Below are 72,089 nucleotides of genomic sequence, written 5' to 3' on the forward strand. Positions count from 1 at the left end.
TAATCCTCTATGGCCGCAACGCCACTGGGGCAACGGCAACAATGTAGGTATGGGAGGAGCTCTCTCCCTCCTCCACGCAGCACAGAGGTGCGAACCCCGGCTCCCCAACGTGACACGCAGCGCAGTCAGCCATCTCTCCAGCGGCCCATAGACCTGGGCCCATTAAGAGGCTGCCCCTCCAAGCAGGGGGCTGCAGCCTGCCTCGGGATCCAACCTGAGCGGAGTACACACACGGGAGCCATAGAGCTGCCGCACGTGCTTCAAAGGTACCCACAGCTGCCGATCATACGCAGCACATACAGTGAAAACTCTGGGAAATGGCCTAGCCCGTTACAATGGAAGTTACAGCCTAAGCCTTAGGGAATGGACCGGGGTACCAATAAATAAATCAGCCTGCTTGCCATCCTTCTCCCCTCTACTACCCTCTGAGAGTGACACACGGGATCCAGTGGAGCACCCACTCCATATTAAGCTGCATGAGGGGTGGGCGATCTGTTACCCCTTGTATCGTGTGCCCTGGTCCCACCGGAGAGGCGAAAGAGCCTTTGTGTGCCGGTAACCTGGGGCTGAAGCCTGCAACAACACTTGAGCAACACAACCATGAGCTATTGGGGCAGGGTGGGACAGACACCCCCCCCACTCCAATCAGGCAAAGCATCCTGCACCTCTTACCCTCTACACTCCCGAGAGGGCTCATCAAGGCACTCCGGGATCCCGCCGACAATGTCAAAACATTTTAAAGCCCCAAAAAGCGCTGACATCTCCACAATGCTACTCCCGCCAGAAAAGGGAAAGAAAACAAAAACTTCTAAATCTGTGCCGCCAGCGTCCCCGTAGGACATTGGCCAATTGGCCACTAAAGGTGACATCCAGGCTTTTATGTCAGACATCAAATCAGAATTTCGATCCTGCATGTCAGAGCACACTACCAAGGTGGAACAGACTGACCAGAGGGTGCTGGAGGTGGAACAGAGAGTGGGGGAGATGGAGGACTTAACCCAAGAAGACGTAGCGACGCTACTTGCGGTGCAATGCAAAATCCAAGCCCTTTCTGACAGGAATGAGATCCTAGAATATAAACAGGAGGAATTGGAAAACAGGGCCCGACGGAACAACCTGCTTATACTGGGGGTCCCCTCCTCGATTCCGGACCAAAACATATAGCGGAGTATGTGGGTGATCTTTTCCAATCCCTTCTGCCACATCTTGAAAAATCCCAGCTCATACTAGACCGCACCCACAGACTGCGCCCTCGCCAAGGAGTTGATACGGATTCCCCCCAGATGTGATCACTCGGATCAATATTTACACGACCAAGGAGGCAATCATGGCGATAGGTCGATCACGAGATGAGCTATCATTTCAGGAGTCCCCCCTGCAAATTTTCCAGGACCTGGCTGTAGCAACAATTCAGAAGCAGAGGGCCTTGGGACCGTTGACGTTGTTCCTTTGTGGAAGACGCAAAGATGATCCTACACCCTACCTCACCTGAAAACGAGGACGCCGCCTCCCCCAACTCTCCTGATGGTAATGCTGAAGAACTCCCTCCTAAGCTGAAACGAACTGCCTGGTTGAAAGTTCTTAAGAGCCGGAGGGTGAGATGACCGGCGTCAAACTAAGCTGGTGGTCCCGGACAACCTATCCAATGGGTAACGAAACGATAAGGAACACACGGTAGCTTGATATCTACAGCAGGCTTCACACAGTCCATGCCCGAATCCGAGCTGGATGTGACCTAGAAAGCCTTGGAGTGAATTGCAGGCAGTTTTGTTACAGTTTCTTAAGGAAATTCCTGACAAGAAATGGTCGGTATCCTGTAAGTTTGCTGTTAGAGCTTCAAGTTCAAAGCTTAAGTTAAAACCCTGGTTGCACTATGGAATCAGGAAAACGGAGGATATGAATAGCGACTGAACTGCACCTGGCCCCTCCCCTCTACCCACAGAATGTAAGCACCCTGTAGGAACCCCCACCACACCACACCAAAAATTGAACTTTATCTCGCTGAATGTGAAAGGCTTGAACGCTCCCTCCCAAATGGAAATCAACACTACAACGTCTCCAGGACATGGAGGGCTCAGTGTTCTTCCTGCAGGAGACACACTTGCTGCTGACAGACTTCATACGCCTCTGACATAGGCAATTCCCTCTCCAATACATAGCCTCTAGCAGAACTAAAAAGGGGGGACAACCATACTCCTAGCCACAGGGATTCAGTTTAGGGCACTTGAGACACTATGCTGTTCTGAAGGACGATATACGGCAGTCAAAGGCTTCATATATGGACAACTTCACTCTCTCATTTCAGTCTATGCCCCCAACGAAGGACAAGAGGCATACTACGAAGCACTGGGTAACAAACTCCTTCCCTTTGTTGAAGGCCAAATAATCATTGGAGGAGATTTCAATGGGGTCCTGGACCCCCTATGGGACAGATCACATCCGCCATCCCCCAGAGACTTTAGGATCGCCACTGGACTTCTCCACTTCTTTCAGACACTGGGGGTGGTGGACTCCTGGGGGGTACTACATCAAGGCGTGAAGAACTTTTACTTTTTCTTGCATGTACACTGAACGTCCTCCCAGATAGATCTCCTGCTGCCCTCCCCACAGATTCTCACCTTTGTAGATGAAGTAGCCATAGGGAGGAGGATATTGTCGGATCACGCTCCAGTCAAGCTAACTCTTCGGGCACACAACCCGGAACCGCCTCCTCGACGCCGCTGCAATCTGTAGGACCCACTCCTAAACGACATGCCACTGAGAGATGCTATAGCTAAAGGGATCCAGAACTACTTTCAGGTGACCCAGCAAAGGGCACATCTATAGCTAACACCTGGGACGCCATGAAGGCCGTAGTAAGAAGAGAACTGATCGCCCACAGGGCTGCATATCGAAAATGATAGGCCTGCATGAAGCTGGAAGAAGTCGTCCAAAAAGCCAAGCTCATCACAAACAAAAAGGCTGGACGCCTAAGACCCATAATGCTCTACAAACAGCCCGAAAGAAATTGGAGGCCCACTATGCAGAGGAAACTGTACACATGTACGCCAAAAACAACAAGGCAAATAGACTCCTTGTGGATAAACTGGCTAAGGCAAAGAGAAGGAACACGATGATAGGCCTGCGTGGTCCACATGGCAAAGTCCACTATGCCGAACACACTAAGCTACAATTGGCAGAAGCCTACCTCTCTGAAACGATATCCGCATCTCCCCGAAACAGAGCAGAACAAACAAGTTACCTCTGGGATGTCACCCTTCCACAACTCGAGGAATCGGACAGGGAGGAGTTGGACGCCCTGATTACAGGTGAGGAGGTGGAGGCGGCCATTAAGTCTCTAAAGCCTAGAGCCCCAGGCCCGGATGGGTTCACGACGAGGTTTTACAAAGTGTTCCGCCCTCAATTGATTGCCCCGCTAACAGCCCTCTTTAACTCCTTTGGCACATCAGGCTCCATTACTTCACCTATGCAAGAATCTGTAACCATTCTCCTGCTTAAACCCGGTAAAGACCCCAGGGAAAATTGCTCATATAGACCCATCTCTTTATTAAATATTGACGCCAACATTTATTCAAAAGTGTTGGCGAACTGCCTGGCAGCAATTCTACCTAAACTGATCGATGCAGACCAAACAGGATTTATAAGAAATAGGTCAACCAGGGATACTATTCAGAGAGCCCTCGACTTAATAGACATAGCGACCCAAGATTCACACAAACTGGCCCTGTTGGCTTTGGATGCTTCCAAAGCCTTCGATAAAGTAGACTGGTCCTTCCGACAGCTCACCTTAGAAGCCTTTCACTTTGGCCCAAGCTTCTGGAGCATGGTGCTAGCCAACTACCAATCTCCGAAAACCTTGCTCCGGGTTAAACATAGTCTATCGGAACCTATTCCCCTGACCTGTGTAACCAGACAGGGATGTCCCCTGTCCCCTCTTCTGTTTGCTCTGGTAATGGAGCCATTTGCCCAGTGGATTCGAATGGACCCTAATATTAAAGGACTACCAATTGGCGCCTCCCAGCATAAAATCTCGCTCTACGCAGATGATGTGTTGCTGTCTATAACAGATATCTGTCCCTCCTTGACATCTTCTCTCCAAGAGCTTCGCAGATTTGGAAAGGTTGCAGGGTTTGCCATTAACTTTGGGAAATCTGCAGTCCTAGTGGTGGGCCTGAGACACGGGGAACTGGAGGCCCCCAAGCCCCTATGCCCCATTCAATGAAACAAGAAATCTATCCCTTACCTGGTGGTCCAGATCCTGGCACATCCAAAAGACGTATACCCATTGAACTTCCCCCCTCTCTTTAAAGAATTGGAAACGGACCTCGAACAATGGTCCTCACAAGGAATCTCTCTCATTGGGCGAATTACAGCCTGTAAGATGAATCTCCTCCCGTGATTTCTTTCTGCGTGTCTGTCTCTCCCCACTACAGTCCTATCACCTCCCCTCCTGCGTATGCAGAGGAAAATGCTCCGGTTTATATGGAGAGGTAAGAAGTCAAGAATATCCCAGAAAGTGATGGGCAACTCTCGTCTGGGAGGTTTGGGGTGCCTAATTTACGTAAATACCAAGTGGCATCACAGTTGGCGCACTTCCAAGCTTGGTGCACGACGGACAGGCCCCCGAAATGGGTCGAACTAGAGCAGTCCTGACTCTCGCTTCCCCTCCACTCTCTTCCACATGTCCCGGCCCCGCTGCAGAGGACCTGGGCAGGGATCCTGGCCTCCACCAAGACCACTCTTAGTATATGGGACTGGGCATTAAAATCCAAGGGACTCACAAGTGGCCTAGGTCCGAACTCCCCCCGATCTTCCACAACCCGGCCTTTTCCCCTGGGTCTCACCCCTCGAATTTTAAAAACTGGGTCGCAGGGGGGCTAGCACCACTGTGGGCAGCTCTTTCAAAATGGCCAACCCTGCACCTTTGAGAACTGTAAACTGTCTTTTCATTTAGCCGAAACAGACAGATTCTCTTATGCACAGCTTCGGCACTGGTGTACTCATCCTCTGGTCCGACAGGAAGCTACACGAAGCCCCAGCCCTCTCGAACTTAGCTCGCTGGGAATGCCGGTGAGGGGTAGGACCTCCAGTCTTTACAAAATACTACAAGGCATCCTCCTTCCCCCTAGGCCCCCATATATGACACAGTGGAAATCAGAAATAAAACAAGAACAAAAAAGGCCACACCTGTTGTAGGTTTGGACTCACAATTCACTGGATAATTCTAGGGTTATCACACTTACAAAACAGTTCGAGCAATGACAAGTGGAAGTTCATGGAAAAATACAACCTGACTTCAGTAATTATTCATTTAAAATAGGTATATTTTAATAAAAAATAGTATTAAAAGCAAACACATAAAAACTATCAAAGTGACCAGTGCTCCAAAAAGTGCTTAGTGCTAATCACCAGAAAACGGACAATGTGCAAAATACGCAATAAATCTGTATCCCTCTCTTTAGATACTAGAGTAATATCAAATGTACAAATATACATATAAACAACTTCAGGTTATTTAAACCTTGATTCTTGGGTAAACAAAACCAAACAATATACAGAAAAAGAGAAAGAAAGTAGTGACTCTACTCTTGATGCCTTAGTCGACAAATCTCTGGTCCGACGGGAAGCTACACGAAGCCCCAGCCCTCTCGAACTTACCTTACCTTGCAGGGAATGCCAGTGAGGGGTAGGACCTCCAGTCTTTATAAAATACTACAAGACGTCCTCCTTTCCCCTATTCCCCATATATAACACAGTGGGAATCAGACATGGGGCACTCACTGGACCAAACCTGGGTGGACATATGGACTAGAGCCCACTCATCCTTCTTCTGCATTACTGAGAATGTGCCTATAAACTGGTCCTTCACTAGTATTACTAACCAACACGCCTTCAACAATTTAATCGATCCCTTAGCCCCCAATGTTGGCGCAAATGCGGACAGCCCGGGTCATACCTACATATGTGGTGGACCTGCCCCACCATGCAAACCTTTTGGAACCAATGCATTTCCACTATAAAAGATATCACTCAAGTGACAATCCCCAGTGAACCAGAAATTATCTTACTGTGCGCACCAGCGCCGGGGTCTTATCCAGGGACTGGGAAGACTGGCAATCTTCTTACGCAAATGCTATTAGCGGCAAGGATCACGACAGCCCGTACATGGAAATCCCCTGAGGGCCCCTCGCTGAATCTGTGGTGGACCAAACTCTGGGACATCTTGGTGGTGGAAAAGGTCATGGCAGCCAAAGCAGGCCTCCTACACCGGTTTACGGACATTTGGGCCTCGCTCATAGAATACGATCGGAAGTTCCTGGCACAGACTTATAAACCTCGGGCTGCACAATTGGCCCTACGAGATAGCGTCGAACTAGCACCGAATGACCCTGAACTGTGCGGCCAAGACGAAGCCTGAACTCTGGCGGAGTGAGGGGGGAGAGAGAATGGGGGGGAAAGGTGGAGCTAAGAGTGACTGTTCAGTCCACAAATAGTTTCTGTGTTATGACAAGATGTATGCTTTGTATTTATGCGCTATCTCCACTGGGGCAACCGTTTCAAGATAAACATGTTAAGAAAGAGCTGTTCCCCAGTGGATGATCCTGAGGCCTTTTTACAAAGGGAAGGCTGTAACCCTGGGCAACTGTTTCCATTGCCCATGCATCTGAAGTAATACCCTGCCATTCTTTCAGATGCTGTGAGAGTCTGCCTCCCACCGGGGTCTTGTGGAGTAAGGCCGCAGAGAAGTTTTGAAGCAGCTGATGCAGTGGCTGAGGGCAAAGCAGCCGTTGCCTGGGTGGTTTTAGCACCTCTTCCCCTTCCACCACAGGGGAATCTTCTCTGACCTCTTTGATTCGACAGTCCTCGCCATCTTCCAACTGAGGAGTAATAGCGAAAGGACCTTCCCATCCAAGCTGTACCAGTGGGGCGAGATGGTTGTGGCGGTCTGATTGCAACGCCAAGGGATTCAGCTGATGCTTTGGAGGTCTGTTGCTTCTACAGGCTCTAGTCAGCCTTGCTGCCAAATAAATATGTGCCGTCAAAGGGCATGCTAAGAAATCTAGACTGCACATCTGGAGCAAAACCAGACTTTCTCAACCAGGCAAATGTATGCATTACATTGCTAGCGGCATAGCCCTGCTGATACTGTCAGCAGGGTCGAGACCAGTCTTGAGGGATTTGCACATTGCATCTTTCCCATCCTTGACAATGTTAAGAAGCCGTATCGTTCTTTCCGATAGGGAATATGTTCAGCTGCCACTGTTATGCAATCCCATAAGGTGAAAGTGAACTTGGCCAGTGCACATGTGGCATTTGCCGATTTAAGGGCCATACTCACAGCAGAGAAAACCTTTCTAACAAAAGCGTCATAACGCTTGCCATCTCTGCCCAGGGGGTGGGGGTAATTGGGTATGCATTTTGTTTGGATGTAGAAGTGGCATCCTGAACTACCAAACATTCGGGAGTTGGATGCTAAGTTAGATAGTAAGGGTCACTGCTTGACGCTCTGTCAGCTTTTTGTTCACTGCTGGAATTGATTCCGGTGTCTCCCAGTTGGCATCAACTCGCCTTTGTAAAGCTACATGGAAAGGAAGAATAGGGTCCTCCTGGGGTCCCTTATCTAAAATATCAGTGAAGTCGTCCTGCTCAAAATGTTGTGCAGGCCTTTTCCATCCCAGACATTCTATGACGCTAGACATCAGCAGTCTGTAAGATCCATCTGCATGGTCTGAAGGATCTGGTCTGCCAAACTCTATCCCTGGGGAAGTGTCCAACCCACTTGCAGATTGCAGGGTTTCATGAAGGTCTTTTATTCTTGAGTCCTCTGAGATTAAGGTCTCTGGAATATTTGGTGTCCCATACTGTAACCCAAAAGGACGGGATTCATCCGAAGATGGCTCATCATCCTCATAAATTGAGGAAAGAGACTTAAAGTATTACTTAGGCAGTGGGGTGAAAGTTTTCTTGACTACCTTCGAGGGTTTAGCCAAATGTGTCGACAACGGCGTCAAAGTATACGTTGAGGGTTTCGTTGGCTGTGGCATCGAGGCTATTTTAGGCATCACCTTGGTGTCTTTCGGCACCGATGGTGTAGATGATTTTGGATTCCAAGGAGTATTTTTGGTATCCAGTGATTGCATTGAATATAAAGCATTGAATGACAAAGCATCGAAAAAAAGCATCGAAAAAAGCATTGAATGCATTTTTTTCAAAGGTAAAGGTTTTATTTGTATTCTAATGGGTTTTAAGGGGTAAATAAACAGGGGTTGGGGGACCCCCCAATAAAAATAAAAAAAAAAAGCATTCAATGCTTTTTTTTCGTTGCTTTTTTTTTTAGATGCTAAGGCATTCGATGCAATCACTATAAACCGTATTTTCTCTACATTAGGGAACCTTCGAGGACTCCAGAGGAGTTTTCTCCTGGACACTCGGCCCGAAGGCACACAGGTTTTGTCCTTTGCCTTTTTGTCGTGTTTGTTGACGTGGGCATGGCTCTTATCTTTCTTCGAAGGGGTCAAGGCCACATTCTCGAACACTTTCAGCAGCTTTAGTCTGAACTTCTCCCACTCAGACATGAGACCCGTTCCGGGAGGAACTCAACGATGATCTGTGGTGCCTTTTCTCTGACCGCCGTGAGGATGATGACGAGTGGTGTGGGCCACTGCGTGATCGTGACCTTCTAGCTTTCTTCCAACGAGGAGAGTTGTCCCTCGACTTGTCGGAGGATCGCTTTTGCGACAGGGTTGTCGAAGGGGATTTATGAGACATACCTGCAGCTAACTTCCCTCTGCTCTTTCAGGGCTTTCGCTGTCATTGATAGGCAGGGCCCATGCTCCAATGTTAAATGAGTGGATCCTAAGCACCACAGACACACCCGATGGGAGTCCATAACGGACATTTGTGCCGATGTTGACGAGATGGTTCAAAACTGGATGGCAAGATGAAAGGGGATTCCAAAAGGCATGCAACCATTTTGGAAAATGGCAGAGGAGATACATGAAGACAGCAGCCTGAACAATAGTTCAGGGGTGATCTAGGAATACCCCCCATGGCAATGAGGAAAATCATATTTTACAGAGCCCATTCAGGACACTTAGGAAGCAGCATGGCAAAATGCAAGATAAGAGAATCATACTGGTGGCCCTGCATGGACCAGGATATAAGGAACATGATGGAAAGGTACCACGAGTGCCTAAACAATCACAAAAGAGTGAAAGTTGTGCAGTAGCAACGGGAGAGTACCAAGTGCTGGATTGAATTACCACTATAGTAATCTCAGGGCCAAATAATGGGACAGACTCAAAGAATATGGCAAAATACTACTTTATTATAAAGTAGGGAAACCTGGTAAGCATTTCGGTTACACAAAGGCATTATACCTCGATGTACGTCAGCTCTGACGTTATCCTACGTGGCAAAATAGTAAAAACCTATTGGGCAGGGGTATTGGTTAGGGGAACATATATATCTATGGTTGATTTACGTGTTAGTAACATAATTGGCTGCCCCTTATATAGTAGGCTTGCCTTGAACAACCCCTAACTATGTATAATACAGATAATATCAGAATAATAGAAGCAGATTGGCTCCTGCAACAATGTATGATCCACCATTGCAGGTCCTTCATGATTGGTTGGCATGCTCTCTCAACCTTGGAACTTCGGCACGTTAGCAAAACAAAACCAAGGTGCGATGACCATCGTCAGACCACTGCCCACTTGGCCAATTAGCCTACCAGCTCTCATCAGTTAGGCCATAAGCCAAGGCTTCTTCTTTGTAGTTGATCGTGCTGGCTGTTCTCTTCTTCTGAACTTTTAAAGGCAGTGAGGGTACACTGGTATCTTCATCTGGGGATTCATGAATAGCCCTTGTTTGCCAGTCCTACACCATGTGTGAGGATACCATGATTTTGTCCTTTTATTTAGTGCTATTTGATTCAATTAAACTCGGTGTCATTACTCTCTTGACTTGGTTGCTCTGTCTTGCATGTGCTTTCCATGTCTTTAATTGTACAATACTTGGCAGTCACAAATGTTCACTCCTTTGCTTGATCCTCTTTGACTTTTGTGCCTTCCAAGTGCTGTGGCATCCTTGATTCTCAGCCAAACAAATATGCTTTGTTCTTGCACAAACTTGTATTTCCAGCGCCTGTCAACTCGGTAGCCTTGGTCTCTTCTCCTCCGGGCTTCTAGCTTACTATTATACTGAGTAAATGTCCATTTTCTCATCATGGCTGCTTCCCTCGCGTTATATTCTCTGCTGCAGCAAGCTTCCATGTCTTATCTACCTCACAATTCTGCGTATATACATATACTATATATTTCCTTACTGGTCTTTTTGTATATGATTTCTTCATCTTCGCTTATGTGTTCACTTTATGACTTCAGTCACGTCTTCATTCTTTAAGTATTCTTACATCGTTTCAGTGTGCCATTGTGTCTTCTCTTCATGACATCACTTTGCACTGGTCAGATTCCACTTACAGCTCTTTGATATTCAGTGGTATCTGCAGACTTGCTTATACCATTTCAGTTTCAGGGTACATTCGATACGGTTGTCTGTGTGCATAACGTCTCTCATACCTTCGATGCAGTATTGGGATGATACCTGGTGTCAAACATATTATCTTCTTGTTTTTCTTCCACTATGACGGAGGTGAGGAGGCGGGCTCTGTAGATTATGTATACAGCTGCTTCTCTACACAGTGATGCAGGCACCTCTCGTCCCTATACAGATCAAACTTGGAGTATGGCATACATTGGGGTTGGGTTGAGGGGTGGGCTGGCCTATAGGGAACTCTGGAGATTTCCCAGTAGGCCTCTGCAACCTGGGCCTCTTTTGTGTGATATTTCCAAATGGTCCCATACGAAAAGGGTTGGCTTGATGAAAATGTGCAACATGGGCCACTTTGAAAATTATTTCTAGGGCCTCTTTTGGTTCCCAGTCCTCCCATGGTTGGATTTCATAGGCCCCTTGTAAGCCATAACATCTGCACATAGGTACGGAATCGTAACCATAGACTATTTGTCAAAGTGGGTAGAGATGGAATTTGTGCCTGATATTACGGCAATAACACTGATAGATGTCCTCAAGTCGCTGTTACAAATGGATGGGCTACCAAAAGAGATAGTGACAGACAACAGAGTCCAGTTGACGTCCACTAGGATGGGGACATGTATGAAGGTCAATAACATAAGACAGATCAAAGTGGCTCTGTATCATCTCCAAGTCACTGGACTGGTGAAAAGAATGAATAGATGTATACAAGGGACCATGCAACTGGCAATGGCATCAGGTATGGATCCACAGAAGACAGACTCACTCTCAATGGAATCACCATGGTGTCACCCTTCCACATGCTAAGAGTCAAAAGAGCTGCATCCACATTAGTGCCCCAATGGGTGAGGGAAGATGGCACAATAAACATGGAAGAGGTAGTGTGGAGGATCAGGAAAAGTAAGGACCACATCAAAGAGTGGCATGACAATCGCAAGCCAGTGCAAAGGACTGAGGTTGGAGAGGTATATAATAATAATAATAATAATTATTATTATTAGACTATCTCTGGTGAAGATCTGACTACCTCACAAGGACCGAGTGACAAGGTCCTGTTACAGTCAACCCATCAAGGTTATGATGAAAGGCACAAAACATGTGTGTACTGTGATGAATTCTGTGGAGTCATCACTGATTCCCCAGTGATGATCTCCTCCCACGTGGCCAGGGGACGGCAGCCACTACTTGATCCTGACCCTGGGTTGGTTTTATGAGGGAGGATTGTGTGGGAGGGGCCAACTACCAGGAGGAGGTGATGACTCCATTAGGAGGGTGCTAGGAAGGATTTCTCTTAGGTGCAATTTTCGACTGCCCCCAAACTTTTTGCTTTCGTTTGGCTAACCTAACCTGGCCTTTTCCAGTAGCGCACAGCCCTCGGCGGTGCCCCTCTGGGCTTTTGCTCACCTCTTATTGGGAAACTGACACATCCTTCAGACTGTCAAAACTGGGAAACTATGATTCTCTTAGTCTTTGACGTTGTCATTTCTTGGTAACTTTTTATCTATGTGCCAAGTACCTTTCAGTGCCGCGCATAGGGGTCTTTTGTTTTATGGCCCTAGACACCCTCCAAGGATTTGTTGGTGATTATACAAGTGTGCCTAGGACGAACTGGTGGCAGCAGTTTACTTTTATAGTGTTAGGCAGAAACCTGTGCAGTTCCCTTTGGGAACACTGCAAAAGATTTAGGACTACAGGTGTTAGCAGTAAACCCACTTGGTAGCAGTCTGTACCACCCAGATTTACCTGGTAGCTGTGGCTGAGCAGTCAGACTTCCCTCAAGAAGAGTTAGGCAGTATGCAAAGTATACACAATAGGCACTCAGATACAATAGCACAAGCAAACACTGACCAGAGCTTTGGTATCAAAGTATATAATTATTTATTTAAAAACACACTGTTTGAAACACTCCAGCACGCTTATTTGTAAAACACTCTAAACACAGTTACTATTATGATATATACAACCCTTATTCCTTATCAGACAAGTCTTAGTTAACACCACTTATTTCCAGACTGAGGTGAGCGATTAACTCCAATAAGTTCATGAAAAAGGGAGGGAAAAAGCAGAATATGTGAAGATACACCACTCTAAGATTTAGGAACACTTTTAGCAAGGAAGAAGAGCAAAAGTCACTGGTGAGCCAAAGTCCATAGGCTGGGCCCACTCTTAGAGAGAGCAGAGCACAAATGCGCCCAAGATCACACAGTTACACTAGGCTTTGAAAGTCTTGCAGAGAGTTCGAAAAGAGGTTAGAGAGGCTCAGAAAAGTTTAGCCAGGGTGTCCCAGGCTAACCCAGGTTCGAAAGCTGGGGGCTAAATCTACCCCGTACAGTCGGTGGCAAGGGAAGCCAGGCAGAACACGGTACCTTAAGTGGGAAGGATCCTCCAGTGGCGGCAGTTGTTCCTGGCAGCGGGTGCAAGTCTCGGCGTCGTCCAGAGGAAGAGAAGAACTCGACTTGGAGGAAAGATGAAGGTTGTTGCACTGCCAGGGAAGAAACCAGCCGCGGAGTTTTCCGGTTAAAGGTATTACCCTTTATTTCGCGGTCGTGGTAAAACGTGGTATTCCGGTTGCCGGGGTGCTTGGTACAGGCAAGGCGGCCACGAGATGCGTCGGGAAGGCGAAAAGACGGTGAAACTGGTTATCCCCACCAGTCAAAGGAAGAAGACTCTCCGGCGGGAGATCTCCTCTGTCGTTGGGAAAAGGGGTGAGACGGTTCAGCAGGGCTCCACCGGTGGTGTCGTCGTAGCAGGTCTGCTCAGCTTCTCCCTCGTCGGATTCTTAGGTCCTGTGGTGACTTCTGAAGTTCCAGTCCCCAAAGCCCTGCTTTTATGCAGAAAACCCCCATTCACTCAGCCTAGCTGTCACTCAAACATGCTAAGTGGTATGCCGGCCGGCTCACCACTTGGGCCAATCAGGACGGAGTGCGACTTGAGTTGCCTATGCAACTCAGTCCAGGGTGCCTAAATCCCCCTCCACCCCTCCTAAGTACCCCAGACAGAGTGGCACCACTTTGGAGGCTTCTGTGGAGAAGCCCGCCAAAAAAGTGGAACATAGGGCTCGACTTGGGTTGGAGTCACAGAAGAGAACACAAACGCCATTTTAGAACAGAGTTTTGGCAAAAAATACAAACCGGAGAATTAATAATAAATAAATAAACCGGCGGTATGTTTGAGGCTATCGTAATTAAATAAATAAAGATAGTAGCCTCGAACAATGAGAAAATCCCATAGAGAAATATTTGCGGTTGAATATAAAAAGTAGTATCCACTGCCACCAGCCAAAACTCAATCAGGGGGGACGGAGACCTGCCCCCTCGACTAACAGACCCCGGGGCAATCGAATTGCCCCGGCCAGTACGTCCACAATATGATGGTTTGTACTGGTTCTGTTCAGAATTCAAGACTAGTAAAGTCAATGGTGACTTTTCATGCCCTGGGAGACAGTAGTCAGTCCCAGGGTATGGAGTCTATATTGGGGGGTCACTATGACACCTCTGTGTTACTGCACTGAGGGTGCTGTGTAACACACGGCACAAAAACACATGAAGCCCTATGGAGTAAAAGACCACATAGCCCATTAAACACATCTAGAGTCAAAGGAACACACTCAAATCATGTCCAAGAGTGAGGGTAAAAGAGTCTCACTCTTGGCAGGAGAAAAAAATAAACCCCAAAAATCCAGCAATGCTGCTGGGGCTCACTAGGATAGGAAATTCAGCCTAAACAGAGAATTCTCCCTAACATATAGTATTTTTACTTCTTTTTAATGAACCATATCGCATTTACCGCGTTTGGCTCAAGACTGTGGACAGTGCCAAAAATGGCCGTGCCACAAAGTCTTTTTTTCTGTCCTTTAGCCATTTTGTCCCTTTACCTTCCCCCAGGTCGAGCCTGGGAATTCCTTTTTTTTTAACCTTTATTTATTGTTGCTTGACAAGGTAACAAGGGCAGTCAATCAGAAACATTACACAGGGCGATACGGGCTTGTACAATCACAGCATTCCGCAGATATGTCACACTACTTCAACATATCATAGGATATAACATTAATGTTTGAGGTAATGGTTGGTATCTGCTGCGTCCAGAGGGAGGGTCAGGTGTAGCCATGTCCTCACCTCCCCCAGGGAATTCCTTGTTTGGGCTTCCAGCCTCTGCAAAAACTACAACTTTTGAGGGCTCCTGCTTGTCACGTGTGCTAGTGCCCAGGAAGTGGATTGGGACTGTCTGGTCCCAAGCTACACTACTGGTGTCAGTATGTCTGAATGACAGACCACCGTGGACCGTGATTGATCCACATCTGGCGTGCATGCAAGAGAGCAGATCTTCGACTGATTATCCCAGATTTGAGCGTGAAACAAATCTTGGCTAAGAGAAGGGGCCATGCATCCATTCCAGGTCGATCAGCTGAAGTTCACACCGAACTACAGAAGGAGCCAAGTATCCTGAAACCCTAAAGCAGACCTGTGAAACCATCGGACACATGCTGGACGGTTTGGTACCCTCAGACCGCTGTTGTCCGGTGGGACTCCGGTTTTTGCAACGATCATTGAAGGCCTGCAAGAGCGCTTCAACCCTTCGGAATAGTGAGAACAACTACTCTCTGCACCTCCCGATTACCCTCCCAAAGAGCCTCATCGGAAGTGTTCCTGGGCCAACCAGCGAACTGACCAGCTCAAACCCAGGGTCTCCCTTAGGAACGACGCCGTCCCGAGTTGACACTCAAGACTTAAGGAATCGCCAGCGTGTAGTCCTGGGCCCTCTCCCACCAAATTTCAAAGTCCTAGCTCCTCTGGCCCGCGATTTAAGAAAGTGTGCCATGCTGCAAGCATTTGTGGCCCCTGTGTCGTCTTGCGGTGGTGTCGGTCATTGTAGGAGCCTTTCTGGCATGTACCCTTGTGTCCTGAGACGTGCTGCAGTGGAACTGTTATCCTTTCTTCAGTGAGAGCTGAGAAAAGGCTACTGTCCTGCCACGGACGATCGTCCCATCTCACAGCCGCTGAGAGCCGGAGCGACGTGCAACTGCAGGGGTTAAACCTACAAGCGACCAGGCCTAGACAGTAAAAGTTTGGTCCGGACTGTGTCGAGGGTCGGTGAGTACTTGCATCACTTACCAGTGGCCCCGTGGCACAGCCATTGTTCTTTATGCATGATAATCCATAAAAAGATGCCTACATTAGCTGGGCTAGCCTGCGCTCCCTAGCTATTCCCGAAACCTGAAAGTTGCTCTACCTCCTTGTATAGTAGGACACTTCTTCATCACCTCAAGTGTTTTCCTGAACAGCTACAGCTCTCTTAAGAGGACCCGCTTTCTCTCATTACGCACTACCACGCGTTTTCAACGCACTACTGTACTTTTGAGCATAAGGCTCCCCACTTCGTAGGGCTGGACTGCTTAAGTTAGGGATCGATTCTGAACTGCCTAATGGTATATGTGTGTTAACCTACCATTCTGTTGCAGGTTGTGGCTGTGTTTTCTCCTTTACCGCATCAGGCAAAATGTAACTGTATATATGTTAAATATTGAAAGGCGTGTGTGGTAACTGTTTTATATTACTGTGGTTAATTTGTGTTTAATTATTAAGGCATATAATAAATGTATTTTTATTTTTTATATCCACTTATCTAAGCGTATTCTGTGGAGTTTTACTGTGTGTGCTCATTGTGGGCTTCTGATCCCTCTCACACCTCCTGAGACTTAGTCTTGATCACCTGCCAAGCTAATGTGATTTTTCTGGCATGTCTGTACAGAAGGTTCCCCTGTTCCACTAATCTAGGGTGGCCACCTAAACTTCTGCCCACCAGGTCACAGTTTAGAAATCCATCTTAACAAGATGGTGTACAGCAATGGAATAAGATTGGAGGTACCCAGTGTTGCGCACTGGTTAAATACCCAGGTTACACTTTAACAAGAAACAGTGAGCTTAGTTAAACTTTTTTTTTAAAATTAATATTTCTTTATTGGCATTTTGATTTATCACATGTAGAAAAAAAACGGTAACCTAACTGCTAACCCCTCGCCCCCTCCTCTACTGTGTCCCCCTGTGCAATACTTGGTGGCCGTGTCCAAAGTCTGTTATTAGCAGATGCCCATAAATCGCAGTTTGTGCGGGCAGTAAGGTTCCTTATAGTCTTCATGTAGGAAGGCCAGCACTAGTTCCCAATCATTAGAGAATGTAGCTTGCTCCCCATGTATTGCGTACGCAATCCATTTCAAGGTTACACAGTTCCAGACCTTGACAAACCAGTCCTGATCATGGGGAAGATCTTTAGAATTCTATTTTGGGCTATCACTAACAGTGCTGCAAGGTTTAGAATGACAAAAGCTTTCCAATAGCATCTTGGACATACTGTGAAGTCCTGTCCATTCATGGCAAGAAGTCGCTCTTTGTGGTTTCTGCCCCCTGAATGTCGAAGATTCTTAGCATGTTATTGTCAATTGCGGACCAGAAGTGTTTCAGCTTCGGGCACCCCCACCATATATGCAGCCAGTCCCCCCCTCTCCCTGTATTCCCTCCAACAAGTATCAGGAATTCTAGGATTCATTGTATGTAATTGTTCCGGTATGTAGTACCATTGGGTCATTAGCTTGTACCAGAATTTGCAGATCTGTATAGACTGTGTATGTTTGGGAATGTCCCCCCACAATTTTCCCACTCCTCTTCTAGGATCTGTACCCTGAAGGTAGATTCCCATTGTGTTTGTACTTCACCTCTTCTCTGGAGGTTTCATCTACTCGAAGTTGGTACAGGTTAGAATTTAGATGTTTATCCACCGGGTTTGAGATCATAAATGTATCGAATGTGGTTAGAGGTCTGATGGGTGCGCTCTTACTGGGGAGGCCAACAGCCAGTGTCGAAGTTGGAAATAGTGTATTCCGTTTTCCTCCGCCAGCCCTATTTCAGCCTTACATTGTTCAAAAGATTTAATATCTTCGCCCTGGGAACATGTCCCTGAACTTTCTACAGCCTGCTTTTTTCCAAAGTGAAAAGTAGCCCCCCTCCATGCCGGGGGGAAATTGCAGCTTCTGGAATATTGGCATAAATAAGGATGGAAAGGATATAATATGCTGTTGCGAGATAGCCCTGTCCCACATATCCTCCACGAACCTCACAAATATGCATATTTTGAGGCAGATGGTTTTGTATAAGTATAGCGACTCTCCTAGTTTTGGCCCCACTATTGCCCATTCCATTTGTACCCATCTTTTCTCCAAGCCCTCTGTGAACCCATCTTTTATCACCCGGCGTTTGGCGGCTTGGTAGTATTTGTGAAAATCAGGTAGGCCCAACGCTCCTTTTTGAGTCAGTAGTGCCAATGTTTTAAGTGTTCCACAGGGGGTTTCCTTGTTCCATACAAAGACTGGGATCATTTTAAGAAAGTATTGGTGACCGGACTGGGGAGTGCCTGAAACACATACAGAACTTTGGGCAGAATGGTCATCTTAACTGTGTTTATCCGACCAACACAGGAGACTGCCAGCGGGCCCCACTTCTATATAGTCTGAGGTTCTGAAGGAGAGGCTGGTAGTTTGTGGAGTAAAACCTCATTCAATGTCCGAGTTATATTGACCCCTAGCACCTTTATGCCTCCTGAAGCCCATCTAAATCTGGATGTCTCCTTCGCCCTGCTCAGCCCTTCCTGTGTTAGGCTCAGGATTTCAGATTTAGTCATGTTAATTTTTAGCGCAGCTACAGCTCTGAACTCTTCTAACTCGTGGACCACCGACGGCAGTGAGTTTTCGGGGTCCATGATGGTGAGGAGCATATCATCCGTGTATGACATTTTTATGATTGTCGCTCCCGAAGGGGATCCCTGCACATGTTCTGCCGAGCATATTTTAGATAGGAGAGGTTCAAGGTGTATTGCATATAAGAGTGGCGACAGAGGGCAACCTTGTTTGGTGCCTCATTGCAGTAGGATCACTTGGGATGGCTGGCAATTGATGAGAAGCTGGACTGTGGGGGAATTGTAATTTACCCTAATCTTGTTAAGAAATTCCGGTCTCAATCCCATCCTTTCCATAGTATGGAAAAGAAAAGAGCATTCGACTCCATCGAGCGCCTTTTCCACGTCTAAAGATAGGAATATCGCCGGGACCCCTTTTAGGGAATCTTTCTTTATTAAATGGCAGTCTTGCCGAATTTTGTCGTGGGTTTGCCGCTGCCGAATAAACCCAGTCTGAATGGAGTGAATTCATTTCGGCATTAAGGAGTCTAATCTGTTGGCCAGTATTTTTGTATAGATATTAGCATACAGGTTTCTTAGGGTAATCGGCCTATATGATCCATAGACCGTGGGGTCTTAGGCGGGCTTGGGGAGAAGTATTGTTTTGACCTCTTCCATCGTAGGGGTAATGCGACCACTATTCCCAAATGAGTTAAATAACCGGACTAACTTCGGGACTAGTGTGGTCTGGTACGTTTTGTAAAATCTAGCTGGGTATCCGTCTGGGCCTGGAAATGTATTAATCAGGAGATTCCAGATGACATGTTGTCCATCCTCTATGACAGAGGTCTTTAAACTGTGGGGAGAGGCCGCATCCCTGGGGGAGGGGTGTACCAAAGCCCAGCATGAAATGTAAAAAAATTTACTTTTTTTTTTTTAGATTGGAGATTGGGCAGGGGCGGGTCACATGGTCGGGCTGGAGCATAAGCCTGTCTCAGGCACCAATGAAAAAGTGACCCGCAGTTGCAAATGGATATTCATTCCTTTAGTCACAGACTGTTTGAATAGTACCCAGGGGGGTGCTTTTTGTTAAAATGAAAGCAAATTGTGATATTTAAAGAATATTTATTCAGCAACAATGGTCAAAATTACTAGCTGCATAGTGAAGTAACACATCAAACTGTCCCACATACGGGAAAAGGGAAGCCACGAACGCTTACTCTGAATGTGCTGAAAAGGGAGCTAGCAATTCCACCGGAGCAGCGCAACAGCGTGAGAGGCTTCCCAACAGGACGTTTATTTCCTCTGGGTCTATGATCACTGAGCCGCCCAAAATACCGAATGTGAAAATCCAGAGTACCAAAATGGCAGCCACAGTGATCACATAGTTGGATCGTACGGGATCCGAAAAGGAATTTGCAACAGCGGATGCCCCTGACATTTGCCTCCCCTCTCTCCATGGTTTACCCGTTAAATTATGGGTCGGCTGGCGGCGGTTTATGTTCCCGTTACAACTGTACTTCTTTCTGCATGCATGTCGGGCTGCACTCGAACATCGGGTAATTATTTGTTTAATGCGTCCGCTCTCATGCCCAATCACACTCGCATGTCCAGATCCATCGGAGTATCCAAAAGTAATAAATGATTACACAGCAATTAAAGTGAAAGACACGTTAAAATTCTCGCGAATGTATATGTAAAATATTAAAATAAACTTTCTGAAATGCAAGAACATATATATTTTGATACTGATCTTGATTGTAAGATGGCACAGTGTGCCTTCTACCATTATTGACATTTGCGAACCTGGCATTGCAACTGAATTGTCGCACTCCTGAACTGACGCCTTTATACAAGTTTGAGAGACTGACATTGAAGACAACTGGTGTGCCGAGCTGCGCTACTTTCATGATACATAAAGACAAATGGTGAGCCGCGCTGCCATGCCTTCATTGTAAACACACACATGCGAAATTTTGAATTTTCACACACTGAGAATGCGCAGCATTGTACAGTTCGGCATTCTTCTTTTGACATTTTGGTATGATACCGTGCCTCTTACTTCAACACTATTCAAGATCTCAAGGAGCAACAGCCAGGACCGGCTGGGCTAAATTGTCAGGGTCCTGAGTATCATTCATCTAAGCTGTTGCAGCGCAATACGCATTGTAATGCGCATGCATGAGCCTCGTAATGGGCCACGCGAGCGCGGTTAATAAACAAGAGTCAGTGTGCACCAGTTGCCACCGTGACCCCAGAACAGCAAGACGTGTCCGCGTATTTGTATGTACAGGTGCGTGCTTGTGTGACGGGGCAGCCTGGGGTTTCCACATCCATTGGTGACGAGGAAGGCCCTGAGTGGGGGTGGTGGAATCTTGGAACAGCATTCCGGAGCACTAGATATTCCATCTACAATACCTGCTAGGTGCCGTTCCTACGCGGCACACGTGGCCGCCCTTTTCTTCAGGAATATGACAGTTGCGGCCCGCACGGGTGCTCGTGCACCGGTCGTATTGCCTTTGGACAATTATTGGACATCCCACAGCTTTCTGACACCAAATGGCTGTGGCTAAATATCGAAAGGTTGCATTCTTATGTACAAAGTGCTCTACAGCCCAATGATCAGCTCAATATTGGCCTAGTGTGCTCCCACGTGCCATCCAACGTTAGGTCACGGGTGGCCCATGCGATCACCATAGCCGACCTGATTACAGAAGACAGCCTAGACTTCCTAGCGATAACTGAATCATGGTTACACAAGGCCGCAGGACCTGCACTCACGTTAGCCATCCCAGAAAGATACACTATTCTCAGACAAGACAGAGATGGCCCCCGAGGCGGCGGAATAGCTATCATATCTAGAGAGAGTTCATCACTGAGATTAGTAGCCCCACATGATCTGCAATCATGTGAATCCCTCTCTGTCAAGCTACCACTAACAAACTCCCAATCCCTCACCAAGCATATATATAGTCTACAGACCCCCTGACCCCATTGGCATCTTTGAAGAGGATCTGCATAATCTCATTGCATGTAATCTCAGACCCACCTCCTAAGTACTGTTGCTTGGAGACTTTAACCTAGGCCTGAATGATCCTTCTGACAATCATGCCGTGCAAATAGTAAACTCCCTTAACGCATTAGGATTAACCCAAAAAGTGAACGCTCCCACCCACATTAAGGGTAGAACCGTGGACTGGGTAGCCGACCACAACTGTACAGCGACCATCACTTCTATCACTCCCCTATCCTGGACGGACCATTTCCTCGTGTCCATGACACTCTCCACTACCAGACAAAAAATCCTGGCTCCCCAAGAAGTGCCACCCTGTCTAACCAGGCTAAAAAAGAATATAATAGTGGAGCGTGTGATCCATAATATTCTAGCTACCCTAAACTATCTGGCAGACAACCTGGACCCAAGTACGTTGGTGAATGAATATAACAAGATCATGCTCTCTACCCTGGACAAAATCACCCCTCTTAAACTGAGCGCTAGTATACCCAAACTACATTTCAACAAGTGGTTTACTCCTCAATTAAAAGACCTGCGACTATTAAAAAGAAAATGTGAAACTGATTGGTGCCTTTGCCCTTCCCACGAAAACAAAATGAAGCTAGCATCCACTGCATCACATTATAAAAAAGAAATCTGCCACGCTAAAAGAAACTCCTATAATGAACGGATAGCTAAGTCCAACTCCAGTATGAAAGAATTATTCTCAATCCTAAAAGAGCCAGAGTCACCCATCTCTCCCCCGGATACCTGCCTTAAAGACAGGAATTGGTGCTCAGAGATACAACTAGCACTAACCAATAAAATTAACACCCGCCAAACTAAAATAAAAAACAAAAAAAAAGACTTTCTGAACTTACCTCAACCAACCACCACCCCCTACCTAATGTCAATATCTCCGATCCAAACACCACCTTCTGCTTCACCAAAACTGCTATCCTCGAGGTGGGAAAAAAAAAAACTAGCCTCTCGCTCAAACCATCTAACTGTAAAGGTGATATCTGCCCAGCGTATATCATAAAACAGGCTGCGGGAGACCTCCCAACCTTCATCTCCAAACTGATCAATGCCTCTTTTGCCTCCGGCACCGTCCCAGGCAATTTGAAACAATCATGGGTACTTCCGCTTCTCAAGAAGCAAACCTTAGACCCACTCATCGCTACCAATTACCGCCCCATCAAGACAGTACCATTTCTTCTTAAAATTTTGGATAAAATTGCATACCTACAGATCCAAAAACACCTCAAACAGCACAAACTCCTAGGGGTCCGTCAATCAGGATTCTGACCATTACACGGGACAGAAACTGCACTGATTGACCTGAAGACACAAATCGATGAGCTGAGAGACCAAGGGAAAACAGCATTACTACTGCTACTCGGATCTCTCAGCTGCATTTGACCTGGTTGATTATAAGGTCCTCTGTAGGCATCTTGATACAGCAGCCCACTTCTCTAGTGGCGCTGTTTAATGGATAAAATCCTTCTTGAGCGACAGAACTAGCAGAGTATTCACTCCTTCTGCAGCTGCGGACCCTACCGCTATCATGTGTGGAGTCCCTCAGGGTTCTTGTGTGTCCCCTACTCTACAATATATTCACCAAGCCAATGTTCGACGATCTGGACCTTCTAGGTGTCACCTACACTAATTACGCAGATGACACTCAGATTCTCCTCCCGCTTTCTGGGGATCATGGCAAGGACCTGGCGCTGGTTAATAGAATTTATCTCATCATTCAGGCATGGATGGCCACTCACGGCTTATGCCTGAATGACGACAAGACAGAGCTGATAATCCTAGGCTCCCCATCCAACATCTCCAAACTAGGACATGAATATGCCTCTTTCATCATTGACGGTAATAATACCATCATCTCCAAGGAGGTAAAAACTCTTGGTTTCTACCTGGATGCCACAATGTCCTTTACCAAACAACTAAATTCTCTGGCCTATACCTGTAAGCTGATCAGAGCAGGCAGGCCCTTCCTTTCCAACGACAGTTGCCTTATACTGGCCAGAGCATTAATTCTATCAAGATTAGATTACTGCAACGCCCTCTACAGCAGTGCTAATAAAACCGTCATCCAAAATCTCCAAATATTAAAAAACAATGCCATTAGAGCTGCACTAGGCATCAACAAAAGAGTGCATATCTCTGCCATCAGACGTCATCACAAATGGTCATCGACCTACAATAAAATACAACTAAAAATTCACCTCTTTGACACAAAGCGGTACACAACGTGGCACCGAGCTACCTCATTGATAGAATATCCAGAAGAACGTAGACCGACCAGAACCATTAATACTAATTGTCTGGTAGTACCCAGATTCAAATTGTCTAAGATTGGCGGCACCAGTTTCCCTGTGAAGGCCTCTAAGCTTTGGAACTCCTTGCCACTCCAGTTGAGAGCTGACCTCCCCTACTCTGTCTTCAGAAAGAACCTCATTACTCACCTCAACCTGACTGAAAATTAATTCACCCTGTAAATATGGTACGTTAGCACGACCTAATGCGAGACTGTAAATTGTGTATAGTTCTAAATACCTACTTGTACATTTTTCTGCCTCTAAGTGCAACCTAAGTATTGTATTATATTTGAATTATCTCATATGTAATGACATTTCGTATTCTGCCTGTATATCTGTAACACATGTAAGCTTTGCATATCCTTCTGCGCCCCGTTACTCCTGGGTCTGGTGCGCCCTACAAATGCAATAAACAAACATGCAGGTGGGAAAACGAAGAGGCCATGGTACGGAACCAACTCCTCCAAGGATGCAGCCCAGGGAAGCTGAGACGGCAGGTGCTTTGTGAACCTAGCCTGAGGCTGGCAAAGATTTTAGACATGGGGAGAGCCTATGAGCTGGCAGAAAGTAGAGGTGCCTGAATGGACGCAGCAGTTCGCCCTGGGAAGAGGAAGCTTTTGCTGTAGGACGCTCAGCGATGAATGCAGCTCAAAAGCCGCGATGGACTACTAGACGGCAGGAGAGTTTTCAAAAACCTGAACAGGCACACCCCTGTCAATATTGTGGATACGAACTTCCCCATGCTGGTGAGTGTCCAGTGAAGGCGAGAGTGTGTGGTCGCTGTGGGTGTCACGACACGATGCAAGGGTTTGCAGGGCAGCTGGGCCAGTAGCTGCATCAAGCGGCCCAGCAAGAATCAGTGGTGGCGGCCCGAGAAAGCTGAAGAGTGTCGCAACAGTAGAGCAAGGTATGCAGGAACTTGACATCGCCGAAGAAGAGCAAGTGTTCTTCATCTCCAACATTGCATCTGGGTCAAGAAAGAGACGTCAACCCACCTGTGTGGTCAACATCGGGGAAACTGGAGCATCTGTGTGTGTCCTGGCGGCAGGGCACTATGAAGCACTACCGGGCCCACCGGTACTCGAGGGAACTAAAGCCAGAATTTATACGTTTGGGGGTGACACACCTTTGCCATTGAGAGGGGCATTTGTAGCACCAGTCACTCATGGACAACACTCCATAAAAGCAAGATTCTTTGTGACAGAAGTGAGTCTGCACTCTCTGTTGAGCTGTGCGGCATCAGAAGCTCTCAATATTGTGCATTTTGCCATGTCTGTGTATCTGGCGGACATCCAGAACATCACCGAGTGGTATGCAGACATATTGCAAGGAGTCAGAAAAATCAAGGGCGACCCAATACGTCTTCATATTGACGAGTCGGTGAGACACACAGGATTGAAACATTGGAGGATTCCTTTTCACCTGAGAGCGCAGGTCGAGCAGGAACTTCAAGCGCTTATAGACATGGACATAATCGAGAGGGTCGAGGGCCCCACTCCTTGGATGTCCCCAATCGTTGTGGCGGCCAAGCCTAAACAACCAGGTGCAGTACGCATCTGCATAGATATGAGGCTGCCCAACATGGCGATCTGTCGAGAGCGACACCTAACACTGACACTGGACGACATAGTAGGAGAACTTCAGGGTGCCAAGGCATTTTCCAAACTTTACCTCCACTCTGGTTACCATCAGCTGGAGCTGCATCCGGAGTCTCGCTACATCACAACATCAGCCATCTCAAGCACCACATCAGCTAGTAGTTTCTGATGTGGAACTGCTGGCTATCCCTGATGCACAGGTTGCCTTGCACGGGGGACAAGAGGTCATTGAAGATTCCTACTTGAATACCCCTATTTTTTCTGAGGTGACTCTGACTACTGATACTTAGTAATGAAAAAGAAAGAAAATCCAGGACTTTACGTATAACATGTCAAACATCATAAGAAAAGGAGAAAACAATATTTTTCAATATCAATGAACAGACCAATAATCAGTTTTTAAAAACGACAGAAAGTAAGGGTTGCCGTTGGGGAGGAATGCACAGGATATCAAGAAAAACATTTATACATTAAAAGTATGTACAAAATGGATCTTTTATGTTTGACATGTTATACGTATTCCAAATTGTGGGTTCATTTTGGCATTGGGATTTATGAAAACTTTTTCTTGTGTACCTAATTCTTTTTTGTTTTGGATTCAATTATTTAATGACTGATAAATGATTAATTTGATGCACAGTCACAGTAAAATACAATTAGCCCTGATTTGAAAAAGGCTCAGGAGCCGAAACACGCGTTATCAACTAACGGGCACCACAAGACAATAAAATAACGCAATTACATCATTTGGCGCAAGGTCCTGGATTTTCTTTCTTTTTCATTACGGTTTATGACAGGTTTTTTGGCTTACCGTCAATCCAGTGGCTTGCGACAATACAGGAATACAAACCCGTGGGATAAGGGGTCTGCTGTCCCTATTCCCCTTGAACTACATTTCATCTAAGCTAAATAGTGTACCTAAAATGATTGGTGAATGAAGAGTCGCCGACCAGACCAGCTGTATCCTAAGCCTCTTGCCGTTTGTGATCTACTGATACTTAATATACTTCTACTCCTGTCCCGCAAAGGAGACTTTTTACGATGTTGACATATGGACCAAACTCTTGACCAATTCTGCAGGAGATTAATCAAATACGGTGTGCTTTGCTTGCTTGAGGGAATTCAACAAGAAACCAGGACCCATTCTATCTTATTAGACTCAATTTCGGTAAAATTGAATGACTCTGGTATCTATGAAAAGTTAGTCTTGTCAATCAACGCAAAATGATAATAGGAGCAAGGAACGGGTGCCAGTTTCTTCTCGAATGGAACCAAGTAACCTGCTCTCTTCTTCCTGCCATTTGTGATGAATACTGTGGAGTCATCACTGAACAGCCAGAGATCTCCTCCCATGTGGCCAGCAGACGGCAGCCGCTACCTGATCCTGACCCTTTGGGTGGTATTTTGAGGGAGGATCTCATGGGAGGAGACGGCTGTCGGGGGAAGCTGGTGACCCTTTCAGGAGAGACACAGCAGTTTTCCCTTCCCAGTGAAGAAGACCCCATCATTTCTAAACTCTTATGACTATACAAATCCCTCCCGCTTTACAATCCCAAAACACCCTCCTGCAAAACATTCTAGGAAGAATACCATTCACACCTCATATGTATATAATACACCCATATCATCTCCTGTCTTTGATGTTTTTGTGCTAAACAAAAATCCTAAACAACATCACCTTAGACGTCCAATAAATCCTATGGACTCCAACTCCCATGAAGCCTAAAGTACTGAGACGAGGAAGGAGTTAATATGGATCAAAGGAAATACTAAACTGAACATGTGGGCTAGTTGTAATGAGGCCCAAGCATGCAGGACATTTAAAAATGGTGTCTGTATTGGAGGAAAGGGGAGAAGCATAACAGAAGAAGGAAGCAAAACCGAGGGAGAAGGGAGCAGCAGGGGAACAGAAAGTGCAGGAGAAGGCAGGCTCTATCAGTCTGCCGCTTGCAAGCAGTACTTACCGGCATGGCGCGAGGCCACAGGAGACACTGCAGTCACTGTGGGAGAACCGCTGGAGAGCCGGCATCAACAGCAAAGCTACCAGGAGTGAGGTCATGTCCAGAAGCAGAAGGCTTACCGGCCGGTGGACGCAGCGCTGGATCGCTGGGAGAAGGTCTGCAGAGCCAAAAACGCTGTCCCAGAGTACAAACTCCACTGCAGCAATGTGCCACTGGCCGGGAACACTACCAGACACTGGTAAGTCTGGCCAGAGATTTGGTGGACCCGGGGCGTATTGTAAGGTACTCATGGTGGCAAGAGTAAAGACAGACACAAGTGAACACAGTTCAAGCGTGTTTATTAAACTGTATGGGAATGTTGGAAAAACGCCTATCCTAAACCTAAATCTATAATGGGAGCAGGCTACAACCATCAAATAATAATAAGGCAATCCTAGTGGCGTCTTATCAAATATAAGGGCTTATACTAAGAAAAACCTATTGCCAATCCTTACGCTAAATACCAAAAAGAGTGTGGAATAATGTTCACAAGAAAGAAGTGTGCACAAATAATAAGTCAGGATGTGTTCGCCAGAGGTCTCCCTTCCCCACGTTTTGAACATGGGACAAGGTGGGATTCCGGAGCACAGCACATGTTGGAGCTTTCCCATCACAAGACCCGCTAGCAGGATCGTTGGTGGTTAAATCTCTTTTCTACAAAAAATTCTCATGCCTCGGAGGACCTGATGTGTTCCAAATAATAAACAAAGGCTCTTTTCTGTTGGTACGGTCACGACCCTCGCCCAAAACCCCCTCTGGCAAACCCATTTCCCAGGTGGAGTCAGGACTCAGGCCTCTAGAGCCTGGTATCCTCTTCAAAAGCCCTCATGGGGCCAGTCTTGGCGCCTATGGCGGCAGGCTCATACACCATGAATAAACAATGTGCTTGGGAACTACTTTATTATTGTCAGCCAACATGGAGGCATCCACATGGCTTGGATCCTAAGAACCAAGCTATGTGGTCTAGTGTTTTGGGTGTGGTAGCCTAGGGACTACTTTTCCTGGACTATTTTATTGGGGCTATTTAAACCACACCCGAGCAAGACAAGACGCTTTGCGTTACTTTGCAGCTTGCAAGGTGACGCTCACTGTGTCAAGCTATTCCCTCGGAGAAGCAGAACCTGCAAGCAGACAAAAGGAACATCATTAGAAGCAGCATCTCACCTGCAGTCTTCATCTTTAAACACTCGCAGCTACTGAGAACAGCTTCCTCGAATCTGCACGCCTTCCGGACAGAACGACCTGAAAGAGGAAGCTAGAGGCAACATTAAAGAAAGCAGTAGAGACATTTACAAATTACGAACTGCTCAAAAGGCTTACCTGGCTGGTCGCCTCTCAGCTGGCACCACTCCGGACATTCCACTCGCGCTGAAGAACGCCGCGACCTACAAGGAAGGAAAACACAGGTTAGCAAAGGCAAGACTTTGCAGCGCTGCGCATAGCGCTTACTTACCGCATCATAGCGCTCTTAATGCGCCAACATTTACCAGCGGGGCTCACCCAAGCCACTTCGCCGCGCTGAAGCTCTGCATACCTAAGGGAGAAAAAAAAGACATTTTAAACAAAGAAAGGCATGCAGGATAGCGACAAAACTAAAGAACAGAAATAAGAGCTACCTGAACAATATCAAACGGGCCGGCGTCAGTGAAGTAACTGGACTGCACTCACCCATGAAACACAATGCGCCCCTGCAAAGAAGGCAGGACGGAGAGCACGCCTAATTCTACCACAAGGCAGAACCTTCCCCGCAGACCACATCAGGGCAAAGCTGAGAAGCATACCAGCGAGTAACCCGGCTGGGTGGCGTCCCTGTGGATACTTTGCAATAACCCATGAATTGGGTTTCAAGGGCTGTTTTGAGTTCAGTGTTTTCCCAGTGCCATATTGGTGAGTTTTAGGAGTAGCAGCTCGTCTGCCATGATTTCTGGGGTAAGAAATCTCCAAAGTGGGGTGGAGATTCCTGTAAGAGAGTAGAGAAGATGGGGAAGTCCCACCCCAGAATAACCTCTTCGGGGAGTCTAGGATTTATAGCTGATGATATTTTTCAGGACTCGCCTTGCATCTCAATGTGTACTGGTATTTTAGGGTATACTTCATTGTCCCCATGTCACTCCAACTAGGGCTGCGTTGTCCAGATCTTTGGTTGCAACTAAATTGGCTCGTATAGCAGTTTGCTTACTACCTGACCATTCACCCAAGCCTTTTCATATGTAAGCTGGACAGTCTTGCTGGAGGCCCCATCCAAATGGTTTGTATTTTGCCAGCCCTCATCCAGTGCAATAGCATGACTGTACGAATTCCTGTTAGTGTGCAATCTGAAGTACCTGGGAGAGTTCTGTTGGGTAATGACTTGAACACTCTTGTAGTAGTCCCCAGTACCCCCAGCAAAAAGAAACGCAAGATTGCCCAGAGAGGTAACCGTAAGAGAGACTCAGTTTGAGGTCAGGGAGAAATCCAGTACCTCAAATCAGCAGACAGGCCAACCTTCCTCTTCTAGTAAGAGGAAAGAGACCAAGGAGAAATCCAGAGTCTCTGAAGGGTCTCAGATCCAAACCTGCTCTGCAGATTAGGACTTCCCAGAGAGGACAGTATCAAGTCACACCAGTGATCCCATCCCCAGTTGAAACTGAGGGTTGATCCTAAATCAATATAAATCACTTGCTATCGTGCCTAACCCCTTGGCATATGATATGGCATATATACCGCACCTATACACAAGTGTTTCAAGGCGCGACAAGGCAAGGTGGGGGTCAGGGGGAAGACAGACACCGATTTGACTAGGACAGGTGACATTGCGATCGCATAAGTGCAGGGGATGGGAACTGTGCAGGGGCAAGGAGAGGGGGCAGTGCAGTACATGGGAATGACAGTAAAATAAATAGAAGAAATAAAAGCAATAAGTAAAAGTGCGGCCAGCTGGTGACAAGTGCAGACATCAGGTGTCAAGTGCTGAAAGGGGGCTGTAGGGATACAGAAAACGGTCCCCAAGTGCAGGGGATGCCAGGGAGGCAGTGCAGGGGTGCAACTAGCGGGGGAAGGGGCCTGGGCCCAAGATCAGAGGGTAGCCAGGTGACCAGTGCAGTTTCAGCCTGGAGTTCAGCAGGGGGGAGGAGAGAAAGCAGAAACAAGGTGAATGTTTTGAGGTGCTTCCGGAACCAGAGATGGTTCTCCTCAAGTTTCAGAGAGGCTGTTCTAGAGGGAGGCCCCAGCCGAAGAAAGATCTACCACCAACTCGATGCTTGGAGAAGCGACTGACCCTGAGGGAGATGGAGTCGGATGAGCAAAGAGCTCGAGAAGGAAGATATTTAGGAAGAGAGAGTTGAAGGTATTGAGGCCCCAGAAGGCCTAGTGGACAATGCAGAGGATTTTGAACGAAATACCTGCAGCCAATTGAGAGATTTCAGCCCTGGAGAGATACGATCCCTGGGCTTGCGGCCAAGGACAAGATTCGCAGTCCTGTTTTGGATGAGTTGTAGAGGACGGAGAGTAGAGGCAGGTAGATTGAGAAAGAGGCTGTTGCAGTAGTCCAGCCTAGAGAGAACCAGAGCTCTGGAGACAGTGAGCTTCTGGGGGAAGGAGAGGAAAGGAAGAATACCTCTGAGGAGGTGCAGCTGGTAGTGTGACTTCTTAGAGATGTCAGAGATGTGAGGAGAGTGTGGAGGCGAAGATGACCCCAAGGTTTTTAGCCTCACAAGTGGGAGTAAGAGGGCCAAGAGAGGCCTGCTAGAGAGTGACAGGAAAAGAGGGAGCAGGTATGCCGATGAGGAGAATCTCGGTCTTACTGGCATTAAGGCAGAGATCATTGGCGGCACACCACTCCTAGATAGCAGACAGACAGATGAGAGATGAATAAGAAGTGGAAGAAGTGAGCGTGAAAATTAGTTGAGTCAGCTGCATAGCACTGAAAGTTGGGGCAGATAGCAGCAATGCATTGGGCAAGAAGTGCCAGGTGTTGGTTGAACAGCCAGGCAGAGAGGTTAGACCCCTGAAGAACACCACAGGTAGAGATAGAGGAGAGGAAGGACCCAAGTTGTACCTGGGAGGGTCGACCGGAGAGGAAAGAGGTCAGCCAAGCCAGAGCCTGATCTGTGATACCCAGGTTTTCACAGAGACAGTTGAGCAGGATGGCATGGTTGACTGTGTCAAAGGCAGAAGAGAGATTAAGTAAGATGAAGACACAGGGGGTGTTGGAATCGAGGTTGGAGAGCAGGTCTTCACAGATGTTCAGGAGCGCAGTTTCCGTGCTTCTGGCAGCTCTGAAGCCAGACTGATGGTCATGGAGACAACCAACAGATTCAGTGTGAAGATTAAGCTGGGAGATGGCCAGTGTTTGGACTGGATACACGGTTCCCTTTCTACAGGGCTAGCGGCCTGGCACCATCCGCACACCTTTACAAAAGCATCAACTTTTTCTTCTAGCCCTGGGAACCAGACCTTTAATCGCAGGCAGGGTTTTTCTTTGCCAATCCTTGGTGGCACTAATTCGATAACTTTTGTGACCAACTTCAGCAGGATGACTGTTCAGGACCCTCTCATCAACAGCCCTTCTTCCATGAATGACAACTTGCTCCTCACCAGCCACAGCTGCTCCAGTGACTTCTTCGTGGAGTCTGTGCGACTGCCTACCTTCGACAGCACCCACTTCCATTCACCTTGAGTGATCGCCTCCTTCATGAGACAGAAACATTCATTGTCCCTTGAAGCCGTGGCAATTTCCTGTAATAACAGAGTTTGGCACATTTCCTTCCAGGACCGCTATGACGTAATCTTCTGTTTCACCTCCAGCTCTCTGTTTCCCAGGATCCCTCAAAAGATAGTCTGCAGTGTTTACCCTACAAGGCCTTTACTTTGGCACAATATTATACTCTTGCAGTACCAACATCCACCTTCCAAAATGGACCGGGAGCTTTGCAGATGAATCAGCCAGGATCGGGAGTAGTAGTTTTTGGTCAGTGACCACCGTCACAGCCTTTCCATAGATGAAGTGAAAATGGTGGCAGCTTCTTATCACAGCCAACACCTCCCTCTCGGTTTGTGAATATCGCTGGTTTGCAACAGACAGTGCCCTGTTCGCGTATGCGATAGGGCAGAGTTCTCCTTGGATGTTGCGTTGAGCCAAAACTGCACCTAACCGGAAACAGGCAGACAACAACTACGGGACCTAAGGGTTGAAGCATGCCATGGTTTCCTGTGCCGTCAATGTCTCCTTCAGACCATCAAAAGCAGCCTGCTCCAGCAGTGTCCACTGCCATGCCGTCTCCTTCTTAGAAAATTTCTCCTTGTGAATCGTAAGCCCCAAGCAATTCAGGGCCGGATTCTGAGCTCGTGTTAAATATAGCATGGAAAGCCGACATCCTCCCCTGTAGATTCCAGCACCGCCATTCTGAGGCGGGTGGAAATATTGGAGAGGAAATGTTGTGCTTTCCGGCAGCAAAAGCTGCTAACTATCTTTTAAATAGAAACATGTGTACCACGGGCATCGCAAGCTTTGTCTTAAAGACTGCCACTTTTCTATTTTCAGAAAGTTTTCTTAAGCATAAACTAGAAAAGGGGTCAGTTTTGTAACGCCTTATTGAAGTGCTAAAGCAGTGCTTTTGAGCGCAGAATCCCTTTGCAGTGCCAACCCTGCATTTCTCATGGTTGCTAAGGCTGTTGTCAAGCAGTAAATCAGGCACATGCTAAAGTCGTGGCTCTGATGCCAGACGCCACATTAGCACTTTATCAGAATATGGTGCTTTTCTGTGTTTTTTCATGCACGTCAGAATCAGGCCCTCATTGTCAAAATATTTCTGTTTAAACCAGCTCAAAATTCCACAACCCCCACACTCCCGTAATTTGCTGCACATTTAGATTTTGAGTAGCCCAATTGTGCAGAAAACAGCCGAATTTGGCAACGCCAGCCAATATGGTTGATACTAGTTCCAATCTGTTCGGACTGCAGCACGTTAAGATGCAGACACATGATCACGGTTGGTAACCACAGCACGTTGGGTGTTCAGACAGCTGTGGTCACATGTATTTCTTAAATAAAAGGGTAAGCGGCTTCACGCTCACCAGTTGCTGCAAGGCTACAGGTGACTGCGTTCGATATAGATGAGCAGCGCTGAGTAGGGCCACACAAGGCATGCAGAGATGGAGACGTAGGTCTGGAAGGGCAGTACGAGAACTGACAGCCGGTGCCCACAGCTCACCTGGCACCTGCCCTCCCTCCCGCCTGGAGGTCCCTCCCCCCCCTCAGCAGTGGAGCATGAGGGCAGCGGTGTAGGCAGAAGGTCGGCAACACAGTTCCCTGCTCTCCCGCCTCTGTGAACATCTCAGCAGTGGAGCGGAGGGTGAGGGGGCAAAGGAAACAAAAAAAAAAAAACAAGGAGCGAAAAGAAGCACACCAGCCCGCCCAACGGAGCAAAAAACGGCAGCAGCTCCTAAAGCCTGCAGGGGAGGGCACCAGAAGAAAGGAGATTGCTGGAACTGGCAGCAAAAGAGGATGGGGGGTGCATCAGATTGGTCCGTCCCAGCAACGGCAGGAGAGTGCTTGTGCGGCCGGAAGGGAAAGCCAACATCCAGGGACATACATAAGGGATACCCCCACCAGCTGGTAAAGGTTTGTACCCTATGAAGGAGCCCAACACCTGTGCCCAACCAGCCACCCAGTTTCACATCAGCGAGGGGCTCAGCACCAGCACCTACCAACCAAAAGAGGCTCAGCCCCATTGTGCCTCAGGGGAGGGAGTGGGCAGCAGTGACCTGGTCTGCCACAGCCTACAGGGTGCTTGTGCAGCAAGATCATCAAAGCCCTCAAAGAGCACACCTGCACTTGAAGAAGGCCTTCAGGGGCCCATCATGATGCAAGGCTTGAGGTTTGCCAGCAGTGGAGGAGGGTCTGATGCCCAAGGGGCTGGACTCACATCAACAGGGCATTCTAACTTTATGACACCAAGCCCAAGGAGCACTGCACTGCTCGCAACCACGCCGTTCCACAGCCACCCGGTTCCAGAGTTAGACATGAAAGCAAGTCGGGCAACCCTGGGCACATTGGCCCAAAAGGTTGGATATGTTCTTTGAAGTAGCGGAGATAGACAACAATGCCAAAAAGAAGACGCTCCTGCTACTCTACGCAGCCCTGATATAGGAGCATTGAGTCCCCGAAATACATGGTAATAATAAAAAACTCTTGGATATATTAACTTAGACATTTTTGGCTCGTTCTTCCCTCCTTTTATCAGCACACAATAGTTCTAAGTGGATTTCTACACATAAAATTATCTACAATTGGTAGCTATCTGGAAATTTCCTTCAAGAAAATATGCAACATAAATGAAAATTTCCGGTATAATTTTTCAAACAACTTCGGATGAGGTACAATTTTGAGAGCGACTGTTAAGCTGTGTGGTGCTACACCCGGCTTCTTTTCGTTAGAATTTGCCATTGTGGACTCAACTTTTTGTTCTTCTGGGATATTCTGACGCACAATACAGGAGCAAAATAGTTTACTTTATCTTGCCCGGTATTCTGGACATGCCAGTTTAGCTTCCAAAGTCAAAAAGGAAGATCTTCCTGGAGTCATCTGGTGACTCCATCCTAGAGTCATCCATGGCTAGTTCATCCGAAAGCATCCTGGAGGTATGTATATAGGGCAAAATATTTAAATGATATGACTAGAGTTATCACAGAAACTACTCCAGGACGAGTTCCAATTACTTCCAGTGATGATCTTGTATTACTCCATGATGACCCCATGACAAGTTCAGGCTGGGTGGGGATTACCCCAGGGGGACCCCATGACAACTTCTGGATGGGTGAGGGGGGTGAGGGGAGACCACAACTTCAGGATGGGTGGGGGGGGGGGGGAGGGGGGGAATTACTTCAGGATGGTTCCATGACAACTTTCAGATGGTTTGGAATTGTGAATGATATTGCAGACAACTTCTGGAGTTGTTATTCCATGATGCTTCCAAAGGATTTAGCAAAAGGGTTTTGATAACCCCCAGGATGTATCCGTTGTTTGTGTAAGACGTGTCCTGGAAAACCTCAATGGAATTTGCAGCTGTCACTTTCCATCTTTGCCTTCTACACTAGAGCACTCCAATGTTGTTAAGTTCGTATACAAAACTTCACCCCACAATGTCACGAACCAACCTGTAAATTCCCTCATTGCAGTTCTAGCTAGCTAACATGGTATCACACCCAATAAACGCCCACAATTACAAATCGCTGCACTAAAATACAGGAATCGGCCAAAAAGACAGATTAAATGACCGAAATGGGAGATTTGGCTGAATTTCGGCCGTTTGAAAATACAGAATGGCCGAAATGTTTGACCAAATCCCCCATTCGGTGGTAGGGGCTGCAGGGTTGTCCCCTGCACCTCTACTCACTATATTGTGCCTGGGGGATGCAGGAGGGACCCCCGCAGCCAGTCCAACCCCCCCCCCAAAAAAAGACCCCACAGCACTGACCCACTCCCCCCCCCCAATCACAGAAGTGAAAGGGAACAGGCATCACAAGGACACAGCCAGTCAACAGCAAGGTACGTAGGGGTGTTGGGGAGGGGGCCAAGTCAGAAATGTTCAGAAGAGAAAAGACCTAAGGTTATACCAGAAAAATAATCTTCAATCTTTTCTACCTAGTACATTTCCATCTCGGGCTTTCAACCCCGATCCAAAATAACACTTTGTGACCTAAATCTACCTGCATGACAGGTCCACCTGCAGGGCCGACAATTCCCAAGATAGAGAAGCATGCTGGTACTCCCTACACAACTACCTTGCCACCACTGCCTCATGTGCTCCTCCCTATAGAACTCCACCCTGTAGATCGTCACCACCCACATCCGCCCATGCCTCAGCCAGACTCCTGCAGACCCCTGCCCTCCCAACACTCCAATCACCCATCCATGAGATATCCTTGTCCCTCCAGTAACCCCATCACCACACTGCCTCACACACACCCTCACACCCCTTCAACCTGCCTCACTTTACCAATTACCCGGCCTCTCCTCAGCAGGCCCAATCCGCCCCCACACATCCACCCCCAGCACCCACTCAACCTTCATCCAAGACCACATCCTTCCTCCCCCTTCCCTCAGCATAGCACAACTTGCTCTCTCCGGAACCATTGCCTCATCCCCTTTTGACCCTCTCTCACACCCCTCTGGCGCCAAAACGCACAGAACGCAAGACAAATGTACACCTCCCATCCTCAACTCTTTGCCTCACTGCACCAACATCAGCATCAGTCCTCCATCCCATCCACCCATAGCCCGGCTGTCAGGCACTTCCCGCCAGCAACTACCAGATTGTCCCTCCTCATACACGACCTCTCGCCTACCACCTCTACACATCCACCTACCTGCAGACCCTCCATCACCCAGCAAGTACCCACACATCACTCCAACACAACTCACCACCCATACACCCACCCCCCTCCATCCGTTCACCTACTAAAAAATGAGATCGATGTTAGGTGTGTGTACATCCTGAATTGTTCTGCTGCTAGTTAAAGTCTTGCACTGGATCACCGTAAGTCCTGGAAACTCCAAGACCTTCTCTTTCCCTCCCTTGCTAACCTCCTTTCTTTTCTCTCCTGCCTCCCTCCTCCTCCTCTTCCCTAACTCTGTTCAGCTTCTTGCAGACTGGTCACCTGGTTCACCTACAGAGCCTTACAGGTCCCAGGCTCCCCCGCTAGTTTTGCACTTGCCTTCGGGCCTCTGCACCATTTTCAGCATTACAGCACTTTCAGCGTACGCTCCAGGAAAATACTAACCTCTCTGCACTTAACCCAGGGCCCTGTTGGACTGGGCTCACTCGTTTTCCCTCCTACCCCCCTTCCTCACAATTCCATCTGTACACTTGCATGACCTGAATGTACTAGTACGTTCGTTTGTCTGACCCCCGCACCCCTTTTGTCTCCCCTCTCCAACTTGGTAACACCTGATACACTTCTTGCACTAGGAGAAATGCAGTCCGGCCTGTTACGCTCATTTTTGTTAGATCATTCAGAAACTTCAAGGCCTAAAAAGGATTACTGTATTGCCTTGTTCCCTTCCCGCCTTGAAGCACTCCACTTGTGTATAAGCACTGTATAAATATACTATTACAATATTACTCCCATTGCTTGCAAAGTTATGTGAGAATCAGCTCCAACAGGAAACACAACACAAGAACCACAGAAGACAGCTGACATTACCTCACCCAGAAAGAAAGGAACAATCAGGACTCAGAAGACAACCTATGCAACTGCAATCCAGATGCTTCTAGCTCAACCGCCAAAGCATAGCTAGTGTTATATGATCAATAGAGGCAACCCCTACCTTCCTAAAACTAAGATCCTAGGATCAGAAGTTTAACTATGCATGGCTAAACTCTACAGATAAATCACACAATAGCCCAAGAAACACCCAATAACCCATCTTAAAATTCCAACAGGGACCTGTAAAATGGGCCCTTCGAGTGCCACTACAGAAAGTCTGGAAAAGGACTGCCCAGCCGAGATTACACAACATACCCTCACTGGCCAATGTACCTCTTTATCAAATCAACAACCACAAACCAGCTAGACACATTCAGCCGGCACACTGAGCTCTGAAAACATCCTAAGTGGGACAGCCACCCACCGATAACCAGACACTCATTGCCACCAATATACCCTCTTTCAACTTAAAAAATAGTAGAACACAGCTATACCCCTCGATCAATACAGCCAAGCGGCAGACAGACAATCTCCTAGACATGCCCCAATGCAGGCTTAGAGTCCACACTCCATGCTGCGCACATTACACTGAGCGTTCACATTCACCGCACCACACTTCGCATTAGAATGCAGTCAACCCACACAAACCACTCTGGCTGCCCACATACCAACTGCACCCAAGCACTATATGCTACACTACTCTCTCAACTGATACGGACCACAGTCCCCCAAAGGAGTTCATCCTGATCATACCAATGCTACATAAGGCACTATACAAATGCACTGACTGCCGACAGTCACTTCACCCAATATCACTATGAGCAGCTTACAATTAGTTGGACCATTCCATTACACCCAAGACAACTGACCCCACCAGAAACCATAGACAATAGCACAAGAACATGTACCATTTACAAGCTGGCACCAACCTACACATTTCACCAGATTAACTATATAGTCCTACAGACAAGAACACTTGCATCTTCAGTTTCACCCAGCAGCACGTGAGTCGATTAATTACAGGGGCTGACGTAGCAACCAAACTCGGTTCTGGTGATGTTCCAATTCCATTGTTTTGAAAGACCCTCCTCTGAATGATTGAGTAGGTGTGTGAGAACGTGTCGGCGTAACTTCACTGTCTAGGCATGACCGTCATACTGTAACAAGGACACTGTTGAGAAGACGTGGTGATAGTTGAACGTGTCAAATTAGATCTGTCCAACAAAACCTTTGTAGCAGACATTTGACTATTACTTGATAGTCAAATATTTTGTAGTTGTTGCACAGCTACATCTTTGGGAACTGCAACATCACACAGACATCGGCCGATTTACTGATGTGTCTTTCAATTGTCCAGGTGAAGTAACAGAGGGGGTTCCGAGGCAGGAATGCAGGAGGAATGACGAACACTAGCCATCCCTGCCAAAAGACTTGGGTTTTCCAGCTTTTGTGACCATAACTGAACAGCCATTACTAAATTTTCCACCCATCCGCTTTTACAATATAATTCTCAGTTTTACTTTGTTTTTTTCCACTGCATCTTCTTCTTGTAGTTCACACATTAAGTTTTCCAGTGCTTCCTAGATTCAACTAGTAGCTGCTTTTGCTCCTCTGCCTTTCTTTTAAAGCGCAGATTAGTCCATCCCTCTGCATCACAATAGGTTTGAATTAGTTCTTCAAATGTCTTCTGTGTCTTAAGACACTGTTTCTTGGCTGTGGGTATGAAAAAGGCAAGTTAAAATGTCAAAATGTGACTATCAATACAACAGATTTTTTGCATGAGCTGTAAAGGACTACCCTTAAGCGCAATCCTATCCATCCCCATGGATTCATTTTTGCTTATTTTTGTGCTCTTTGGCGCTTTCCCCTCCCTCCTCATGGAGCTTACCACAACTCAGTCTAGCTGCACACATACTCTAACTAGGACTACAGTACCCGAGGGCGTTCAACCCATAGCACTTCCCGATCATACCGATGGTAAAAGGCGCTATACAAATGCCCAATAACATAGATAAATCATGTAGACCATCTATACTTTAGAGTGTTACTCTAGAGGAAAGAGGCGCTGTAAAAGAGTGGTGAGCATTGTGCAGCACTCATCTGTATGTGTAAAAAAAAAATGGAATTCCTCTGCGCAGGGACATCAGATTGTACCCTCCCACCCATCAAATAGATGGACAAAAATAATGCTTACCCGATGACTGGAAAAGCTCCAATGCTTTGAAATCCCCTTCTTCAATTATTTCTCTTGTATTTCACAAAGAACCTCTAGCAGCCATTTACAATTAACTTCACCAGGAATTGCCAAAGGCTCAAATTTCCCATCCTTTCAAAGACACAGAATATTAAAGAGTGCCATGATTTGAACTATTGCCTAAAAAAGAAGAAAAAAAACACATTTAGTAGGCTTCAAGTATTTGGGAAACTTTTCTGTACGCCAAACCATTAATTTATAGTGGGCTTGCTATGGATGTTCCTGCCTGATTATTTGTTGGTGCTTGGTAACTTCTTCCAAGACTTTCCCCCATTGTGGCTTTAACTAGTTGCATCTGCTCACTAATTAACATTAGAGGTGGATGTTCTGGAAAGGCAATACATTGCAAAGCTCTTGTACCTAAAATGCTGCAGAGTCATTTTGTGTGTGTCCTTTTAAAAGACAAGCACCTGTTTTAGTTTCTTACTGTAAATATCAACCTTAGAGAGTCCCAGTTTGTGGACAGCAGCATGCACGGGAAATTCTACCTGAAATAGGATATGCAGGGACAGAACCCAAGACCAAAGTGATCTTTACTGGGTAAACATACACCTCAGCAGGCTGGCTGTTGCTAATATGAACATGGCACTATCCTCCAGAAGGGTCAGAAGCCAGCCAGCCCCCCACATAAGGATTGCTACTGTGCTATAAATGATGCACTACAGCTGAACTAGTGCAGCGCTCATGAGCAGTGGAAATCCTGCAAAAAAGTAAACCAAGCCATGGGTACATTTTGCAGAGGCATGGTTTCACACACCTGCACCACATCCTGATACACGTAGATAGCGAAGGCATGGACCTATTCATGTGGAACATTGTGGTGGCATTAGAGCAGTTAAAGCCAGAGAGGGGCAGCCAGTAGGAGCACTCATCCCTTACCTGGCAACTGTTTGAAAGCCATCAGACTGATCAGTAGAACAGTCATTGTGTCGAACAGGGAAGGAAACGTCCCACCCACGAAAGCGAGTCCTTTGTATACTGAGCAGTTAGGGTGCCTTTAGGCAGTGCAGCGGTGCGAAACTATGATTATTGCAACTGTTTTCAATAGTAAATATAAGCATTTGTGGCTTGGGAAGGCAGGGCAGAAACTATATTTTATTCAAGGGGGGGGTGGGTTTCTCAGCATAGAAAAGACGACCAGTGCCTAAAAAGGTAATAAAGTGACCTCCGACTTTCAAAAAGCAAAGCAATAACAGCATTCCTTTCACGCCCAGGTCAGAAAATTTCCGCTACCGCAACTGTCCTCTGTTACACAAGGCTGCTGAAAAATCCAGAAAATCAAGAAAATGGCTCCAAGCTCCACAACAACTAACGAGAATTAACTGACATCATTAGAAACAAAAAACGATCTGATATTTTCAGATTAATGACAGTGATATGCCTCGTTCAACAAATAAGTTATAAAGTTTACAGGCAAACTATCTTCAGTTAACTACTGAGGGGCACTGGCTGGAAAAAACAAACCACACTGAAGGGGCAATAAAAACCCTCCGGGAATCTACCTATATAGAGAATATAAGTATAACTAGAACATGCAGTGATCCGAGTCCCTGAAACTTAATTTGTATTTATCATGTAGCGATTCCCCCAAAGTGTCGAGCATAAACTATAGACTGAGGAGAGCACGAGTCATGGAGGGAATTAGAACACCGTCCCCCGCGCCCAAAGGCGCGCACAACTTTGCCCTAACGTGAACTGAAACGGCAATGGAAAAAAATCAACTGCGGTAAATAAGCTCTATATGTTCTTTACAATAAATGGCGTAAAAGCAATACAACAGCTCTGTCTCACAGGTATAGCATCCATAACTTTCATCAATGAAAAAAATCATATTCAAAACCATTAAAATACAAACTGACAGCATTTGAATAACAGGCAGCTTTAAAGAACAGGGTGCTTTAGCCTTAACTTGGGAACAGAGCACCTGTCCTGTTCACTTTTCACATTACACACATCTCAAACAGATGTATATACTGCAAACAATCTTCCACAGCTTGACCAAGGTGGAAGGGGGGCGTAGAGGGGGCAGAACTCTATTTTAATGCCAATCTCTTTCAGATGCTGGCCAAAAAAGTGGCATTCTGTGTTTTAACTTTTTTTTTTTGTTGGCTAGTGTACAATGACTTTGCAATGATCATGCCACGAGCAATGTTAAGAGAAATAAAGATGGTGGGGCATCTGACCACTCTTGGTTAAAGAAGCCTTTTTTCTCCCTGCTTAATGAGAGCTTGGATGGCCAATATCTGCAACCATTCTCTGTGCGCAGAAACACACGAGATCTAATTTGAAACTTTTGTAAAGTAAAGCCCAAACCACCCTGTGCCACCAGGAGCAGAAAGGCAGGAATGAAAGAACACATTCATCGGGGCATTTCAACCATCCAGGGCCTGAGAGTACACCTGGCGGTGTGTGCAGCACACAGCGGCTCAAACAGTCTGCCACACACTTCACAGCGTAGCCAGCATTGGCACCCTGCTTCAGAATTAAGCAACATTGAAGCTGCACACTCTTCCTACATGCCACACATCAACAACCCTCACACAAGAGAACTATGCCAGCGCATTTCTGTGCACCGGCATGCAGCTGTCTAGGCAACTTATTTGAAATTACAAGCATAGCGTCACTGTGCCCTTTATATACACAATAGACACATTTTCACTGGGGCTACGCGACACTACCATGTTCTTAAGCAGACAACCAAGTCAAATCTTCTGTATCGCTGTACCTGTGTAACTCTTTCCTTCACAGTAAAGCACTGGAATGATTTGCTCGTACCCACTGAAGGTGCGGTGATGTGTATGAGTTGTATATGCACCACACTTTACACATAGCAATGTCGCACACAAGGGCAACGCAAGCACGTGGATAATGGACCCTTTTAAAAAGTAAAACAAGCAACCAGGGATTTTGCAATGGCTTGTTTAGTACATTAAGCTTCCGCCATTCAAGCCTGCACGTGGACTGTCCCCTAGGGACCGGGGAGGGTCTCGGTGCTCTTCCAAACTTGCAATCAAAATATATGTTAACACAACAGTGCAGGCAAGATAGCAATTAGGTTTGTCGCCTTTAAAAAAAAAAATCTTGATAACAAAATTCACTCTACAGCAGTGGTTTTTTGACCCTGAACAACTCCCTAAGAAAAATGTACCTGGCTTGGGCCCCCCATGCACCTAGACTCTAAACTGTTTATCGGTTGCAAACAGTTATCGCACGATGGTGTCGCAAATGGAGGTGTGGGTGCCAAACACTAAAATTCTTTCAAAAATCATTGCTTCCAATAACTCAAATTAGATTAGAGGACGAATATTTGTAAAACGCAGCCTTCAGAACTTTTTGCTATAATACAGAGGATTTGACTTAAAGTAGCGTTCGATATTTATTTCTCACAAAAGAAGACAGCCAATATTACTGTCCTACAGTAACATTTGACATGGAACAGATGTAACAATTTGTTAAATACAACTTGACTTTGTACTATCAATGCAGTCACTTGGAAGTTGGACAGTGACATATTGGAGAACTAGTGTGAAAGGTGGGCACGTCTTTCAATTTTTGCAATAGCCAACCACAGGATTTCTTCCACCTCAGGCTTCGATCGATATTTAGTCTTTAGGGCTGTAAGTGCCGAGAATCCAATGTCGCAAAGGTACGAGGTGCTGAAAGGCAACAGAACAATGACTGCACATTTGGATAAAGTTATTTTGCCAAAATCCACCCAAAGACACATTTTTGAATTGGCTCTCCAGTAGGTGGTCACTTTGAAGCTCCAGTAGTTCCTTCTGGAGGTGTATTGGGAGGTGGGCCCCTATGTCTGCAAGGAAAGGTTGAACCACCCAATCATTGGTGTTAAAATTGTCCATTGGAAAGTACTCCGAGATGGTTTCCCATTAGTTCAGCAGCATATGAAAGATCATACATCTCCTCGAGAGCATCTGCTAATAATGGAAACGCATCAGTAATGCAGACTTCAACAATCCTCCTCCAAAGCTTCAGCTTCTTTCTTGAATGCTGATATTTTTGTGTTCATGGTAAATGATGTTTCTGTGCCTCGCAGGGAGAGGTTTAGAAAATGTAGCTTTTCAAAGTTGTCACCATTAGCTAACAGTACAAGCCAGTGCGAATCACACAGCGGCTCTTCTTTCATCTGGTCTAAACCCAGGAGAAAGTGTCTCACTTTGTTCCCGAGTTCATAAATGAGATTTAAAAACATTCCCCTGGAGAGCCATCTGCCCTCTGTGTGAAACAACCAAGCATCATGTTCAGTTCCCAGTTCTGCACATAAAGTGGCAAACAGATGGGCTCTTGTGGGGTGCATCTTGATAAAATGTACAATCTTTACAACCAAAGTCAGCACCGCTGCGAGTTCATTCCCCATATTGCGCACAGGCAAAGCTTCCCGGTGTATCATGCAGTGTGTCCAAAATATATGTGCAGCTACTGCACCAATTTTGCTTTTAACCCAGCTCTAGCACCACACATTGAAGTAGTACCACCCATGCAAATACCAACACACGCCTCCCACTTTAGGTAGTGGGAACTTAGTAATTAGTGATGCAGTTGCTCTGCCCGGAATTGGTTTACAAAATAAGAAATCCTCCAATATTTCTTTTCCATGGCAGTACCTCACATAAGCAATCAAATGAGCTTCTTTTGAAATGTCAGTGGCCTCTTCCAACTGTAGGACAAACTGAATGTCAGGCACAATATCAATTCTGTACTGATAGAGGACAGGCCAGTGATGCAGCGCAAAATTGTCGCGTCAGACATAGGGTTACTTGACAGCGAGAATTGTTGGCAGAATCAGTTTCTCAGCAGCTGTCAAAGGCTTTTTGGTTTTGCCCAGATAATACCCAATGTGGCAAGAAGCTTCCAAAGCATTTGCAGGTACTGAGGCAACATTTTTAATAGTGTCTTTTTATGTCTTGCAGCTGCCGTACAAAGATCCCTGGTCTTTTTTTTGCTAAATTGGCATGTTTTGTTTTCCAAATGCTGCCTTAATTGTTTTGGTTGCACTTGCTAATGTAGCACCACAAACCACACACAGCAGCTTAACTTCTCTAGCAATTGCAATCCATGTGAACCCAAAGTCCAAATAAGAGACGTCATACGTCCACGCTTTTGCATTTCTTTTGTCTGTTTCCACCTCTCTTGCTTTTCGTTTGAGTTGCCTACCATCTTTGGGCACTAGGAAACAATACTGTTATATGTAATATTCCCATATTTCAAAGAACTGAACACAAAAAAAAAAAGAGAGAAAAAAAGACTGTTTTCAGCCGTTTTTGTGTTGGCTTTAAAATGCGGAAATATCACAATGCTCCCCTCTGTTCCCACCCTCTCCCGCTCATTCACTTGTTAATCAGGCGAGGGGGTTAACCTCCCCCAAACCATTTCCCCACCTGCATCAACACATGCATTCTCCCCACACCATGTGAAAAGATCGGGGGAAAAAGCCCCTTGAAAAAATGGACCAGTAATACTGGTTGTATTAAAAAATTATAATAAACAAACAGCGATACAAGTCTCAGAAAACTCCCTATTCAGATCGTTAAGTCCTAGCTCGAATTTGTTTTTGAAATGTGGTCCTGGACTGGGCCACAGGTTGGTGGCGAAAGCCACCTGGATGCACACTGCACAGGGCCGAAAAAACCTTCAGCACTCCTACTCAACCAAAGGTACATCGAGAAAAGAAATCCTTACCTGCCTGGGTAAAGTGCTTCAGTGGATTTTTCCTTGCTGGAACACAGGTGATTAGGTTGATACAACGACGCTTGGAGCGATGCTGCTGCAATAAAAACTAACAGTCAAGGATACATGGGTCTAACTGAAACTTCAAAATTAAGATTAGATAAGCAGGGGCTAAAACCAGCTCTTGGGTGTCAAGTGTGAGTTAGTAGGCAGAACCCAACGCTGGGCAACCAAGAGAGAGTACACAGTAAATGCAACTCCCACCTGAGACATGATCCTCAGTACCGCCCCAAACTGGACATGAGAAAGGAACAGCCTCAAAAATAGGTTTGAAATCCCTGATTGCGACTCCTAACTATACCTTTTAAAATGGCCCCACCTTCATCCACACCAAAATACAGGTTTTAAAAAAAAAGGCATCCTTAATGTAGCTAAGTCCTACTACACACATCAGGATTTTTTTATGGTGCCACTGCTGCTGGGGACTTTGCTGTCCTAGATGGGATCATAGAGCCAATTTGTGTTCCTGAAATTGAAAAAGTACAAGGATGTACCAGATTGACCTTACCAATATTTGCACACTACACTCTGGCAGTCAGCGCTCATCCTCCCTCACACATAAAAGGGGCCTGGGGGCAGAGTCCTACTGGGAAATCTCCAAAGTTCCCTATGGACCAGTCCAGCCCAGCTGGCAGAGAGAACAGAGAGCAGTCAGAGCACATTCCTGAAGACTCATACTCAGTCACAGAGAGAAAAAAAAATTGATAAGAGCATCAGCTTGTTTTATCCTTTCAATTCCCTGTCTAGAATAGTTGAGAAGTCCAGTCTGTCGGCATTTCGATCATTCATCCACATATCAGACTCTGACACGTTAGTGCTTAACCCACCGAGTTAACTTTTGGAAGCAGAGTAAAAGCGATTTAGCTTTTACTGCAGTTCATTGACAACACTGAAGTAGCAGCAGAATGCTGCGGCTGCCGTGCTGGATAAGACGGCCCCTGGCTTCTCTTGGAGCCCCATGCAGGCATGGGCCTGCCACGATAAGCAGGAAGATATACATGAATTCTACTTTAAAATCGCTTGTATGGCTGTGGTGCACCCAAAGTACTGTTGGTAATGCAGTTTTAGTACATCAAGTGATGCATAGACTCGCTCTATAGTAGATGGCTACCAGGGTAGCTCAGTAGGTTGACAGACCTTTGCTGAGATTAACGTGTTAATCAAATGACTATTTGCAATTACTTCTAAAAAAGGAAGCGCTGTAATGGCCTGGGGATGGGGATGGGTTGGGCAGGGTAATGGGCCGGGGTATTTCTGCTTCTGTAGTGAAAATTAACTGCTGGCACACATGAATTCAGTTTAATTTCCTAATAACTGCTGTCAGCACAACGGAAGCATTTATATGAGATTAACCAGTTTGACAAACATAACATCTTTATAAATATAACCTGTGACAAAACACAAAGCAAGGAGCACGCAAATTACAAATGTGTTGGTGTGGGGCCCATACAAAAAATAAATATTAAATGAAAACTAGGGAACGCAAGTTTCAGCAGCGTCTTTGAGTTTGATAAGGATTTCTCCCATGACCGTGTAAAATGCACATTTGAACAATAATGTGTCCAGCATGTAGAATGCCTGCTTTAACAGCGATTGCCCTCACCACCACCCCAGTGATGTTCATACCCCATTGACTTCTGCAGTATCCCTTTCAGGCAGAATAAAACAAACGGGATGAGCAAACAGAGACCAGGTGCATAGGGGGGCCAAACCAGTGACAGCTGGAGAAGGAAGCACAGCGAAGATTAGGTCCATGAGACCCCAGCTTCCCTCTGCAAAGTTGGGGGCTGGTTAAAGCCTGGTCAGGGCTGAGGCATGTCAAGTCCCAAGATCCGGCTAAACATCTGATGCTGGATCTCGGACCCAGCCCATGGACCAGAGGCCAGCCGAAAAAAGCGGCATCCTCTACCGGACATGAAAATCCTGGCGGCACCAGCAGGGAGCAACAACGCAGCCAGGATGCGCAATCCAAATGCAGCAAAGCGCAGGTCCAGGATGCGTTTATTTCCATTACATGGGCACGCCCCCATCACAGCGCATAGACTGAGCATGTGCATGGGGCAGGCAGTGGCTTGCCATGCACAAAGTTAAGTGAGGCCATTAAAAAAAAAAAAATAGAAAATAAAAAAAAAAAACACAAAAACACAAGAAGTAGGTCATTTCTCTTTTCTCGCCATCTGGGATCCGGCCAGAGTCAGCCACCCCAAACACCTGCTCTGCGCGGGGGAGAAAATACACCTGCAAGCAAACTAACTTCCTCCTGTGACCCCGTGCAAGAGGTCACAAAAGGAAGTTAGTCCTCAGCCACGACCAATTTATTTATATATGATACATGGACTCAGATTATTTATTTATGCAATGCTTGTCAGATACCTGTACTGACAAACATTGCATAAATAAATATACAGGTATCCGACAAACATTGTATGAATAAATACCCCTATTAACATCACACAAGATGCAGCGACAAACATTGTATGAATAAATACCCCTATTAACATCACACACGATGCAGCCACCCAACTGCTTTCAGAGGGGAACTGCAGGAGCTGTGCTGGGTGTGGTTCAAGTAAAAGAAAACGTTGCTTATGGTGAACAGAAATCACCCTGTTTGAATAGTACCCAAAGGGGAGTTTTTTTTTATAAAATGGGATGCAAATTGTGCATTTTAAAGAATATTTATTCAGCAACGCTGGTCAAAACTATTATGCGCATAGTGAAGTAACTCATCACCATTGCCATGGAAGTTTTAAAGTGGAATTGATATATAGTCTGGAAAAGCAGCAGCATGAAAGAAAGTGCCGTTTTAAACTATTATTTTAGACATTTCCTTTGATCGGAGGTCAACTGCCAGCTCCGCCCCCCTTAATCCCACCCCTTCGGGGACCTCCCCCAAACTCCGCCCCCTCCCAGCCCTTGTGGGATCCCCCACCAATTTTTTTCCATTTCCACCACTGGGTATATACACTGTACAGTCTTGTAGAAAGCCAGTGCTGCAAGCCCCTGCCGTTTGGAGGTGGAAAAAATACATGTACGCTTACGCAAACAATAAACCAAACTTGCTGGCAGACGAATTTGGAAAAAAAACACTGCCCTGAAATTCCCTCCGCGTGCGCGGCATGGCCATAAATCACGTGTTTATGGCAGGGGGCTGGGGGTGAAGTGAGATGGGGATAATACTTACCAGCCAAGAAGACACACAAAGATCCGCTGGTGCCGCGACCAAAATCAAAATATGAAAAACAAACTTACCGGCGCCTAAATATACCTGGCACTTCCAAACACTTCCGAGATATATAAGTGCCTTATAAACACACAACACAAAATAAATATCTGACCGCGCACAGAACGACATCAATTCCTCCTTCTTTCATGAACATGAATCTCTTCCACGTAGACCGACGTCCTGTGTGAAAACGTCACGACGACTTAACGGCATTTCAGAAATACGTGTAATACGTCATGGCGCCTTAAAGGCATTTTAGAAAATGTCGCCAAACCTTTAAACAAACAATGCTATCGGGTTTCATAAGGACTTTAAATGTGTGTTTCAATTGATAATGAAAGCAACACTAGGCCTCCCTCTGCGAAACGCTCCTTTTCAGTTTCAAGGCAGCATCAGGTGAGTGCATGCGAATTTTAAATGCATTTGTTTTATCAGTCATTAACTTAGATCGTTCTTACCCCTTTGTTGTTGTATTGGTAAGCGGAGCAATTTTGCAACTTCTGGAAATGCACGATTAAGTTAAGTGGCTGAAGCTGTAATTCGCTGTATTGTATTTATCACATGTTGAAATTAAAAATTCTTAGTACGTGAGTTTCTAAACATCTGATTTTGAAATTACAGAGGGCAGCCTGTTGTTGTTGGCACCGTAGACTTCTGCGAAGCTCATTTAAGCTACAGTTCAGGCTGTGGAATGCTCGCAGACACAGTAACTGCAGCGTAGCTACTACACAGACCGTGGTCTGGTGTAAGTGACTATGTATATATTTGCATACCCACAATGCTTTGCTGTTTCTCAGCACTGGAGGTGAATTTACAGCTATGGCTACTAGGTGGCTGTTATGGTATGGGTGATGACTATGCTGGACACTGAATTATAGTAAGGCCATCATTTGCATATGCAGGTTACATTGCACTGCAGTGGCTCACTGTCCTTAACTTCTTTGTCTGCAAGTGCAGTAAATTAGAGTCATTTAATCCAGTGGGCAAAAGGGCTTCAGGCCTTGTTGGGCCAATGTCAGAAGGAGTGCCGTGCTGGGGTGACCTCCCCTGGCCTGCTCGCGCTCATGACACTCTCCAGTGGGAAGTCGCTGCCTCTCAGTGAGTCGCGAGACTTGGGCCGACTTCTACATACCTCCTTTTGTTGAGAATGGAAGCATCACCCCATCACATAGTCTGCAAACTGTCCTGGACGCACATGATTGGTGCCTCGCTGATTTACTCTCAATGGTCAACTGAACTTGGATCCCGTCACAGGGTCTCTATGTGACATCTTAATTTTGATCAGATCTCCCTCTTGGACTGAACTACGCTGTGGAGCTCTCCTCCTATCATTCCACGTATTCATGCTCTCTTTACTTCTCCAGCGCCAGACTAATTCCTCCTTATACAATGTGTCATCTTCCATTATTCTTGCCAGCCATGGTGGGACTTACATGGACGCTGCTCTGCGACCTCTGAGGAGATGGAATGGCGATATGTTTGTAATTCCATTGGGGGTGGAATGGCGATATGTTTGTAATTCCATGGGGGGGTAAGGCGATGAGCCGCTACAGCTTCTTTGACTGTGCTATGCGGGTCCAATCCGGCTGCTATGGCTAGTTGCATGGGCCCTTTAATGAACCTGTTTGTGCGTTCCACCAAGCCATTTGTTTGGGGATGGTACAGGGCTGCTTTTATTTGGTTGATTTATTTTCTTTGAGAAACTTTTCAATTTCTCTTGAGACAAGCTGTACCCCATAGTACCCCATAGTCTGTGAGTAATTCTTTTGGTAAACCTTCTCTTTGGAATATATTTTTGAGGAAGCGGATCACAGTGGATGTCGTGATGTCTGAGACAAACTCAACTTCTACCAACTTTGACAGGTAGTCAACAAACACTATCCCATGCTTGTGTTCTGGGTCCATCAGATCTAGTGGACCTACAAAGTCGAGTCCTAGTTTTTGCCATCCTTCCGGCACTTCGGTTGGGTGCAAAGGGGCCTGTCTGACTTTGTCTCTTATCGCTGTTGAGACATTCGTGGCACCTTCAGTCATTGTTCTTATGTCCAGGTCCAAACCTTCCACCCATCACCTTTTTGGTTGTAGTTTGTCTCACTATGTGAGAGAGGGTATGCCCGTATGTGGGTCCCTTGCTCGCTGCGCCATAGGGAACCAAGCTGCATCTCACCGAGGAGGCCCAACAAGGCTGAAACATGTCTGCGGTTGCTTTTGTTTCTGTGCAGAGGGGACCTGGCTTAGCAGTTCGGGCTGGGCTGTTACCATTGGTGGCAGTACCAGACTGATTTGCATATGGCTGGGTGCCTTTTGCAGTTGTGCAGACGGGCTAAAAACAGTGGTGTGGAAGGTTTCCCAGAGCAATGCCAGTAGTTGGATTCATTCAAAACCTTCCACCCATGACTTTTTGGTTGCAGGTCCATCTCAGGCCACCGGTACGATTCTCTCACTCGCACCTTTGTGATATTACTCCCCAGATGTCCTGCCTGAGCCCTGCGCATAATGGTTCTCCTCAGTGTCATTGGTGGAATGGCTCGATCGCCTCTCATTAGCATCTCCTCATGTTCAAAAATCTCATCTGAAACCTTAAAGTATGGACGCAGTCCTTCTGGGATCGCTTTCTCATCCAGCCAGCCTTTTCTCATCCATTCTACGACTTGTGTAGTCGTGGTGTCCTTAGACGCCTCCTCTCTCCAATGATTCTCACTCATTTTTAAGAATTCTTGATCGCCCAGCAATGCAACTACACATTAATTTTTAAGAAAGCTGGTCACATTTCTTTGCGTTCAGGCAACCTGGACATGCAGTCCACTTGGGCATTTTTCCACCCTGCAATGTTCTGCATGTCCTATATTCTTGTAACTTAGCTGCAATGCGGGCCAGGCGGGGAGTGTATGTTCGGGTACCTCTTGGACTTAGCAAATGTACTAGGGGCTTGTGGTCCGTTACCAACTGAAATTTCGGGCCCAACAAATAAGTCAGAAAATAGTCTACTGCCCAGGCGCATGCCAGCATCTCCTTTTCTATAGCGGAGTGGTTTCTTTCCACCTGTGATACTGCCTTTTGATGCGAATGCCACTATGTGCTCCTCATCCCCTTTCTTCTGGGTTAACATTGCCCCTAACCCTTATGAATTGGCGTCGGTGGTGATCATTGTTTTCCACTGGGGGTTGGAGACACAATGCATGTGTGATACCATCTTTGACCTCTTCGAAGGCCTTCGACTGCTCTTCTCTCCATTGATATTCTGCTCCTTTCTTGAGTAGATCTCTCATGGGGGCAGTGGTTTCCGAAAAGTTAGGCACACATTTGGCATAGTAATCAAATAGGCATAGGATAGGAACAACCTCAACTCCTCCTTACTGTTGGGAGGGGGTGCCTTCACTATGGCCTGTAACAGATCCTTCTTCGGGCTAATCAATGACTTGGATATTCAGTAGCCTAGGTATTCTACTTCTGCCGCCTGCAATACGCATTTGTTGTAGCGTAGACGAACAACCACTTCTTGCAGTTTGGCTAGTACCTTGCGAATCGCTCTGTCATGCGTCTCCTGATCCTCAGCATATATCGGGATATCGTCCTGAAAGTAGGACACATTCCCTATGTTCTTCAGTAGGGAGTCCATCGTGCATTGGAAGGCTTACGCTGCGAAGACAAGCCAAATGGCATTCTTTTGAACTGGTATGTACTAAATGTAGTTATGAAGGCAGTAAGTGGTCTTGAGACTCTGTGTAAAATGATCTGGTGACGTGTCTCTCATATTGAGCTTCGAAAAGACTTTGGTCTCCTTCATAAGTATGATAAGTTCATTGATATGATATGATATGGCATTTATAACGCTCCTATACACAAGTGTTTCAAGTCGCAATGAAGCAAGGGAGGGGAAACGGAGGGAAGACAGAGACAACGATCCTACTAGGCCAGGTGGCATTGAGATTGCGCAAGTGCAGGGGGGTGGAGGGGAAAAGTGCAGGGTGAGAGGGGAGGGGGTAGTGCAATACATAGGATGACAGTAAAATAAATAAGAGAATAGATAAAAGTGCAGCCAGCTAGTGACATGTGCAAGAGTAAGTGCAGAATTCAGGTGTCAGGTGCTCGTAAGGGCTGTAGGGATACAGAAACAGTCCCCGAGTGCAAGGGTTGCCAGGGGGGCAGTGGAGGTGTGCAACTGGCAGGGGTCGGGGGGCTTGGGCCCGAGATCGGAGGGTAGCCAGGTAAACCAGTGCAATTTCAGATTCAGCCAGGAGATTAGCAGGGGAGAGGAGGAGAGAAAGCAGAAGCAAAGAGGAAGGTCCTTGCAAGGGATAGCTGTCCGATACTACCTCAAGGTTGAGACTGCGAAGGTCGATGTAGATTCGAAGATCCCCTGTGTTTTTATTTATTTTTTAAAACTTTTTTTAAGGACCAACATTCAGATGACTCTGCTGTTTCGATAGTTCCTTCCTTCCTTCCGCATCTTGTCTAGCTTCGTCTGTAATGCACTTCTCGCCGCCGCTGGCACTGGTCTCACCTTGTGCTCTACTGGAACAGCTCCTTGTTTCAACTTGATCTTTTGAACGTAGTTCCTGATTTTCCCAGGTGTGTCAGAGAACAGTTCCGGGAATTCTTCTTTGGTGATCAGTGCTCCTACTCTGCCTATAGACAATACCTGTCCCTCCACACTGGGGTCTAGTCTGATTTTCAGCTTGGCTTGGTCATCCCACCCTAATACTGGTGGTTCTTTTTCTGTTAAGTATACTTTTGTCCTCGTGAATCTTCCTTTGAATTCCACAGTTGCTCGAATATATCCTAGGAGTTTCACTGTGGCCCCTCCAAAGACTGTAGGGTTGTGCTTCGTCTGGTATACTTCTACTTTTTCTTTGTTGACCATGTGCTTGTACTTGTTCAGTGACACTATCGTGAGATCTGAGCCTGAATCTGCCATCACTCTCGTTCCGCACCTATCCACCTTGATGGTGCAGTGTGGCCTTTCTCTGCGAGCTGTGATGCTGTTGACCATGATGACTGTGGGACCTACTTCTTCTTCAGAGGAGACTTTGTACCGTCAGCACTGCTTTCTTGCCTCTCCACATGCAGACTGAAGCAACATGTCCAACATTTAGCGATCTCTACTATTTGCCAAGAGGGTGGTGCTGGCACACCTTTGGCACTTTAGTGGCTCACGTTTTCTTGAGGTATCTTCTCTCGTTTCTCGTTGCCCTCTGTCTCTCCTTCCTTTGTGTTAGGGGGAATTCTCAGACATGTTCTAATTCCTCTCTACCTTAGAGACCCCCAGCTCTTTTGCTGGACTTTAGGACTTTTAATTTCTAACCTGGAGAGAGTGAGGCCTTTTTCCCACTCTCTCATGTCATTTTTCTGTGATTTTAGTACTTTTAATTTTTAACCTGGAGAGAGTGAGACCCTTTTTTCCCACTCTCTCATGTAAGTTTAAGGTGATTTGAACTCTGTGTTTCTTTTGACTTTGGAGCATGACAAACTCCATATGCATCATCTTGCATTGTGACACACAGCACCTTCAGTGCAGTGGCACAGGGAAGTCTCTTAGATTTACCAAAGGTTTAAATACCTTCTCTTGGTGAAACTACTGTCTCCAAGAGCAGTGAAAGTAAAATTGACTTTGCTTACATTTTGTAACTTTCTAGATCCAGCACACACAATCTTACCGTAGGGCTGCAGTAAGGCACATATTGGTGCCCATTTTGTCAAAAAGGCCCTGGTCGTCTTTTTTTGCCATTTCTTGCCAGAAAGGACCTTCTTGAGATTTACTCTGCGCACCAAACCAGGTTTGGTTCCTTTGTTCGTTTTGCCTTTGGCGGGATTCACAAGTGAAGCCCGACCCTGGCTCCAGTATGTCTGGCAGGGGCAGGAAGTAAGGGAGGTGCCCGAAACTCCCTGTGCTGAATCCCCTTGGTTACAGGAATGCACCCAAAGGTGATTGGCCGTCTGGCAAGGACAGCCACCCGGCTGGGTGATTGACAGCTAGGCTGGAATGAATGGGAGAAACCTGCATAAAAGGCAAGGCTTTTGGCTTGGAAGGCAGAGTCGACCACTGGACGAAGGAATCTGAAGAAGAACTTGGAAGAGACGCCTGCTGCAACTCCTGGACTGATGGTTTGCCCGGTGAAGCCCTGCTGTGCTGAAGCTCCGAATTCATTTCGTATAGAGAAGCCCTGCAAGGACGACTTCTCCCTTTTGGGTTGGTGGCACCAATCAACTCCAAAGTGTACTCGTTTGGACATCCTCTCGGAGCTGGCTGTACTTCCACTGCAGCTGGAACCGAAGTGCCAGGGAGAAGAACACCAAATCGAGTGGATCGCTTTTAAATCGGACCTGAGTACCAGGAAGATCCTCCGGACTTCCCTGAAGCAGGACTGACCAAGCCTGAGCCACCTCAACAGATTGCTGGATCCCAGATGCGAGGAAAGTCTGAAGTGGTATCCGAGAACTGCAGTGTTGCTATTTGCTGTCAGACGTGAGGAGCTGAAACCGCAAAGTGCTGCTGAATTGAAGTTTGCCCATTGCTGCCGCTGACCTTCCCATTGCAGTGCAGGAGTCCCCAGACGTCCTCCTTCTTGTCTCCACGACTGAGGCCCAGGAACACCAGGATCTGCAGAGCTGTTCAGGAACAGAAGCCAGCTGGAACCATTTCTTCTAACCAAAGGTTGCTACTTCCGAACGCCCTCTGCAACGAGGCAAGATCTGTGGCAGGTCGTGAAAATGCATCTAGGGCAGGGTTTGGGAAAGCTCAAGACCTGTGCAGTGCCATGGCCAGCGGCACTCTCCCTGTGCTAACTCGATAATGCATGTATGTGTAAAAAATAAAAACTCCTTGCTTAATCTACCGCAGCCCGGGTCATTGCCTGCTGCCATGTCGTCTCCTACACTGTAATGTGAAAGAGACACAGAGGGGTGCCTGCGTGGCTGCGACTGCTCCTCCCTTCAAGCTTCTTTGCCCACATTGCTGGTCCTCAGTGTGTGCTGAACCAATAATCTACCTATACGTTTTAATGAGGCACGTTAAGTGTCTATTGAGCCAAAAGAGGGCCAGTAATGATCTCGGGCAAACTGTTTGTTTACTTATGTAATGAAATGCGGCTGACTGCTTGAAGTCGGCCGTATCTCATAAAAAAAGTAAACCCTGTTGGCGGGCTGCATATCGCGGGTTGGAGGGCCGCATTTGACCCGTGGGCCGTATGTTGTGCACCCTAGCTCTAAATGCACCAGTGATAAATCAATGTCCACAGTGTCTTAACTATTTGTCACCTGAGGGTGTGGGAAGTGTCTGTGTGCCATCCCCAATTGGTATCATCTGATTTAGAGAAACTAAGAGTGTGTTTTGAAGTGTATTATAATTGTTACATGTTTTGCTCCCTTCTGAAGAAGGCTTATATAACTGACTGTTAAATTAATAATTGTTTAATCAAGAAACCTTGAGTTTAAGTGTTTATTTGAATAACTGTCACTGTGAAACTCTGTGTTTCAACCTTACTGCTCACATTGACCCCTCTTGAGATAAACCTGGCTGCTCAGCCACACTACCAACCTATGTAGTACAGACTTATACCAAAGGTTGGGTTCCTATTGCTAGGAGGTCACGGTTGCTGTAGTCTTCCAAAGGATACTGCATACAATCTTACCTAACACTTTGTAATGTACAACCTGTACTTCTGGTACGGATGCACTGTCTGCCCATTCTCTGCGTCTACCGGATGTTTCTTCTACTCTCAAAGCTATTCTTTGAGAGTTTCTTCTACTGACAAAGCCATCCAGATGCTCTCGCAATCTGGATGGCTTTGTCTAGTTGAAGCTCCTTATGGCATATGCAGGTTACAGTGCACTACAGTGGCTCACTGTCCTTAAGTTCCTAGTCTGCAAGTGCGGTAAATCCAGTGGGGAAAAGGGCTTCAGGTCTTGTTGGGCCAATTTCAGGAGGAGCACAAGTCTGGGGTGGCCTCCCTGGACCTGTTCGCGTTCATAAAGCTCTCCACGGGAAGTTGCTGCCTCTCAGTAAGTCGCGTGGTCTTGCGAGAGCTCGGGCCGACTTCCCTACAGTGGCGTTGTGAAATGTGTGACTTGGCTCAAATAGACTTTCCTATATATAAATACCTGCGCCGGCTAATGATTGCAGAGGTGTACTGTCTCCAGCTCCAGTGCCTACTCTGAAAGTAATGATTCCCCGGGGCTAATGGCTGCAGAGCCGGTACTTTCTCTGTGTCGAATTACCTTTCTGTGGATAATAACTGCAGGCACAGTGTCTGTTCTAGGTCTAATGGCTCAGACACAACACCCTTATGAATATCAGCAGACACTATCTTCTCTAGCGCTAATGGTAAAGGCCCATCACATCCTCTGGCTGGACCGAATGAGTGCAGACACAATACCTGCTCTGGAGCTAATGACTTCCAATACAGTACGTACCTGCTCATCAGCTACATCTGACAATAACTGTCCTTGGGCAAATAATTACAGACACAGTACCAGATCTGGGATCCCGATTCCAGACACAGTTCCTGTCCTGGAACTAATGTTGTTTGATACAGTACCTGCTAATCCGTTACATATGACAGAATACCTGAATTATGGCATGCACAGTACGTATTCTGAGGCTAATGATTCCAGTCACAGTATCTTCTCTGGAGCTAATAGTATTTAACAAATAGCTGCTCATGAGCAAATCTGGGATTAATGACTGCAGAAACAGTAAAAACCCCATGAATCCTTTCCTTCTCATGTGTCCTTTTCCATTCCTAATTCCCCTCTGACACCTCGAGCCACACTCTCTGAAATTAAAGTACCTTGTAAACAAGTGATCAGCAGAGATAAACCATAGTGCTCCGATTTTCAAAACATGTTTGGTGCAACTGATGGGATGCTCATTTACTTCACTTGCTCCAAAAAGGTGATGAACCGTGCACAAAGGACATTTAAATGTGTGCATCATGGTTGTGCACATTGAGGTGCTCTTATCCCGCCAGATGCACAACTGCGCAAGGCAGAGGGTGGAAAGAAGGCTCTGGGCATTTTCAAGTAAATACCGATTTTGAAAAGCGGTGCACTTTACAAAGCACAGGGGGAAAAGCATTTCCCTGTGCCTATTTGGAACAGGTGCAGGAGGATATAAAATGTATTGGAAGGTCACTTCTGATCCTCTCATGCAATGTGTCAGTGAATGCTGTGTGTGAATAAGCGAGTGAATGTTAAGTCAAAGAATTTGGGTGTGTTTGTACTGGGCCAGAGAGCTGATTTTGGCTGGTGAGGGCAGCACAGTAACAATGCACTTTTAAAAAGAAATGTGTTTTATTGGCATTTTCAACAGTAAGAACCAAGGCATAAAATAAGCAGTGTCGTATAGCAATTTGCTATGCAATTCTGTCAGTTGACAATTGCTATTTAATTACACTGTTCAATGAAAGCTCAGCTCTCCGTGCACTCCTCTCTTGACCTCTGGGCTCTCTGCCATCTTTTCTCTGTTCACTGGAAATTCAAAGGGGTTAATCAAGAGAGTGCAGCAGTTATCATCTCCTCCAATCTGAAAGTGGCAAAGGTCTGTGTGAGAGTCCTAGACAAGTTATTAAGTAATCAGGATGACGCCTGTATTAAGCCAACTACATCGTGTTTGGCGAAGACCGGTATGTGTTAACTTGATTTTATTTTTAAAAAGACAGTCGTGCAATTCCATCCTTAAAAATCTAACTTGTTACATATTGCTTGATTACAGTATTGCTACTGTAAAACACTGCATTGTCTCCACTCCATGTTTTTCAGTACAGTTTAGGTTGGTGTATCTACATCTCATAGTGTCAACTATATTTCATTTTGTTGGGGAAGATGCATCATATTGACGAGCAGATACTTTTGAAAATGTTCATGATCGCATAACTGTTACGCTCACCTGGCTCCCACCGGGGCGTCGATCGGACCCGGACAGCTGCGGTCTCCACCCACGTGATGCGCAGTGCAGCGATGACAGACTGGATCTGCCCTCCTAAACTTGTCTGCTTAACCCGTAGAAATATTCTCCTGCAAGTGGAGAGATGGATTTAGCCACTTGTGGATTCAAGTGATGGCACCCCCACAGTCCTCCCCAACTAATCACCTCCGAAATGCCCTCACAGCAATCTCACCTTATATTCTTGAAAGATGAGCTCTCCATCCTGCGTGGATTTGCAGGGGCGCGTCAATTCCAGTTACTTCACTGGTTTGAAGGCTCGGGAGAGTTCCGGAGAGTATTGACTCTGAGGTTCCTGGTGAGGACCAGTAAGTATTAAGTTGATAGAGTTCAATATGTCCGATGTTCACTCTTGTTCCCCCCTTCCTTTCTTGTCTTGCAGCTGGCTCGTGAAAAGATGCTCTTGTGGCAGCTGGTGGCGCTCAGGTAAGAGTCTGTATTACCCGGCGCTGTCCGGTAAATGTTGCACGTCTCTCTTTACAGATGCGGCACGTGAAAATATGGAGAGTCACAAAAGGATGCCTCCGGTGGTAAATCGGGTAAGTCTATGGTGGTAAGAATTATATTTGTTGGTTCCCTCGGCTCACCTTGTGGTTTTCTTTTGTCTCCTAGGTGCCGAAGTTCGGCGAAGAAATGATGGAGGCAGCGCCGACCCGAAGGATGCTGTGAAGACTGGTGAGTATGGCGTGGCGCTGCAGCTGGAGGTGCGGCGCGTGCAGAAATTATGTTCTTTACAGGTCCGGAGACAAGACGGATCCAGAATCAGGTGTGGAATAGAAATAAGTTAGTTTTCTAACCATGTCCCTTTCCTCTTTGTTTTAGGAGCTCCGGATTCAAGGCGGGTGTGGCAGAAGACTGGATGCAGGCTGCAGGCACGATGAGTGTTACGCGAAGCGTGTGTTGCTGGTCGGGTGTGCTTTAAATAGCCTCAAAAGTAGTCCCAGGTAAGAAGTCCCTAGAACCACACCCGAGTAAAAAATAGTCCCTGTAGAAAAATAGTTCCTTTCAGGCTTCATGTTGGATTGGAGTCATTTGCAGAATGGTCTGCCTGAGGTAAGTAATGACTATGAGCCTGGCGACTTAGGCGCCAGGACTGAACCCAGATAGCCCCTAGCCGGGGCTGCTGAGGTTTTACTAAATGTGTAGATGCCTGCTCCCAGGGCTGATGGGCTTGGTCCAGATGCCTGGGGGTAGGCATCATGACAGCACCCCTCCCCCCCCCAATGCCCCCTCCTAAAGTTGTTCTTCCCCTGGGCCCTGGTTTGTCTGGGAAGTTCCGATGGAATCTTTTCACCAACCGAGGTGCATGGACGTGGTCACTAGGTTTCCATGAACTTTCTTGTGGTCCGTAGCCCTTCCAATCGATGAAATAAAAAAGTCTTGGAGTCCAGGATATTTTTTACCTCATTCAGGTTCTCCATCTATCAAGATGGGGTCGGGTGGTTTGGTTAATCTTGTTCCTGGTTGAACTGGTTTTAAAAGTGAAACATGAAAGACAGGATGAATGCGCATTTTAGAGGGTAATTCCAATTTGACGGCTACCGGGTTGATAATGGCCTTAATAGTGTAAGGTCCCAAATATCTAGGGTTAAAAGTCTGAGTTCCCTTCAGAGGTATGTGTTTTGTAGCCAGCCAAACTTGATCCCCAATCTGGTATTGTGGAGTTTCACTTCTATGTTGATCAGCATTTTTCTTATATTTCTCTTTTGCTTGTTTCAAATGTTCTTTTGCCTCTTTAAAGGCTTGTGTAATAGTAGAATGCAAATGACTAACTTCAGGCTTTTGTAAATGCTGAGGCGAATCTAGTTCTGAGGTTCAAGGGTGATGTCCATATATGGTATAAAAGGGGCTTTGTCAGGTTCCTGAATGTACAGAGTTATTGTATGCATACTCGGAAATCCATAAAATATCTTTCCAATTACTTTCGGTCTGGTGTAGCATGCAACATAGGTATTGTTCAAGGGTCTGGTTGGTAATCTCCGTCTGACCATCGGTTTGGGGATGGTGACTGGTTGATAACCTCACATCGATTTGCGCCAGTTGACAACATTTCTTCCAAAAATGTGAAATGAATTGACTACCTCGGTCAGAGACCAATACGGAAGGAAATCCGTGTATTCGAACAATGTTTTCGAGGAACTCCTTGGCCAGAATTGAAGCAGAAGGTAATCCCTTTAGAGGAATAAAGTGGGCCATCTTGCAAAAAAGATCCACAATAAGTAGAATGGTGTTAAATCCATTACATGGAGGTAGATCTGTAATAAAGTCTAACGATAGGGTGTGCCATTGTGTAGGTGGAATATCCAAAGGTTGTAAGAGGCCAGCTGGTTTTTTCTTCTGACTTTTGTTTTGGGCGCAAATGCCACAAGACATTACAAATGACTTTACGTCTTTTCGCCAGGTGGGCCACCAAAATTGTCTCTTAATTTTAGCTTCAGTTTTTGCGATACCTGGGTGTCCTTCCATCAGGTTGTCATGATAATTGGAGATGACTAGTTCTTGTAGTTCCTTGTGTGGTAGAAATAGTCGCCCTTGATAATAAGGTAGGTCATTGATGACTGAGTAGTCTGGGCCTTTCTTCACCCAGTCCTGCAGGGCTGTTGGATCGAAGAGTTGTTAGATCTTTACTTGAATATCCTCTAGTGTCTGTGGAGTGGTTATGCCAAGAATTCTTTGTTCTGAAATTATAGGCACCGGTTCCGGGTTCGCATATGCTTCTCCCATCCCTATTCGGGATAAGGCATCTGCCTTGCCATTTTTACAACCTGGTCGATAAGTGATCACGAAATCGAACTCTGCAAAGAACAATGCCCATCGAAGTTGACGCGACGATTGGGCATTGGCTGTTTTTAAATACTGCAAGTTCCGATGATTACCGTAATGGTATGCCTGGCACCGAGAAGATAATGCCGCCAAGCCTTGAAGGCGGATTTGATGGCTAATAATCCTTTATCGGTAACCGCATAGTTTAACTCGGGTGCCGAGAACTTTCTGGACCAAAATGTTACTGGGTGAAGTTGACCGGTTTCAGGATCCTTCTGGGACAGGACAGCTCCCATGGCTAAACTGGATGCATCAGTTTCAACTATGTATGGAAGTTCGGGGCGTGGATGCTTTAAGATGGGTGCAGACGTGAATTTCACTTTCAGCTCTTGGAAGGCCTTTTCAGCTTCTTCAGTCCACAAGAAGCGTTAGTTTTTTCGCAAAAGTGCAGTGATAGGGTGTACAACATGTGAGAAATCCGGAATGAATCTGCGGTAGAAATTAGCAAATCCGAGCATGCTTTGTACCCCTTTAACTGAACTGGGTGATGGCCACTTGAGGATTGCGTCCACCTTTCGAGAGTCCATTCGGACTCCTTTTGGAGTCAGGATAAATCCAAGGAATTCAACTTCCGTAGCATGAAAAAACACATTTTTCCAATTTTGCATATAATTTGTGCTGGCGCAGTTTCTCAAGGACTGCATGAACGTGCTTCACATGGCCTGATTCTGAAGAGGAGTACACTAGAATATCGTCTAGGTATACAACAACACAGACGTCAATGAGTTCACGAAGGACATCGTTCATAAAATACTGGAAGGCTGCTGGTGTATTGCATCACCTGGTATTCGAATAACCCGTACTTAGTGCGAAAAGCAGTCTTCCATTCGTCGCCTTTCTTTACACGTACCAGATGATAAGCCCCTCAGAGATCTAATTTAGTGTAGATGCAAGCGTCCTTTACTTGGTCTAGTAATTCGGGGATCAGAGGCAATGGGTATCGGTTCTTAACCGTGATCTGATTTAATGCGCGGTAGTCTATGCACGTTCTGAGATCACCTTCCTTTTTAGGCACGAAGAACAAAGCTGAAGATGCAGGGGACTTGGATGGACGAATGAAGCCATTAGTAAGGTATTGGTCCAAGTATTGTCGTAGGTGAAGGTTTTCGGGTTCCGTAAGGGCATAGATCCTACTACATGGAGGTTGTGCACCGGGTATGAGATCGATTTGACAATCGTATGATCTGTGAGGTGGTAGGGTGTTTGCCTGTTCATTTTTGAAAACATCCTGGAATTCTTGATATTCCTGAGGTAACTGCACGACTGGAGTAGCAACTGTGGCCAGGCCTTGGTTCAAGGGTTTCTTTGGGTAACAAGTATGTGCACAATCCGGGAAGGTTATTCTCTTCTCTCGCCAATCCATACAAGGATTATGTGTTTCCAACCAAGGTATCCCCAGTATTATTTGGAACTGCGGGGCTTTGATTAAAACAAACACAATAGTCTCTCAATGCCCATCCTGACCCAATAGTGTCATCTCTGCGGTGGCATGAGTTACAGGCCCAGAGGCAATTTCAGTTCCATCGACTGTGGTGATGACAGCCGAAGTGGTCTTTTTGTAGAGAGATAGATTCATCCTAGAAGCCAACTCGTGGTCCACATAGTTTCCTATGGCCCCGCTATCAATGTATGCCCTCACTGCGTGCATACGTGATGGCTGCCTTGGATCTATAAGGACCATTGGTATGATGAAGTGCGAGGTCTGAGTATCCTTCTTCAAGCTCGGCAAGCGGACCTCTACACTTGTCGGGCGTGGTCGTTTCCCGAATCAGGCTCTGTTTGATTTCTATCAGCAACTCCGACTACTTTTTTAGATGTTTTTATAGGGCAATCCCGTAGAAAATGTCCTGAGGCCCCACAGTACAGACACAATTGCATCTGCCGTCTTCTTTCTCTTTCCTTTTGAATTAAGGGTCCCTTGACCCCCCCCCCCGATCTGCATCGGTTCTGATACATCTGTTCCTTTGAGGGTAACATTGGGTTTAACCAATACCCGATTCTCGAACTTAGCTCGATCAGCCTTTCTATTCTGAAGTCGGTGGTCTAACTGGACCACTAAGTCTATATATTCTGCACAATCCTGAGGTGGGTTCACAACTTGGGCCAAAAGGTATTTGAGTTCACCCCGAAGTCCACGATGAAATAATGTAATTCGTTTTACCTTTGGCCATCCGGTTTCTACCACTAACCTATTGAAAGTGGCGATATAGGTTAGTAGATCCTGGTTACCTTGTCGTAATGATAAAAGTTCGTTATCCAGGGCCTGTCCCTGTGGATGTCTGGCAAATAGTCTTTCCATGCTCAATTGAAAACCTTGAAAATCCCGAAGAAGAGGGTCATCCTGGTTAACTAATGGAATTGACCAATCCGCTGCGCTGCCACTAAAATATGATAGTACAAAGGTTACTTTGGTTTGGTCGTTCGGAAAAGCTCCAGGTATGCATAAAAAGTGCAATCGGCATTGGTTCATAAACACGGCAAACTGTTTTGGGTCCCCAGCAAAACGTTCGGGTGGAGCTAAAGGAATGCTCCCTGGTAGAGCCACTTGCACAGGATTGCTCGATGAAACAGGAGTTGGATTCCCCCCGAGTTCAGGTAATGGTGTTTGCCCAGCTTGGTTTTGCAGTAATTGTCTAGCAAGATCATCAGTGCGCTCCTTTGACACAATCGGTTCTCTCCTGAGGGCATTAGTCTCTTGGCGCGTGGATTGCACTTCTGCCCTAAGTTCCCCTAACAATAGGGCTAGTTGGTCGGTTTCTGAGGTTTCCATAACGCCCGGGTGGGGATTTGTAGATAGGCTTCGCGTTCTGTTACGCTCACCTGGCTCCCACAGGGACGTTGGTCGGACCCGGACAGCTGCGGTCTCCACCCACGTGATGCGTAGTGCAGTGATGACTGACTGGATCTGCCCTCCTAAACTTGTCTGCTTAACCCGTAGAAATATTCTCCTGCAAGCGGAGAGATGGATTTAGCCACTTGTGGATTCAAGTGATGGCACCCCCACAGTCCTCCCCAACTAATCACCTCTGAAATGCCCTCACAGCAATCTCACCTTATATTCTTGAAAGATGAGCTCTCCATCCTGCGTGGATTTGCAGGGGCGTGTCGATTCCAGTTATTTCACTGGTTTGAAGGCTCGGGAGAGTTCCGGAGAGTATTGACTCTGAGGTTCCTGGTGAGGACCAGTAAGTATTAAGTTCATAGAGTTCAATATGTCCGATGTTCACTCTTGTTCCCCCCTTCCTTTCTTGTCTTGCAGCTGGCTCGTGAAAAGATGCTCTTGTGGCAGCTGGTGGCGCTCAGGTAAGAGTCTGTAGTACCCGGCGCTGTCCGGTAAATGTTGCACGAGGAAAACGTGTTGTTTTGTCTCTTTACAGATGCGGCACGTGAAAATATGGAGAGTCACAAAAGGATGCCTCCGGTGGTAAATCGGGTAAGTCTATTGTGGTAAGAATTATATTTGTTGGTTCCCTCGGCTCACCTTGTGGTTTTCTTTTGTCTCCTAGGTGCCGAAGTTCAGCGAAGAAATGATGGAGGCAGCGCTGACCCGAAGGATGCTGTGAAGACTGGTGAGTATGGCGTGGCGCTGCAGCTGGAGGTGCGGCGCGTGCAGAAATTATGTTCTTTACAGGTCCGGAGACAAGATGGATCCAGAATCAGGTGTGGAATAGAAATAAGTTTGTTTTCTAACCTTGTCCCTTTCTTTCCTCTTTGTTTTAGGAGCTCTGGATTCAAGGCGGGCGTGGCAGAAGACTGGATGCAGGCTGCAGGCACGGTGAGTGTTACGCTGCTGGATGCAGAATAACGCGAAGCGTGTGTTGGTGGTCGGGTGTGGTGAAATAGCCTCAAAAGTAATCCCAGGTAAGAAGTCCCTAGAACCACACCCGAGTAAAAAATAGTCCCTGTAGAAAAATAGTCCCTTTCAGGCTTCATGTTGGATTGGAGTCATTTGCAGCATGGTCTGCCTGAGGTAAGTAATGACTATGAGCCTGGCGCCTTAGGCGCCAGGACTGATTCCTACTATGAGCCTGGCGCCTAAGGCGCCAGGACTGAACCCAGATAGCTGCTGAGGTTTTACTAAATGTCTAGATGCCTGCTCCCGGGGTTGATGGGCTTGGTCCGGATGCCTGGGGGTAGGCATCATGACAGTTACCAAATTCTTTTGATGGTAAACCTAGTTCTGTGACCCCGCTGGTTGCCTACATCTGTGCAACTGGTGCTCTACCTATGAGCTGATCCTAAACTCTGTGACATTCTACCGTATCACCCTGTTGCTTTATTCAAGCTACCCTGGAAGTGTGATGGCCGCAAACTACAATATTCCACCTAGTTTGCCCAGTTGTCTGGCTGCTACGCCATCCACTCTGCATGCTCTCATCCTTTCTTTCCTCTTACATAATGAATACACAATGCAGACTAGATGTTTATGCAAAGTAGTGATCAGTACTTCCATCCCGTTTGTACATCTACAGATCTGCTGCAATACCATACACTGTTGTTGGCCTCCTGGCTTGCTTTGCTCTACTATTGATTGCATTATATATTGGAACCCATGGGAGGGAGCCGGCCAATCTTAAATCTGCAAGTAGCTGACCGCCTTTCATGCCAGCCCGGAGCGCTGCTTGCCCAACCTGTCCCTGCAAGCGGTGCCTCAGGCTGAATCTTCATTGGAGTGCCACACCTCGAATCCCCACCCCATGCTGCCCACCTCCCGGCTCACCTTAAGTTCCTGCGCAAAGCCTGATTCCCTTAACAACAAAAAACAAAAACTATCTGCACTATAGATTGTGGCTTAGAATGCTAGTAGCAATAAATGCTGGTTTCATGGCCACGCAGGCCTGGAATGCTGCTCTTTGGCATACCTGGCTTTGGCCTGAGGACAGTTAGCGGCCCTGGTGTCGACTGAAAGTGGCATTTAACACTATAATGAAAACAGTTGATCTCAATGATGGGCAAAGCCTGCCACAACACCATACTACATACTTAGTCTCAGGCTATGAATTTCCTTTAAAATTTTTGTTTTTGATTCATGAAACTTCTCCTAATACAGCAAATGACGGGTGTTAGGGAGAATTCTCAGAAATTTGCTAATTCCTCTCTACCTTAGAGACCCTCAGCAACTTTGCTGGATTTGAGGACTTTTAATTTTTAACCTGGAGAGAGAGACCCTTTTTTTCCCACTCTCTCATGTAATTTTAAGGTGACTTAAACTCTGTGTTTCATTTGGTTGTGGAGTCTGACAAACTCCATAGGCATCATCTTTACATTGTGTCACACAGCACCTGCAGTGCAGTGGCACAGGGAAGTCGTTCAGATTTAAATACCTTCTCTTGGATAAACTACTGTTTCCAAGAGCAGTAAAGTGAAATTGACTTTACTTACATTTGTAACTTTCTAGACCCAGCACACGCTATCTTACAATAGGGTGTTGGAGGGGTTACTTAGTATCCCTTTTGTCTAGCTTCTCATGTAACACTTTTATGTTACCCTTTCCTCGATGAATGGCTGGTGGTAGTGGTTTACTTTTAACTACTGTGGTGTGCTTTTACCGCGGGCTGCGTTCACAGCTGCAGTAAAGCACCCAAGGGTGCCATTTTTGTCAAAATGGCCCCAGTCTTCTTTTTTCGCTGTTTCTTTGTGGAAAGGTCCTTCTTGAGATTTACCTTGCGTGCCAAACCAGGTTTGGTCTCTTTGATAGTTTTGTCTTTGGTGGGTTTCAGAAGTGAAGCCCACTTCCTCCCTCACTTCCTGGTGGGGCAGGAAGTGAGGGAGATGCCTGAAACTCCCTGTGCTTAGTCTCCTAGGAGACAGGAATGCACTCCTAGGTGATTGGCCGGCTGCCTTTCGGGCAAGGACGGCCACCCTGCTGAGTGACTGATAGCTAGGCTGGAATGAATGGGAGAAACCTGCATAAAAGGCGATGCTTTTTGGCTTGGAAGGCAGAGTCGACCACTGGATGAAGGAATCCGAAGAAGAACTTGGAAGAGAGACCTGCTGCAACTTCTGGACCATTGGTTTGCCCGGTGAAGCCCTGCTGCTGTGCTGAAGCTCCAAATTCGTCTTGACTAGAGAAACCCTGGAAGGACAGCTTCTCCCCTTGAGTTGGTGGGACCAATCAACTCCAAAGTAAGCCACCTGGACATCCTCTCGAAGCTGACGGAATTTCCACTGGAGTTGCTTCTGGAAACCGTAGATCCAGGGAGAGGAACACCAGTTTGTGTGCATTGCTTTTAAGTTGGCCAAGAGCTCCAGGAAGATCCTCCGGACTGCTAGGAGGCAGGACTGACCGAGCCTGAGCCACCTCAACACAGTGCTGGACCCCAGATGCAAGGAAAGCCCATCTCGACAGCCAAGAGTCCGCAGTGTTGCTATTTGCTGAGACACGAGGAGCTGAAACCGCGAAGTGCCATTGAATAGAAGTTGGTCCTTTTCTCTCGCTGGCTGTCCCTTTGCAGTACAGGAGTCCTCCAGACGTCCTCCCTCTTGTCCCCACGACTGAGGCCCAGGATCTACAGAGCTGCACAGGAACAGAAGCCGCTGGAACTGTTTTTGTTCTGACCAAAGGTACTGTAAAGTCTCAGAGAACTTCCCTCTTGTTGTGTAACCTCACTTGTTCTCAGTTGAGACTTGTCTTGGTTGCTCCTGTAGAGTCACTAGCAGCGTTTCTACCTCGCAAGCCTAATCAGTTTGTGGCCCTGCTTTGATTTCTTCTTTTCTACAAAGACTTTTAAAACATTGTGCAAGACTTTTGCCTACCTGCAAGAATTGCTTCAGCTCACCTAGACCTTTGCCCAATTGACTTTGTCCTGGCCTGGCTCCCTGAATCACTGTGTTTTTTTCTTCCTTCCATGAAGGGGTTAACTTACTTTGCATTGGGGGTTACCAAAAGTACTTACCTGCTTCAGAATATTTGTGAGATCTCTTGTTTTGTTCTAATAACCCTTTTATTTGACCTACTCCTAAGTTCTGCTGTAAATGCCACAGTAACATATTAATGTCCACAGTGTCGTAGCTATTTAAGTCACCTGAGTGTGTAGGACGTGTCTGTGTGCCAACCCAGATGGGTACTTGCTGATTTAGAGAAACTAAGAGTGTGTATTTGTGTGTTACTATTATATTGCCCCTTCTGTAGAAGGCTTGCTCAAACTGACTGTTAAATAAATTCATAATTGTTTAATCGAGAAACCTTGTGTGTAAGAGTTTATTTGAATACTTGTCACTGTGAATCTCTGTGGAATGCCCCTACAGCCCACATTGACCCCTCTTGAGATAAGCCTGGCTGCTCAACACGCTACCAACCTGTGTAGTACAGACTTCTACCAAAGGTTGGGTTCCTATTGCCAGGAGGTCAGGGCTGTTGTAGTACACCCAAAGGGTACTGCATACAATCTTGCCTAACAATGGGTCAAGCATTCAATATGCTGAGGCTCTCAATTTAGCCTACTACACCATTGAGGCCTGAATGGCAGCCAACTGGCTTTGCCTCAATGGGGACAAAACGGAACTCCTTGTAGGACCCCGAGAAACACTAAGAAAGCACAACAGTCAATACTCATCTTTTACAAGCGACAATGTACCAAACCTGGTCCCTCCCTCAGTGAAGACCCTAGGAGTTTACCTAGACGCCACCCTCTCCATGTCAAGGCAAGTTAACGCTATCGCCTCATCGGCAGCATATTCCACTAAGCTGCTCAACGTGGCCAAATCATTCCTGTCCACTGAAAGCTGTTTCTCCATTGCCAGAGCGATAATAGGCTCAAGACTGGACTACAGTAATGTCCTTTTCGCTGGCACCTCAGCAAAAAATATATACGTAAACTTCAAATAATCCAGAATAACCTTCTTCGAGCAGCTCTTGGTATCCCCAAAACGGAACTCATCTCTGCAGTAAGAAGGGAAGTACATTGGCTCCCTATCAAAGAACGTGTTCTATTTAAAACGCTCACCATCTCCCACAAGTTCATCACCCACACTGCCCCACCCTACCTCTCCCAGACAGTTATCAGATCAGGCTCCTCCAGACCCACGAGAACGCCTTACTACCACAGACTCGTAGTCCCCAGGGTCAAACGCGCTAGAGCAGGTGGTGCTAGCTTCCCCTTCATTGCAGCCAGACAATGGAACTCTCTTCCACTAACCATTAGAGCTGAACACTCCCACCTTGCCTTCCGCAAAGCCCTCAAAACATCATTGTTTACCAAACTCATTCACACCAGATCCTGTTTCACAATGCTTCATCATGTGACTCTATATGCCCTGTAACTAAGATATTGTACGTACTCTGTAACAGCGCCGCGATGCCCATGGGCTGTTGTGAGCTATACAAATAATAAATAAATGGGAGACTGCCCTGTGCAACACAGACTGAACACAGCGGCAGAGCTTTGCACTGAAAATTGTTTTCATAGAGTTATCACATCTCTTTGTGTCCATGCAGCTAACCTTTCCATTTTGCAGACACTCATTTCATTAATGTCTTACTTCAGCGGTACACAAAAATGCTGTATTGTTAATTTTATGTCTTGGATACAAATTATTTCTGCTGACATTAAAAATAGTAGTACAACATTGCTAATCAAACAGGTGTGTTTGCTAATCAAGAAAACTTTAATTGGCAAACTCTGCTAATCCATTTTTGAAAACTAATTTATGCCTTGAAGAACACATGTAACCCCTCTCCCCATCCCTTCTCGCCCTCTAACACCCCCCCTCGATCCCAACACATCTAACCAACAACGCATCCAGTCCTGTCCCCCCCCCCACCAGCTCCCAAGTCCATAAACTTTGTAGCTGGCTCCCAGTCCCAAGTTTCTGTGAGTGGTCAGCTCTCTCACCAGCCATTGTGCTGGCCCTTGCACCATTTGAGAACTCCCCTCTGCCCCCATAGTCCTTGCCTCCCCTAGGAACTTCAGCCATATCTCCTCCTGGCTTACTGTGAAGGTGCCCTCCCCAAGTTGAGCGAGTACTCACACCAGCCCTAGCAATCTCATTTTCCTCGGGCACCAAGCGGCCCGCGAGTCCCGCTGCAGGTTATGCAGGACGATGTCCCAGTCTGAGAGAAACCTTTGGTGATCCCCTTGAATCGAATAGGTCACCAACTCCAGTGCCACAAAGTTCCAGATTTTATTAACCCAATCGTGTTCTGTGGAGGCAGCTTTTTATGTTTCCATTTGTGTGCCACCACAAGCGTTGCCGCCACTATCAGGACGACGTATGTCTTTCTTTGAGCTTTCTAGGGTAGATTTTCCAGAACCCCGCCCATTCCCAGGATGGCCATCCCTATGTTGTCCTGCATCTGACTCCCAAAAAATACTCATTGCTGCATGGATCATGTCTCAATAAGACTGTATGACTGGGCATTCCCACCAGATATGCTTCCACAATCCCTGTTCCCCAAGTCCCCTCCAACAGAGCTCTGACACAGTTGGGCAGAATTTGTCGTTTTTCTGGGGCGAGATGCCATTGAACCATTATCTTAACCCACATCTCCTGAATCTGGATGGCCTGCGTGAGCTTCTGCCCATAACTGAGTCCAAAGTTCTCCCTTCAGCGGCTGCCCCACTGCAGTTTCCCACTGTATCCATATAGTGCCATGCCTGGTTCCTTACCCCTTCTGCTATAATCCCATAAAAAAGGGACTTTTATTTTTTGTAATTTTTTTTAACTTTGTATTTATTAAACTTACAACATCTGACTAGTTGCAGATATTAACCTATTTTCGATTACATTTGTTTCTATTATTCCCTACCACCACCCCTTCCACTGTAATGCAACTTACACAACACTAGGTTACACCAATCGTTCCTCGGAAAAAAAATGCATGTACTTTGGCAGTAAAGCAAGGATTATATACGCTTCAGGATGTGATACATATAGGCTCTTATAATATTGTTTTACATTCCCCCAGTCCAGAACCCCCCTCATAACACCTACTATAATGTCTGTCTGTGTACCCCGCTCGCTTGGTCCATTGTGCCCGTATAGGAGAACTCGCTTTCACTTCATGGTCTGTTATCGCCCCACTTTATGAGCATTCCCCAATCCATATAAAATGATTCCAGTTGTTCACCATTGCCGTGAGTTTTTCCAATATAAAGATGCCCCAAAGTTTATTCAACCAGTCTCCTTTTGAGGGGGGAGAGGTACTCTTCCATCTTTGCGCTATTGCTACCTGCGCTGCCCTCAGCATCGCCTCATAGACTTTTGGAAGCCGACTTTTCTCTCTGTTTCAGGGACTCCCAATAGCATTTGTAATGGCTCGATCGATAGGGCTATTCCCCCCCTATTTCTTTCATCCAGCTAACGACTTCATACCAGTACACCTGGATTTTAGGGAAGGTCCACAACATGTGGTATGATGTACCTATTGTTCCACATTCCCTGGGAGAGCGGGGGGAAGCCCCGCTTCACAATCTAGACAGTTTCTGGGGAGCTAGGTGCCAGCCGTGAAGCATTTTAAAGTTATGTTCCATTGTTGCCATAAATAGGATCCCATTAAACATAATCTGATAAATCTGGTCTCAAGTCTCCTCTGGGATCTCCCTCCCGATTTCCACCTCCCGTCTTTGTTTAAACTTGGACACAATCCCTTTCCTGGTGGTGGCCTCGCTAATCACACGTTCAAAGGCTGTTAATGGCCGGGAGAGATTCGAAAGGACCCCGCGGGCCGTACACACACCCTTTAACCATAGGTAGTCGAACACTGTTACTCCCTCCTCTCCCAGCACTTCTCTCACTGTATCTATATTCTTGAACCGTTCCTTTT

At 46.5% G+C, this 72,089-nt stretch overlaps 1 long non-coding RNA gene across 2 annotated transcripts; it reads right to left on the reverse strand.

The window, feature by feature from the left end:
* Positions 1 to 19,333: 19,333 nt before the first annotated feature.
* LOC138453600 (uncharacterized) lies at positions 19,334 to 48,733 on the reverse strand. 2 transcript variants are annotated; one of them, XR_011260478.1, is made up of 4 exons: positions 48,585 to 48,733; positions 45,285 to 45,369; positions 39,528 to 39,707; positions 19,334 to 39,046 (listed from the first exon to the last, which is right to left on the reverse strand). It is a non-coding gene; the product is annotated as an uncharacterized lncRNA (long non-coding RNA). The 2 variants fall into 2 exon arrangements; XR_011260479.1 differs by having other exon boundaries at positions 48,517 to 48,733.
* Between the last annotated feature and the right edge of the window lie 23,356 nt (positions 48,734 to 72,089).

The sequence above is a fragment of the Ambystoma mexicanum genome, chromosome 4p (assembly GCF_040938575.1).
Source record: "Ambystoma mexicanum isolate Mex_15411 chromosome 4p, UKY_AmexF1_1, whole genome shotgun sequence".
Taxonomy (NCBI): domain Eukaryota; kingdom Metazoa; phylum Chordata; class Amphibia; order Caudata; family Ambystomatidae; genus Ambystoma; species Ambystoma mexicanum.